The sequence below is a fragment of the Polypterus senegalus genome, chromosome 12, assembly GCF_016835505.1.
Source record: "Polypterus senegalus isolate Bchr_013 chromosome 12, ASM1683550v1, whole genome shotgun sequence".
Taxonomy (NCBI): Eukaryota; Metazoa; Chordata; class Cladistia; order Polypteriformes; family Polypteridae; genus Polypterus; species Polypterus senegalus.
In genome coordinates this window covers 43,112,419-43,184,507 of record NC_053165.1, presented here as the reverse complement: position 1 = coordinate 43,184,507, position 72,089 = coordinate 43,112,419, and the positions used below count along the sequence as shown (strand labels likewise).

General features: G+C 40.5%; 1 protein-coding gene across 1 annotated transcript; it reads left to right on the top strand.

Moving 5' to 3' along the window:
• Positions 1-29,566: 29,566 nt before the first annotated feature.
• Positions 29,567-61,812, top strand: LOC120540322 (transketolase-like). The gene is made up of 14 exons (XM_039770980.1): positions 29,567-29,870; positions 42,994-43,111; positions 48,292-48,405; positions 48,829-48,926; positions 54,274-54,465; positions 55,310-55,431; positions 55,528-55,724; positions 55,815-55,979; positions 59,464-59,620; positions 59,836-59,966; positions 60,294-60,377; positions 60,465-60,558; positions 61,232-61,354; positions 61,546-61,812. Exons 1-14 carry the CDS (start codon positions 29,764-29,766, stop codon positions 61,731-61,733), a joined length of 1,890 nt encoding a protein of 629 aa, XP_039626914.1. The 5' UTR covers positions 29,567-29,763; the 3' UTR covers positions 61,734-61,812.
• The last annotated feature ends 10,277 nt before the right edge of the window (positions 61,813-72,089 follow it).

Below are 72,089 nucleotides of genomic sequence, written 5' to 3'. Positions count from 1 at the left end.
AGCGTAATAAGCTTCATATTTGTGTACTTGGAGACCCTGGTGTCATACTGAATTTGTATTGTAGAAAAACAAACTGCTGTCCAGCATGCTTTAATGTGTCTTTTCGTTTCTGATCGCTATACGGCACTTCCAACTTGAGACAATTCCCTATAAACAAATTCAGCCAATCAGCACCTTCTAAACTTGCAGAATGACAGTGAGAACCTTTATTGTTGCGGCCATTTACTGTTAAGTGCTGCTTGAGCTACCGTTTAGTACAACAGGTGGCCTGGTGCCTACTTAGTTTTTAAATCGATATTGAAATGCACACACGAAAATCGATATTGAAATGCACACACGAGCCTACGTTTACAGTGTCCGTTTTAGGAATACGTAGTTTTTACTTGTTCCCGTTTTTATGAAATATAATTTCTCAGTGTCACATATTATTCGTTACTACTCACGAGTCCCGCATCATTGATATTCTCTTTTATATTCTGTATATGCAAACTTTTCAAAAGGTACGTTAATTGAAGACTTGTCATCTTCTTAAAATGACTTAATTTATTTGAAATTGACAAATGTAAGGGTGACAGCAAGAAAGGTGCTTGGCGTGACATCTGGAAAGAGGAAGGAGGAAAAGGAAACTTGGTGGTGGAATGTGGAAATACAAGACAGTATACAGAGGAAGAGGGTGGCAAAGAAGAAGTGGGATAGTCAGAGAGATGCAGAAAGTAGACAAGAGTACAAGTATACTGCTGCTGGATTATGTGAATTTCCCCTTGGGATTAATAAAGTATCTATCTATCTATCTATCTATCTATCTATCTATCTATCTATCTATCTATCTATCTATCTATCTATCTATCTATCTAGGAGATAAGGCGCAAGATGAAGAGAGAGGTGACGAAGGCTAAAGAAAAGGCATATGGTGAGTTGTATGAGAGGCTGGACACTAAGGAGGGAGAAAAGGACCTTTACCAATTGGCTAGACAGAGGGACTGAGCTGGGAAAGATGTGCAGCAGGTTAGGGTGATAAAGGATAAGATGGAAATATACTCACAAGTGAGGAGAGTGTGTTGAGCAGATACTGAATAGTAAAAACGTTTAATGAGGAGTGTCTTGCGCATATACATGGTGTAACTACCAGGTTGGCTTTAGTGAAGCGTTTCTTAGCCTCCATGATATGATCGACATGGGGTAGAATAGATTCTGGATTTTTATAATACGTGCTGCTTTACACAAAATATGCTCATCAATTTGTTACAGATTCTAGGTAGACACGATTCCACACCAAGGAAAGAGGTGCCCCATGTAAATCGTTCATAATGTCCCCAAAATATTGTAATGACCCGGCAGTCAGCGCTGGCGGCATGGTGCATTGTGGGTATTTCTGTAACATTACTGTTTGTACTGGGCAAGCAAAGAAATTGATTTCCTGTTGTACTATAAATGTTATATGTGTTTGTGATGCAGTTGCTTGGGTGGGCTTGGGTCATTTGCAGCCCAGGAGTGGTAAGTGTAACAGTTACCATCATGGAGAAGGATGTCTTTCTGAATGACCTTGGCAATGGCCTTGCAACATGTTGAGCTTTGTTTCTGACTATCTGCTCTAATAAAGAGATACAAAAGGACAGAGCTGTGTGTTGCTAGATTCCATCTATGTAATTATGTACGGAGACATTTGGGGTCGTGCGGTGTATGGAACACGAGTGTTTGCTTGCTTAATGAGCTAGGTACAGCTGCGTGCATGGCGCTGGCATTCCGTGGGGGAAGTGCGCAGTAGAGTTCGGCTCCGAGAACTTCAATACTCAACCACCGGTTGTTACATTATATTTGTTAACTTACAGACTACATAACTATTTTTTTACAAAGTCCTTATTTTAACTTTAGGCAAGGACCACACGCGAGTCCCAAATAAGATTGGAACTCGTGTCAGCACACCTTACCGATGCAGCAGGGACAACTGTCTTGACGCTATCGCTCAAAGAAGTTCAGAAGACAAGTGACTGACCAAATCGGCTGCTGACTGCGCAGATATCAATGACGTCATTACGCTAGCGTGCCTTAAAATCACGTGATGGGCACATTTGAAACAAGCCCTGAAGCGTCCCTTCGAGCAACACTGCTTCGAAAGCGCGACACGGTGTCGAAACCTCAGTATCGAGTGGTCCATCACTAATGACTATCCAATAGGATTTAGAGGAGGTGGAAAAGGCAGGCTGTCATCTATCAAATTTTATAACAAGATATTGGCATTTTAAAAGTTGATATTTAGTTTCCTAATTCTAATATCAACATTTTAAAATGTGATATCCGGGCTCACAAGATAGCACAGTGGTTGCACTGAAAACTCATTGTATAAGGAATTTGCCTGTTCTTCCCGTGTTTACGTGGGTTTGCTCCGGGTGCTCCGGTTTTCTCCAAATGTCCAAAAACATGCCGGTTAGGTGAACTGGCGACACTACGTTAACCCCAGTGTGTCTTTGACGTCTGTGTGTGTTTAGCCATAAGAGGACAGCAATCCATGTCTTATGTCTGTGGATAAACAACTACATCAGCCTGCATCTGATATCATTACTGCAGACTGTGAAATATTCCTTCACGTTTCCGTGATAAAATTATCCATCCATCCTTTGATTTTCTGCAGCGAATCTGGTCTAGGTCATTGGGGCTGCAGTCTAAGCAAAGACGCCCAGACTTCTCTTTCCCCTGCCACCTGCTCCACATCTCTCCAGGGGATTCCGATTCATTCTCACCTAGTTTTGGTCTTCCCAGAAGTACCCTCTCGAATGGACATGTCTGAAACATCTTCTCTGGCAGGCGCCCAGAAGGCATAAATGTCTGAAGCACTTCGTCTGCGCTCCACACTCCTTCTCGAAGGCTGAGCCCTGCCACCCTGAAACTAATTTCCACCACTCATACCTGCGAGCAGTTGCTTCGGTCAATATGCATAGTTCATGGCCATAAGTAATGGTAGGGACTTAGATCGATCTGCAAATCCATTCAGCAAGTCACAACATACAGATTGTATATAGATGTATATAGATTAGCATGGGGCCCAAAGCTTGTGGAGCCCCCAGGCAACTGTTCAGACTGTCCTTGCATTAAGACGGCGCTGACAACGCCCGAAGTCAGCGCCGATCCACCAGTCCACCCCTTCGTCCCTCACTCGCGAACAAGACCCTGAGATATTTATACTCCTCCACGGGAGACAGCACCTCGGTATCACGTTCTCTGATGTGACACTGCTAGCTTTACGACACTGACCACCTGTCACTTACGGAGTAGAACAACATCAACGTGTCGAATGAACGGGCCGCACAAGCAGAAACGCGTTGTGGTCACTCAGCGCACGCGCTTTGCGGTGAGACATGCGGAGGCGTCACGTGGTGAGTATAAATCGGGTTAAAAAAGGCAGATGAAGGATTTTATCCCCATGAAAACACAGACACATCACGACGTTCATTATGAGGCTAAACCTGTGCAACAAACTTAAGGAAGCAAACTTGAATGGGGGACTGGCATCCGTGGGTGAGTAACTGTGGTCTGGCAGAGAGATCAAAATAATAAAGAAATTCATTAACTAAAACATTAGCAGTGGAAATAAACTAAACTGTTTTTGAATTGTACAAAGTGCTCATAGTGGGCAAATAATTAGAGGTTTTGTTTTCATAATTGTGTTATAGAATGAAATGAAATTAACATGCCGCCAGTTCTCTATAATCAACTGAAATCACATACTAAATGGATCCCCAAGTTAATACAAACAATAAATTATAATGAAATCCCATAATAATACCTACATCTTCTTGTTAAACTTTGTGTATGTTTATCTGAAAGTAACTAACAGAACATGGACTCCTCTGTGGTGCTGTAGAGAACAAACCGGATCTACCGCCCCCTAGTGGTCACTGCCTGTTCAAACGAGAAGGGTCCGGCTGCAGGTCACAGACTCGGCCTTCCACGCCTCCTACTTTCCACCGTCCGCCCAACAAACACCCTCAGTCCGTAGAAAGAGAAGGAGAAGAGCTTCTGTAAAGTTTTTCCAATTCGAAAAAGAAAAGGCGCTGAAAACATTTTCCGACACGGAACAATGGCACAACAGAACCAGGTATGGACTCTCAGTATATTTAAAGAAACTTTAGATCCATTAAACAAAATTAATGAGATGGACATTTATATACTGTACTGTACTGTATAGCGAATCCAAGTGTTCTCTGTTTATCATCATTACTGACATATCCTATTTTTAAGCATATCGTTTTAATTATTTTTTACCTCTTGTATTATTTCTTTTTAATATTTGCCATATTATTTCATCTATATTAACTTTTTCACTTATTTATGAGATGTTATGTAGAGAATCTGCAATGTTAGTGTAAAATATGAAAGGTATTTATGTTTATCGTCAATTATTAACGTGTGTTAAATATCTTATTTAACTTGATTTTTCTGTAGTTAAGTTAGCTATTTATAAAAGCATGTTAGCGCTTTCTGACAAATTAGTATTACATATTATTTTTGTCTTGATTTCCACAGTTACATTTCTCCATAAAGGCATAGAATATAAAAACAACTTTGATTACATTGATTAAAGATAAATTATATTTTGTTGATGCTGGCTTACAATGCCTATGGTATAGTGAATAAAATGTATAAATAGACTTAATGCTTGTCTCAGATGCCGACTGTTAATCATTAACCAGTAGGAGTCAAAGCCCAAAAGACTAAAAGCCTGTTTTACATCTTCTGACAAACTGGAGTGCTAGTACAACTCTTAAACTCTTAAAACATTTGAAGTGCATTGTGTGCTGTGTTAATAATAGTGTATGGTAAGAAACATTGAAGACTTGTAGAATCTGTGATCGAAAGCAGTAATGTTCATAATGTATAACAAATTAAATATACTGTACATTATTCTTTTACTTTCCTTACATTCCTTGTAAATGTGGAGCTATAAGCTTTATGAGGGTGGCACGGTGGTGCAGTGTGTAGCGCTGCTGCCTCGCAGTTAGTAGACCTGAGTTCACCTCCCGGGTCCTCCCTGCGTGGAGTTTGCATGTTCTCCCCGTGTCTGCGTGAGTTTCCTCTCACGATCCAAAGACATGCAGGATTGGTGATTCTAAATTGGCCCTAGTGTGTGCTTGGTGTGTTCTTCAGTGGGTTGGCGCCCTGCCCAGGATTGGTTCCTGCCTTGTGCCCTGTGTTGGCTGGGATTGGCTCCAGCAGACCCCCTTGACCCTGTGTTCGGATTCAGCAGGTTAGAAAATGGATGGATTAGCTTTATGATGACCATTTAAAGAATTTTCTTTCTTCTTTTCTTTTTTTAATAAAACGTATTACAGCAACATGGAATCCTTCAGCATTTTACAGAGGCAGAGAAGTGGTGTGCTGAGAACATTTCTGTGTTCAGGGAGCACATCTCACTCCCTGCATTACTCTCAATGAACAAAGACCACATTGAGGAGGCCCTGCAGAAATTTGATTTGTTATCTGAATTTCCAGAAGAAGAGGAGAGGGAATATGTCTTTAAACATATTTTTTGACATATGGAAGACATGCATCTGTTTTTAGGTAACGTGAGAGAAAAAAGGAAAATGACTGTTTTGTGAGAAAATGTAACAAACATACATGTCCCTCATTGTTCAGTTACAACTTGCCATTCTTGTTCTATATTTTATATATTCTTTAACTTTTTTGTAATAAATGTTGCAAACCAGCTTCATCTTTACAGTCCATTGTCTCAGATCTGCACTTCTTAGTGTTATGTATTAAAATAATATTTTATAAGATAGGGCAAAGCAATTTTTATTTATAAACCACATTTACAACAACAGCCAGAACTGAACTAAAGTGCTGTACAAGAAAGGGTAAAAGAAGCAGTTCAAATATTCTGTATGTACACATCACAAAACCGCAAGAATAACCAACCAGTACATAAAAGATAAACTTAAAATACCCATACATACATATTTCTAATCATGAATGTACGTGAGCCAACATATATAGACAATGTCAACCTCTTGCAGGGTCAAATGGCAGCAAGAAGAAATAAGACTTTAATGATGACTTTAAAATGGCCGGTGCTGGAGCAGACCTAACATAATAAGACGAGCCATTCCAGAGCAAAGGAGCAGCCACCACAAACACCCAATTCCGCCTCGACCTCGGCACAACTAAGAGCATCAGGCTAGTAGGCCGCAGGGCTCTTGTTGGCACATACAAGTGAAGAGGTTCCAAGAGGCAAGATGGGGCTGATCCATTCCAACATTTGAAAACAAGAAATAGAATTTTAAAATCAATTCTGAAATGGACCAGAAGCCGATGAAGCGATGTCAGTATTGGTGAAATATGGCTACACTTACGAGAGCCATTCAATAAGCAAACAGCAAAGTTGTGGAATAGTTGTAGGTGTCTTAACAGGGCCTGACCAACACCTTCATACAAAGAACTGCAATAGTCGAAATGAGATGTTATAACAGCTTGGATGGCCTTTTCAAGGTCACTGAAAGAAAAAAAAAAAGCCTTTACCTTAAAATCTCAGCTGGAAAAAGCTTCATTTAACCACACAATTTATCTGTTTGTCGAGTTTGAATGAGCTGTCACAGATCATAGTCAAAGGCGGAGTGGTGGCTCTGAGGCCAGAGATCTGCACTGACAATCAGAAGGTTGCCGGTTTGAATCCCGTAAATGCCAAAAGGGACTCTGCTCTGTTGGGCCCTTGAGCAAGGCCCTTAACCTGCAATTGCTGAGCACTTTGAGTAGTAAGAAAAGCGCTAAATAAATGCAAAGAGTTATTATTATTATCACACCTGGGCTAACTGAAGCTTTATGATACATACTTTATATGGCAAGGAGTCCAAGAGCAACATCAGACACACTCAAACTTTCTTAACATTTGGACACCATGATCACAGTTTTATTATCATTTAGTTTAAGAAGATGCATTGCCATCCAGGTTTTAATATCATTCAAGCACGCATGAAGGGTCTGTATTTTCTCGCTTTGATTTTACTGGCAAATATATTTGAGTGTCATCAGTATAGAGAAGCCGTACTTGTTAGCAATGGAGCCTAAAGGTAAAATGCCTATCAAAACGATCCAAGGATGGAGCCCTGTGGAACAGCATAAGTAAGAGGAGCTACAGAGGGTGAGGACTCACCCAAATGAATAGAAACGCTCCTATTTCTTAGATAAGATTTAAACCATTTCAGGGCATTACCTTGGATTGACCTACATACTGTTCAAGGCAGGATATAAGAATCATAAGATCCATGGCATCAAAAGTTGAGGTTAGATCTAGCAGTACAAGAATGGCAGAATCTCCAGCATTAGTAATTGGGAAGAGCTCACTGTTAACCTTTAACAAGGATGTTTCAGTGCTGTAAGAACATCTGTATCTGGATTGGAATTTTTCCAGAATACTATTTTCATCTAAACATATTTGAGTTAGGACAACTTTTTCTAAGACATTTGATAAAAAAGGCAGTTAGAAATTGGCCTGAAACTTGACACATTATAGGGTCCTTATTTTGTTTTTTATAATACGTTTCTGCCCCACAACGTGTTTCAAGGCAGCAGGGACACAAACAGAAATCAAGCTAGCATTTATTAAGGTAACAATACTTGGTCTGACAGAATCAAAAAAAACCCTTAAATAATCAAGAGGGGACACTGCTATTCAGGGGGCAATTTGTAGGATTCAGGCATTGCACCAAATCAGACAACAGAGACGACACACGCAGGCACAAAGTGGTCAAAGGCAGCTGAACACACTATGGGAAGAGATAAATCTGAGCAAGCAGTGAGACCGATGACCTAATAACAGTCATTTTATTTACAAAAAAGTATATCTCCGTTTGAAGAGTAAGTTGGGGTATGTGACAAATGACAGATTCCTAATACAAGAAACGGTATATGGCGATTAAAGGATTTAAAATCACTAAAAAATGTATTTGTAATTATTGCATCGACCCAAAGAAAACATTTTTAAAGTTAAGTTTAAAATCTGTTAGTTCAGTTCCAAAATAAATAAAAAAGACAGTTTATGGAAGTGCAACTTTCAATAATGCCAATTTTTACATTTCTTTAGAAAAACAAACGATGTAATATCTATTAAGCAGTTTAAGAGATTTGCTTCACTTTTTTTGATAAGTACATACTTATAAGTTAGGATCCCAGGGAGAACAATTATGCATTAAAATTAAAAACCAGGTAAACATTTGAAAGTATAAGAAATAAACCTGAAATTTATCAACATTATAGCAGCAGCGTAGAACAAAATTAAGAAAACACAATTAAAGACAGACAATGGAAATGAAATTATGAACTGTATAGTAAGCTGGATCATTTAAAAAATTGTTCAATATAAACAATTTTAAAAGTTTCTTTTACTGAGAACTCGAAAGTTTAGACCTTCATTTTCATGCCTGTTGATTGCTTTGTTGGATTATTGATCATCATTTATTTTGTAACATAATAAATTAATGTCATTAACGGAATTTTCCTTTATTGAGCGAGGTTCCAGAAATAATGTCAGACATGCCGTTTAGTACAAAAGTACCATCAAAATAATTTCAAATATTTTGAATGATAGAATTCACTATAATATCAGTTAGAGCAACCACATTCATATTTAGTATGGTGTTTCCTTAATCTAAAAATATGTTACGCCCTCTTTCTTTTAACTATATCGAATCCTGACTCATAAATTATAAAACTGTTTTTTGTTTCTAAAACTAAATACGAGAGTAAATACCATACAGAGAAACTCGGATTCTTGCCTCGTGATTGCAGGAAGTCATATTAATATCGTCATTTAGGGTTACATGGTAAATCAACATTACTAGTTTTGCAACGAAAGCGATGTGACAGAGGACGGACGCGAATGCTGTGGGCATGGAAGGCCGAGTCTGAGACCTGCAGCCGGATACAATTGGTTCAAACTGGTGTGACAATAACCTTTTATGGCCGGGGGTCAACACCGATCTCTTAACGCCTCATGACAGTCCCGTCTCATGTTCACATACCACCCTGGTGCCCCCTCACCAGCCACTCAAACCACTTCAAGATAAAACCCAGTAAGGTTCTCTAAGAGAAAAGTTTAGGTGTCAGTGCAGTTGTGGATGACCACTGTGTGCTGGATGGTCACTGACTGCAGGTTCTGTCCAGTGTGATGGAATAGAAGGTGGGCTGAGGGCCTGAGCCTCCCCAGTAAAGTGACTCCTGCTCTGATACAGTCTCTGATACAGGGGGTTATCTGAATGTTCACTTTAGTTTTCTTTACAGAGTTTTATAAGCCAACATTGGGTTCGTTCTTCACTCAAACTCAACTTGCCGTCACATTATTGCTCTGCCACAAGAACGCAGGTTCAGTTTCAGCGTCAGTCTTGCTGTTTGACCATGAGAGAATCACACCTCCTGAGAAACTACAGTGTGAGTTTCCAATAGTAATTGTAGTTCGTATTGTCAACACCAAAGGTACTATATAACGCAGAATGTCTTTCACTTTAATGGTATTATTATTCTCCACTAACTCTGCAGTGTTTTCTTGATTTTTTTTTTGCTCTTTTTAATATGGTCAGTTCATAAATCTCATCTCACTGATAAGTCAGACATCACCACTTGTTCAACAAATGACATGGGATCAAATCCTTGCTCTTTCTTTGTACTCACTCCTCTGATTTGTATGACAAAGTGTTTAAATTCTCCATTCTGGACAAGATGCTCCTTTTCTGATAACACATCTGATTGATGCATTGTTATGGCCGTTTAACACTCAAGAGAGTGGATGGAGATCAGCTAATCTAAGAACTTCAGCAATCAACCACCTAGAGCAGACCTGGTGCCCTCTGGTGGCCTTTGAGTTTTACTTTAAATCAGGTTACAGTATTGACTCATGTCTCCACTCCTCCATTAATTTCCTAAACCGCTTATCCCTTTATACATCGTTATTTATTTTAGTTTGCTTCTCACCTAACAATCCATTTTCTGGACCTCCTTTTTCCATTTCAGATTTTCAAGATATTGCAGTCTCTACCGGCAGCAGTGGGCTCAGAGCACGAAAATACAAATCCAGGATGGCAACCCATTACAAGATGACGTCATTCACTTGTCAGGGGTCAGGTTGGAGCTGAAAGTCTTTGAGAAAAAGCTGGAGAGAACTTGGAGATGGACATGTGGAGCACATGCAAATAGAGCGCAGACAGTGGCTGAGGCACCAGTGAGTGGAGATGTAAACGGTAAATTTTGGGTTTAAAATCCACAGTTTATATAGGAAAGTGAACTTTCAGCCACCCTTTAAACCTATAGCATCGGTTATCACAAGTCACAACATCTGGGGACACTACCCTAATGATGAGCTAACAAAATGTCTGCGACAGTAACAAACCCAAATGGTAGCCAAAATAATAGAAAAAAACTATAGAACTCAAAGATATTGGATACGGTGAGCACCGCCATTTTTTGTGTTTGCTTCTATTGGCACCACAATTTTGGAACTTTTGATGGCTATGCTGCTATGTGGCTGTTCAGCGTATTGACCAAAAACATGCTGGTTTAAATAAAGATACAACACTCTACTCGTTATCCATGATTTGAATAAACCCTAAAAACAAAACCCTTACTTTATGCGTTTCTAATCTTGTTCTGGTTTTGAAGCTTTTTCCTTTCTGTCACCAAACTTAACGCTCTTGTTTTTTGCACTCAGTTTGTTGGTCATTGCTGTTTGGTAATGAATTTTTTTTTTGGTGTTTTGACTTTGATTAATTTCCTAGTTCAGAATATTTATTTTGCTTGTGCTGCTCAGCATGTTGAGACTACACTCAGCCAAGGATATAAAGGACACTGCAGGGCCAATTACTCAGCCAGAAACAGACTGGCAGCACGAGGCATGAAGACAATTCCAAAAACTGTAAAAATCAAGATTTTTCTAGAGAAGTAATTACATTGAACCTATGATGGAAAACTGAAAAAAAAAACATTTGTCCAGGAAGACAGCTTAGGGATGTTAGAAACATTTTAATAATAAGCTTTCTTCTTATTGTACACAACTATCCTGTAACTATTACTCATAATCCCTGTTGTGGGGAATCCTATACATCTTTAATCATGATTCAAACCTTAAATTACTTCATAACCAAAAAATAAGGTATATAATTAGACCAAGAGATAAAACCAAATCCTCCACTGGGGCACATGTACTTGTAACTTAGTTCAAATTAAAACAAAAAATACATCACTAGTTCAGAAAGAAGTTCTATGCAGTTTTAAATGCTGCTTATTAAACATCTGCTTTCTTGTAAGTAAAGCTGATTGGATAATTGATATTATATTACTGTAAGTACAAAATTTGATTTGTGTCTTCTCACTGAAACCTGGCTTAGTAAATCTGAGACACTGTTCCCCTAGCTGAGGTATCACCAGATGGATACATGTTCCTTTATAAATCTAAAGATATGTGTTGATTTGGTGGTGCTGGAATAATTCATTGTGACAAAATGCAAATTACTTCTAAAAATTTGGGTGACTTCACATCTTTTGAGACACTCATTTTAAATATTTAAATAGATTTTAGCATAATTGTAACCTAGCCACAGGGGATGCACAAACCACAATGTTTCTTTATGCCAGTCCTAAGCCCGGATAAATGGGGAGGGTTACATCAAGAAAGGCATCCGGTGTAAAATTTTGCCAAATCAATATGTGGACAACAATACAAATTTCCATACTGGATCGGTCAAGCCCCGGGTTAACGACAGCCACCAGTACTGTTAGCCAACAGGGCACTGGCAGAAATTGGGCTACTGTTAGCCGAAAAAGATGAAGGAGAAGAAGAGGGGGGAGATGTGTCCGGAGGCAGGAAGGGAGGAGGAAAGTAAAGAGAGTGGAACTCTCTGGAACTTTGAATGTTGGCAGTATGACTGGTAAGGGGAGAGCGTTAGCAGATATGATGGAAAGAAGGAAGGCTGATATATTGTGCCTGCAAGAGACTAAATGGAAGGGGAGTAAGGCCAAGTGGATTGGATGGGGATTCAAATTGTTCTATCATGGTTTGGGTGGGAGGAGAAATGGAGTAGGAGTTATTCTGAAGGAACAGTATGTCAAGAGTGTTTTGGAGGTGAAAAAAGTGTCAGGCAGAGTAATGATTATGAAGCTGGAAATTGGAGGAGTGATGCTGAATGTTGTTAGTGCATATGCACCGCAAGTTGGGTGTGCAATGGGTGAGAAAGAAGATTTTTGGAGTGAGTTGGATGAAGTGATGAACAGTGTAACCAAGGGACAGAAAGTGGTGATTGGAGCAGATTTCAATGGGCATGTTGGTGAAGGGAACAGTGAAGACGAGGAGGTGATGGGTAGGTATGGTGTCAAGGAGAGGAATGAAGAAGGTCAGAGGATAGTGGATTTTGCCAAAAAGATGGACATGGCTGTGGTGAATGCGTATTTTAAAAAGAGGGAGGAACATAGGGTCACGTACAAGAGTGGAGGAAGATGCTCACAGGTAGATTACATCCTATGAGGAAGAGTTAATCTGAAGGAGATTGAAGACTGCAAAGTGGTGGCAGGGGAAAGTGTAGTTAAGCAGCATAAGTTGGTGGTCTGTAGGATGACATAGGAGATCAAGAGGAAGAGAGTGAGAGCAGAGCCAATGATCAAATGGTGGAAGTTGAAAAAAGAAGACTGCAAGGTTGAGTTTAGGGAGGAGGTGAGACAGGCACTGGGTGGCAGTAAAGAGTTACCAGAGAGCTGGGAAACTGCAGCAGATGTAGTAAGGGTGACAGCAAGAAGGGTGCTTGGCATGAAATCTGGAAAGAGGAGGGAGGAAAAGGAAACCTGATGGTGGAATGAGGAAATACAGGAGAGTATACAGAGGAAGAGGATGGCAAAGAAGAATTGGGATAGTCAGAGATGCAGAAAGTAGACAAGAGTACAAGGAGATAAGGTGCAAGGTGAAAAGTGAGATGGCAAAAGCTAAAGTAAAGGCATATGATGAGTTGTATGATAAGTTGGACACTAAGGAGGGAGAAAAGGACCTGTACCGATTGGGTGGACAGAGGGACCGAGCTGGGAAAGATGTACAGCAGGTTAGGGTGATAAAGGATAAAGATGGAAACATACTCACAAGCGAGGAGAGTGTGTTGAGCAGATGGAAAGAGTACTTTGAGAGGCTGATAAATGAAGAGAACGAGAGAGAACAGGTCAGATGATGTGGAGATAATGAATCAGGAAGTGCAATGGATTAGTAAGGAGAAAGTAAGGACAGCTATAAAGAGGATGAAAAATGGAAAGGCCGTTGGTCTAGATGACATACCTATGGAAACATGGAGGTGTTTAGGAGAGATAGCAGTGGAGTTTTTAACCAGATTGTTTTTTGGAATCTTGGAAAGTGACAGGATATCTGAGGAGTGGAGAAGAGGTGTCCTGGTGCCAATATTTAAGAATAAGGGGGATGTGCAAGACTGTAGTAACTACAAGAGGATAAAATCGATGTGCCACAGCATGAAGTTATGGGAAAGAGTAGTGGAAGCTAGGTTAAGAAGTGTGGTGATGATTAGTGAGCAGCAGTATGGTTTCATGCCAAGAAAGAGCACCACAGATGCAACGTTTGCTCTGAGGATGTTGATGGAGAAGTTTAGAGAAGGCCAGAAGGAGTTGCATTGCGTCTTTGTGGACCTGGAGAAAGCATATGACAAGGTGTCTCTAGAGGAGCTGAGGTATTGTATGAGGAAGTCGGGAGTAGTAGAGAAGTACATAAGAGTTGTACAAGATATGTATGAGGGAAGTGTGACAGTGGTGAGGTCTGCCTTAGGAGTGACGGATGCATTCAACATGGAGGTGGGATTACATCAGGGATCGGCTCTGAGCCCTTTCTTATTTGCAATGGTGGTGGACAGGTTGACAAACAAGACTACACAGGAGTCCCCGTGGAATATGATGTTTGCTGATGACATTGTGATCTGTAGCGATAGTAGGGAGGAAGTTGAAGAGACCCTGGAGAGGTGGAGATATGCTCTAGCAAGGAGAGGAATGAAGGTCAGTAGGGACAAGACAGAATAAATGTGTGTAAATGAGAGGGAGGTCAGTGGAATGGTGAGGATGCAGGGAGTAGAGTTGGCGAAGATGGATGAGTTTAAATATTTGGGATCGACAGTACAGAGTAATGGAGATTGTGGAAGAGAGGTGAAAAAGAGAGTGCAGGCAGGGAGGAATGGGTGGAGAAGAGTGTCAGGAGTGATTTGTGACAGACGGGTATCAGCAAGAGTTAATGGAAATGTCTACAGGACAGTAGTGAGACCAGCTATGTTATATGGGTTAGAGACAGTGGCACTGACCAGAAAGCAGGAGAAAGAGATTAAAGTGGCAGAGTTAAAGATCCTGAGATCTGCACTGGGTGTGACGAGAATGGATAGGATTAGAAATGAGTACATTAGAGGGCCAGCTCAAGTTGGACGGTTGGGAGACAAAGTCAGAGAGGCGAGATTTCATTGGTTTGGACATGTGCAGAAGAGAGAGGCTGGGTATATTGGGAGAAGGATGCTAAGGATAGAGCTACCAGGTAAGAGAAAAAGAGGAAGGCCTAAGCGAAGGTTTATGGATGTGGTGAGAGAGGACATGCAGGTGATGGGTGTAACAGAACAAGTTGCAGAGGACAGAAAGATATGGAAGAAGATGATCCACTGTGGCAACCCCTAACGGGAGCAGCCAAAAGAAGAAGAAGAAGATTTTAGCATAATTGTAGTGCCGGTCTACAGACCACCAGAGCTATATTCATTGTTCATGACTGAATTTGGCAATCATTTATCTGATTTGGCTATAAATTATGATCATGTAGTGATGATGGGGGTTTTTAATGTACACATTGATGTGGAAACTGACACTTTTAGCAAATGTTTTATTTAATTGTTAAATTCAGTAGGATTTTGTCAGATTGTCAAAGGTCCAACTCATAATCATAACCACACATTAGATTTAATTATAACTCACAGTTGAAATTCAAAATTTAAATATTACTCCATTAAATAAAGTTATTTCTGATCACTTCTTAATTATGCTTGATTTGGGCCTGCCATTACAAATACATTCACAGATTAAAACAAAGACAGTGCAACATCTAGATTGTAATTCTGCTTCAAGATACTTTGAGTATGTCAAGTGTAATCATGGAAAACAATTTAGATCAGCTAACATCACATTATTATGTGACATTGAAAGATGCTCTGGATGCATTGGCTCTCCTTAAAAGAAAAGTGATCAAAGCAATAGAAACTCACCTTGTTTAATGTGACCACTGGAACTCTTAAATTAGTGCGTCAAAAACTGGAGTGTAGAGGAAGAACAACAAAGCTGCAGGTCTCTCAAATTGCATGGACGGAGAGTGTTAAAAAATATAAAAAAGCTCTCTTTAAAGCTCACTCAAACTACTTTTCTAAAATAATAGACAACAATAATAATAATAATCCTTGTGTACTGTTTAGAACAGTGGCTAATTTAACAAGTGGAAATTCAGAATTAAAGTGCAAAATACCACAAGACATTAGTAGTACAGACTTTATGAACTTCTTTAACTCTTTCAGGGTGGATGTCGACTTTTGTGAGCAGTGAGGAGTTGAGAGTAGTAAGAGACTGCAAATGGTGACAAAACCCGTCATTATGTTTTAGTTCAACTCTCTTTGCTAGAAGGAAAGTTAGCTTCATTGGTTTGACCGAGATTCCCTGCGCTTGTGGGAGCAGTGAAGAGCAAACAACAACAAAAATGGTATCGACATCTGGCGAGAGATTGAAGCAAATGCACAAAGCAAACTACTCCGAGGACAACGTTTTGTATTCTGACCAGTCGCAAGTGATCTAGAGATCGAAAACGAAAGTGAGGTACCGGCATCCTTTGATCAATCTCCAGCTAATCATGTTGCTGAACACGTTTGTGTAGATGAAGACCGCCACTCATAATGACATGAGGTACGTTGCGCTGTGATCGCGACTGCTGCTGCCATCCCCACCCCCATCATGCGAAGACAGCCTGGCAGCTGCCCTGCCACACATTCCTGCCAGCCGTCATGCCACCTGTGAGTGTCTCGAGATTGTGAACTGTGAAGAGATTGTGAACTGGCGCCACAGCACCCAGCAACTGCTAGTTTAGGTTGATTTATGTGTGAGACCCTTGCTTTGGGTGTTTTTCAGAAAACTGTGTATTTTGGGAAAAAAGATTCAGCCCTGAAAGAGTTTGAGAAAATTTAAAACATAATTCTTGTGTGTATTTATTTGTTATAACATTTATTATTTAGAACAAATAAAGCCATGTCTTGTTCACATTGTGTTTTATTTTTTGTAATTAATTTGGACCACTTTGCAGAGATATATTTTCATTTTGACGTTAAAGAGTCTTTTTCTGTTGTTCTTTGCCAAACAAAAGTCAAATTAAATCCACTGTGATTCAATATTTCATAACAATACAACATGAAAACTCCCAATGGGCTAAGCTCTTTGTATATGTATGTTTATCTTATACTGTATGTCATAATGCTATTCCAGTAATGAAAACATGGCTTGCATTGCAAACCCCTGTCCCTTACTTGTCTTTGCTTTGCTCATTTAGTACTCATGCCTCAGATTTAGTGTGGCCAGCTTCGGCTTATCTCCAGCATGTTCTGAGCCCCTCCCCAGTCTTATCTCTGATAATCAGAGGGCTGTTTGGCCCGTACTTCTTTTTGAAAAGTCATCCTTGCTCCATCTGTTGAAATGAGAATAGAAGGCAGATGAGGAATATAAAATGGCGTTTTGGTGTGTTCAGAATGATTGTATTATACTTGATGAGCTATGATGACTTTGCAGAATCGCTACTCTCCATCTGCTTCCCTAAAAAAAAAGAAAAAAAAATCACTGCCTTTTTAGCTTTGGGCTGCAGGCCAGCTGTTTGACAATGAGGCCTATATAGTGTAAGAGGTGTGGCAACAGTGTTGTAGTTAACTATTCACTTAATCCACTTTTTACAACATGTAGTTTTTGATTTGTCTTTGTGAATGAAGCCGTTTTGTAATGTTTTAAGATGCATGTGTCTTATATAAGTACAATATCTGTTCATTGTGCAGCTGAACGTAATTACAGGTCCACATTTGAGGCACATTTTTCAGTGCAATCCCAGAGTCTCCCACACAACTGTTGGCTATTAAACTGACGTGAGCAGTAGACACAAAAGCACCATCCAGAACACCAGCCTACTGAACCAAAGGGGCACCCCTCCGAAAAGCAAGACGATCTATCAGTGTCTTTATGGCTGCACATTACTGATCACAGGTAGCACTGCTGGCTCACCACTTTAGAGACCAGGGCTTCATTCCTGACCTGGTCATCATTTATGACCCCTTTGCATGTTCTTTATAACCCACATCTTGAAAAATTAACATTCATTTAGTTGATGAGTCTAAATCTGCCTGGTATTTCTGGTGGCTAGACACATGATCCATAGAGGCTTCCTGCAATCCTGGAACAGGGTCTATTTTCTTATTCTAGATTATCCTTTGAAGATCAAGTCAAATAGATTATTAAAACAGATCATATTGTAGTATAATGTATTGGAAAATATTAGCTTTACCAGGGCACATGTACTCAGCAGCCATTTAAAGACACTCTTTAAACACATTCTCCTATGGCAATAGCTTCTGCACATTTTGTAGTCAATACTGCCATGTCATAAGTGGCTCCTGTGTCCTTCTCCATTATAAGTACATTTTAGTTTAAGTGTTTTGTTGTGGAAACCTGTGGTTCCACAGTAGCACCCAACTCAAGAGAGATACAATTTTAAGATGGTGGCACTTTACGCAACTTCTAGTCAGAGGGGAAGTAACACTTGATGACTGCCGTTGGTGATCTCATGACCTGAATGTATCAGATTACATCACTAGGAATCATAATGTATGTCAAAACTATCACATTAAAATCTTTTCTGACAGACAACAAAGTGCTGTCTGAGCCAGGCAGTGCCTGTGCAAAGACTTCACAGGTCCTGTAAGTTCAGATGCAATCTTGGCCTTTCATTCCACTTTATTTCCATCCTGCTAAGGTGCGTAAAACACACAACAGCAGATGGATGAGCCATTTATTATTTTGTGAGGTCTGAAACACTTGCATTTCTTATTCCTTGTAGCGGCATTATATGCTCTGCAATTTCAAATTTGGACTCATTTATTATCGGTGGTCACACACACAAAAGTCCATATAACTTGTTTGATTTTGTCGAGCTGAGCCAAACACTAACTGGATTGAGTCGCTGAGTGCTTTAAAATAGACGATGACAGTCACAAGAGCGTGCCATGACTGCCTCCAATTTGCTACAACTATGTAAATAAAGCCCACGACTAGAAATACTGTGTAATGTGACATGGCCTTTAGCTAACCATTTCTTAATCTTTGTTATCCCTGCATTCTCACTTCAAGTTCATGATCTTCTTATTCTCATAAATGCTTTATGATTTTCTTGTATCTTTCACCTTAATTCAACCGAGGGGAGGGATTTCTTGTTTTGGTTTTGATCCATGCTTATTTTGGCCCTTTCTCTTTTTTTTGACCTCAGCCTTATCTTCTCATTTGATTGCTTGTTGTATTTAACAGATTAAAATTTAAACCCTAAGTACTAACTACAAGATTTTTCGCATCACAAAATTGCTTACAAAACAAAATGTTAGGGGGTCATACGTAATAGGTTGCACAAACATCAAAAACAACAAGATTGCATAAAAAAAACATACATTTCTATACGAGACAGCATGACACTCTCTCCAGCGCCATGTTCCAGAGAGGACAGTGTCTTACCATTGACAAACCTTATTTTGTATTAATACTCGTAATGAGACTTCAGTCTGACTTTCGCTCATTACACAGAGTTGCACTGAAACGGCACTAATCAATGCAGTGAATGTCACAAATCGGCCCTGCAGCTATAATTTATTAGATGAGAGCACAGCGTTTGATGGCATTGCTCATCACTTGATTCACCCTCATAGGTAGCTGAGTCAACTTGTGTGTGCCCTGCTTTAAATTTTGGTCTATACACATACATTTTTCCTTTCTGAGCTGAAGGGAGGCCTTCCCCAGGCCTCTACTCTCAGACCTGCCTGGTGGTATATAGATGCAACTTTTTTTTCTTTTCTTTTTTTTTTTTTTTACTTTTACATTATCCATGAATAATAATAATGTTAATAATATATATTATATTATTATAATAAATATAATAATTAATAATAATATTGTGGATTTCCCTTGGGATTAATAAAGTATCTATCTATCTATCTATCTAATCCATTTTTTCACTTAAATATTGCTATTTAAAAGATCCTATAAAAGATGAACAGATTTATTTTAATTTCAGACTTTGCATCAATAAGAGTATATAGACTTTTGATATCACCACTTGAAAGCTTACACCTACCTAAGGTTGAGTTACCCTTCTCCCATTTTCCACAGACCATCCTGAAGATGTTGGTTACGGACTCAACAACTTGTAGGAAATGTAGCACATGGATGCTGACTCGTGTCAAATCTAACAGATATGTTAGTTTGTGGTAGAACCCTACACCAAATAGCTTGATTGATATTTTCTCCCCAAAAAATAATAGAAGTAACACCAAAGAGGCAAATGCATCAGGCTGAATGTACTGTCATGTCTCTTAAAATATTGCAGGATATGCCTAGCATTGTGGTATAAAGCGTTACTCTTTCAGAAAAAGCCCATTCACAGATAAGTACAGTGCTGAAGGGACAGACCTGACTGGCATCAATGTTAACATATAAGGTGGGAATAAAACCTTACTGTAATCACATTATGGAAACCAATGTGAATAATAATAACACACACTATAACGTTAGACTGGCTTGTTCTATTTGATAAATCCACCGGTTCATGAGGTTCCATCATATCCTGGTCCCCCTATCAATGTGAATCAGGAGGCTCTTCATACAAGACTATGCTTTTCTCGTCCTCGTGGTCTAGCCGACCGCAACCACTCCTTCTTGTTGTATGCTAACATAAATTGAACTTGCCTGAGTTGCTGGTTGCCATATTCCATCTATATACAAGGCATGACAAGTTGCACATTGTGATATGTTTAATTTGGCCCCACTGCCATGATCAGCTTTTAACTTACCAACTGTAGCCTGTTATTCTGTACAAAATGAGTCACCTCTTTTGATACTGTTCCCCAGCACTCTGCTTCTAACTGCAGTACCGCTGTTGAATAGATAGATCATTTTTGTTGGTGGCCTATTCTTGGTATACCTAAAGAAATCCCCTTTGGGAAAATTAATACTCCGAAAGCATCTCAGAGTGGGAAAGCAGCAGGGCCTGATGGTTACCCTGACAAATTTTATAAACAATTCTCACTTAAGTTAGATCCCGTTTTATTAGCAACATTTACAGAAGCTAGAGACAATAAAATTCTACCTCAAACTTTTCACCAAGCATTAATTACCTTCTTTCCTAAGCAAAATAAGGACATATTACAATATGCATCATACAGACCAATCTCACTTCTGAATAATGATGTTAAGATATTCTCCAAAGACCTAGCTAGAATGACTGAGAAAGTGCTTCCTTCGGTAATATCACATGACCAAACTGGATTTATTATAAGGCAGATACTTAGCTTCTAATCTTCGATGCCTGTTTAATGTAATATATTAACCCACAAAGTCTAACATCCTGTAAATATTATTATCGTTGGGTGTAGAAAAAGCATTTGAAATAGTTGAATGGAACTACCTTTCCACTACATTGGAGAAATTTGGGTTTGGCGCAAACATTTGTGCATGGATCAAGCTACTATATACCAGTCCAGAAGCTACAGTTTGTATTAATAACATTATTTCAGACTACTTCAAACTAGAATGTGGTACTTGACAAGGATACCCCTTTTCACCACTGCTTTTTGCAAACACCGTTTAGCCACTGGCATTTCACTGTCGAAATGCTTATGAGATAAAGGGAATTATTAGAGAAGGCCTTGAAAAGAAAAGTTCCCTATATGCAGAATATAAGGTACTATTTATATCAGATCTACAAAATAATGTGCATGCAGTCCTAACAGCACTAACAGAATTTCAAGAGAATTTGTGGTCTCAGGATTAATCTGAACAAAAGAGCACTCTTTCCAGTGAACTCTCAAGCATACAATTTTAGTTTACACACCTTCCCCTTTATCATCGCAGATCAGTTTAAATACCTTGGGGTAAACATCATAAGTAAACATAAAGGTCTTTATCAACAAAATTTTGCTGTCTGCATGGAAAAACTTAGATGGTCTACAATCCATCTCACTTTAGCTGGAAGAATTAACACTGTCAAGATTCTTTTTTATTTCAAAGCATTCCAACATACATCAATAAATGATTTTTTAAGAAGTTAGATTCAATCATAACCTCATTTACTTGGAATTCAAAACATCCTCGTATCCAAAGGGTGATCCTACAAAGACCTAAGGAAGAAGGTGGCATGGCTCTACCTAACTTTCAATTTTATTATTGGGCGGAAAATCTACAAGCTATAAAAACCTGGACATTGACACAAATACTGTAGATGAACATACAAAGACTTGGTCCTCAATAGAAATAAAATCCTGCCATATATTCCTTGCTTTGTACCCCCATAAATATGTTATCGACAATATACTAACAACCCAAATGTGCTTCATTCACTCAGAATATGGAATCAATGTAGGAAGTATTTTAAGATAAAGAAGCTTTTATCTGTGGCACCTCTGTATGAGAACCACCTTTCCAACCCTCTCAAATGAATGCAGTTTTTAATGTCTGGAAAACATTCGGGATTAAATCACTCAGAGATATGTACATAGACAATCCCTTTGCATCCTATGAACAATTACACTCCAAATTTAACTTTCCGGCAACACATTTTTTTCACTACCTCCAAATTATAAACTTTGCTAAACAAAACCTGCCCAATTTTCCTCATCTCCCACCTACTTCTATTCCATAAAAATACTGATCAGTCTCGAGGACTCAGACAGCATTTTTGTAATATATAAAAACTTTTTAAAGTCCCTCCCTTTTAACGACCCCAGAGTACAGTGGGAAAAGGATCTCTTATTCAACATTTCAGAAAAGGAGTGGAAAGCAACCATGCACAGAATTCACTCGAGCTCCATATGCGCAAAGCATACAATTATTGTGTAAAATTATATATCGAGCACATCTGTCTCATTTCAAATTGTCCAAAATGTTTCCAGGACAAGATTCAACCTGCAAACATTGCAATCAAGTTCCAGCGTCACTGAGCCATATGTTTTGGATATGCACCAAATTAACATCATTTTGGACCAAAATCTTTAAATGCCTTTCAGACAGTCTTGGCATCACAGTTCCTCCTAATCCACTAACGGCTGTGCTTGGCGTACTTCTAGATGGGTTTAAAGTGGAGAAAGAAAAAAAGGTTGTAATTGACTTTACTTCACTATTGGCACGTAGGCTTATCTTGCTCAACTGGAAGAATCCTAACTCACTTCTTTTAAGTCAGTGGGTAACTGAAGTTATATATTATCTAAAATTGAAAAAAAATCTAATTCTCACTTAGAGGATCTGTGCAAAATGTTTTTAAAACCTCGTAGGATCTAATCAATAACATTTTAGAATTAGCATTTAAATTGAGGAAGCGGATTCTCTTCGCTTTTTTAATTCTATTTATTTATTTACTTATTTATCCTACTATTAAAGTTTTACTCTGTTGGCTTAGCTCTCTCTCTCTCATGGGTGGGGGTTGATTTGATTCGAACCTAGTTTTGTAAAATTTGACTTGCTAATGGAAAGTTATTTGATTTTAATAAATTCAATAAAATGTTTAGAATGAAAAAAAAAAGACTCTGGAAGATTCAAGCCAAAGTTCACATTTGATAAGTAATAGTTACTGCTTGTTAGGAGACCCGGGTTCGCTTCCCGGGTCCTCCCTGCGTGGAGTTTGCATGTTCTCCCAGTGTCTGTGTGGGTTTCCTCCGGGTGCTCCGGTTTCCTCCCACAGTCCAAAGACATGCAGGTTAGGTGGATTGGCAATCCTAAATTGTCCCTAGTGGGTGTGTGTGTGCCCTGCGGTGGGCTGGCGCCCTGCCTGGGGTTTGCTTCCTACCTTGTGCCCTGTGTTGGCTGGGATTGGCTCCAGCAGACCCCCGTGACCCTGTAGTTAGGATATAGTGGGTTAGATAATGGATGGATGGATAGTTACTGCTTATGGCACTAGGGAGTAGCAATGTGTTACATCTTGGTCAGACTTGTAAGTAAGAGTTTCTAAACTTAAATTTGAACACTGTTGTATGTAAAGTAAAAATTGTACCTATTAAAATCTCCTTCTTCTTAATTCTCCAATGCTTTAATCTTTCAGATCTGGACATGAGTGAGAACTGGCCTATATCTTCCACATCTTCCTCTCCATCCCTATCATAGTCTTATTATCTCCCCTTCCCAATTCCATCATGTTATCCTAGTTGGTGTTACTCTCTACATGTCCCCTGTGTTCTTTGGACCTTGCTTCCATCACCCGCTCTTCAAGTCTATTATCTTGCATCCTCATTATATGTCCAAAACATCTTCCTTGACAGTGTTCACTAACAGAACTTCTTCCACTTAAGATTTTATCTTCTTGCTTCATCCTTTGTTTCTCCTCATCTTTCCAATCACATTCTTCAGATACTACATTTTGATTGATGTAATCCTGCAAACATCCCTATCCATCATTCTGAAATACACAGCAGTGGCGGCCTGTAGGGACTTCTTTTTCCTACCACCAAATAATGTATAGTGATCCTATTTGTAATTTTCTGCTCTATGCTGCCATGCATATTTATTTAAATATAGTCACCTGCTCCCACTCCCTGTCTCCACACTGCACCCTTACCTCCTGTACTTCTTCTTCTCCCTTGGCTACCAGGAGACCCTTACTCTTACCAGCATTACTATCCCTGTCCTTTCCAGCTTCAGTTTACACACCAGTACACATTCCTCCAATTTGTTTTGACTTTCTGCCATCAAGACTATGTCATCTGCAAAGAACAGAGCCTTCAGGTAGACGGGCCTCTTCCACCACTTTCCAGTTTTTGTTCTTGAGGCTTGCCTTTCACATTTGTATGCATTTCATCCATGAAAGCAATCAATAGCAGTGGTCTCAATCCATCCCTTTGCTTGACTTCTTTAACCACTGGAAGGGGTTGGACATGTCTCCAATGAGCCCCACAATTCCTTGTTCTCTCTTGTAGAAGGCCTAGACTGCAACTAATAAATTCTTCAGTACCCATGTATGCACCAGCGCATTCCAGAACTCTGTTCTTGGTACCATATCAAAGGCATTTTTCCCTCCTCATCTTTTATGACTGTTTCTTCACTAATTTTGCATTTGGCTACAGTCAGTGTCACTACTGGTAGCATGAGGCGATACCTGGACCCTACAGAGGTTGCACAGGTAGTCCAACTTCTCCAGGATGGCACATCAATACGTGTCATTGCCAGAAGGTTTGCTGTGTCTCCCTGCACAGTCTCAAGGGCATGGAGGAGATTCTAGGAGACAAGCAGTTACTCTAGGAGAGCTGGAGAGGGCCATAGAAGGTACATAACCCATCAGCAGGACCAGTATCTGCTCCTTTGGGCAAGGAGGAACAGGATGAGCACTGCCAGAGCCCTACAAAATGACCTCCAGCAGGGCACTGGTGTGAATGTCTCTGACCAAACAACCAGAAAGACTTCATGAGGGTGACCCAAGGGCCCCATGTCCTCTAATGGGCCCTGAGCTCACTGCCCAGCAGCATGCAGCTCGATTGGCATTTGCCATAGAATACCAGAATTGGCAGATGCACCACTGGTGCCCTGTGCTTTTTACAGATGAGAGCAGGTTCACCCTGAGCACGTGACAGAAGTGAAAGGGTCTGGAGAAGCCATGGAGAACATTATGCTGCCTGTAACATCATTCAGCATGAGCAGTTTGGTGGTGGGTTAATGATTGTCTGGGGAGGCATATCCATGGAGGGTCACACAGACCGCTACAGGCTTGACAAAGGCACCTTGGCTGCCATTAGGTATCAGGATGAAATCCTTGGACCCATTGTCAGACCCTATGCTGGTACAGTGGCTCCTGGTGCACGACAATTCCTGGCTTCATGTGGTGAGAATATGCAGGCAGTTCCTGCAGGAGGAAGGAATTGATACCATTGACTGGCCACCACACTTTCCTGACCTAAATCCAATAGAACACCTCTGGGACATTATGTTTTGGTCCATCCAATGCCACCAGGTTGCACCTCAGACTGTCCAGGAGCTCAGTGATGCCCTGGTCCAGATCTGGGAGGAGATCCCCCACAGCACCATCTGTCATCTCATTAGAAGCATGCACCGATGTTGTCAGGCATGTATACAAGAACACAGGGGCCATACAAAGTGCTGCGTACAATTTTGAGTTGCTGCAATTAAATTTTGGCAAAATGGACTAGCCTGCCACATAATTTTTTCACTCTGATTTTTGGGGCGTCTTTGAATTCAGGGCTCTGTAGGTTGATCATTTTCATTTCCATCAAACGATGTGGCATCCTTTCGTTCCTAACACATTACCCAGTCTATATCAGTATAGATATCCAGGAGGATTTCTTTTTCCCATTGAGATCTGATGTGTTTTCAAAGTGTTCCTTTAATTTTTTTGAGCAGTTTATATAGTCCAGCACCGGTCTCCTTAGTTTAAAGACTGCTTGTTCTTGTTCCAGGGTATCTTCAATGACCATTTTGTGAACAGTGTCATCTCCAGGCAGAGGAGTAGCTGCCTGGACAGACTGAGGAGATCGTTCCTCCCCCACACTATGCGACTCTTCAATTCCACTTGGGGGAGTAAATGCTAACATTACTCAAAGTTATTGTCTGCTTTTTTATTTTTATTTTTTTCATTTTTCATTTTTATTACTATTTAATTAAATATTGTTTCTTTGTATCAGTATACTGCTGCTGGATTATGTGAATGTCCCCTTGGGATTAATAAAGTATCTATCTATCTATCTATCTATCTATCTATCTATCTATCTATCTATCTATCTATCTATCTATCTATCTATCTATCTATCTATCTATACTTTGTAAACCAACTGATGATAGAAATGCAGATCTGTAGTTTCCTCATTCATTCCTGTTCCCCTTTATATATATATATATGTAAATCATGATGTCATGAAAGAGACATTGACAACCCTGTATGCACTTCCTCATTAAAAGCGTAATTATTTCCACTACTGTCCTTTTGCCCCACACTACAATCTTTATATTGTTAATAGCCTTGGCATGTCCTCGTTATTAATCTCTGCTTCTACTCTTTCTCTTCATCCTGCCTCCTTCTACTACTCTTCTCCTCCACTTCTTGTCACTCTTAACCCTTTTACATTTGTTTAAGCTCTGCTGGTCACTCTTGATATTCATTTCTCTAGTCCATGTCACACCATTCTGCTATGTCTGTTCTTTCTTATGTTCTCTTTCTTTCTATTGTTCCTATATAAAAAAAATCAGAAATGTATGATTAGTTGACAGTTTTACCCCTCATATTACTTTTAAATCTCACGCTGCTTATCGTACATTTTCTGTTTAGGTAATCCAATCTCTTATGTTCCCTAGGTTTCATCCTTTAGATTCAAATGTTATTGTATGAATTCGGTCAATTTGTATTTTGAATCTTCTCTACAGTGTATTTACCACTAAAGTCATGGTCTTCCATAATCATAATACTTGTATTTCTCTTTCCAGAGAACATCACCAATATCTCAAAATCCACACAGAAGGTCAATTTTTCTAGTAGATCAGGATCCTCTGTTGGGGTGTGCACTTGCAAAACGGTTAAATTATTTTCTAAATTCATATCTACCACTAAGGTTCTGGGGCTCACTGCTCCATATCCCAACACTTTGTATTTAGCCTCTGGAGATACCGTGGCTCTTACTGTCTCATTTGCACTTCTTCCCTCTGGTGCCCCTGAATACTTCAAAGTGAATCCATTATCCATTTCTTGTTCTCCAGTTCTTTTCTTCTTATTTTCACACATTTATTATGTTTAACTTTTTTCTAAGAATAAATAATGTTGTTTAAAAGGTTCTATAAAATGTAACCCGATTTTGATTTTAGCTTTTGCATTAACAAGGGTGTGTAGACTTTTGACATTTCCAATTTTATTTTATCATTTCCTCCCCAGCCTTGGTCTCCTTTCCATTTAAAGCTCTTATGTTCCACGTGGCAAATCATAAGTCCTTTTTCCAGCTCTGTCATCCCCTTTGCATTAATCCATGTCTCCATGTCAGAGGCTAGTATTTTGACTCTGAATCTTTTATACTTCAGGTGACCACACTTTTTCCATTTGCAAATGTGAGCTGCTTTGCTCTGTTCTCAGTGGTACATCAGCAGCCCACTGTCCCTCTGTATGCTTTCTAAAAGTCAACTAGCAGCCAAAGAGGCCACTTTCTTGTGCTCCATGTCTATGATTGATGTTGATGCTGCTGCTTGCCACCTGCTGGCATCTGCTTATAGCACAGCCGTGGGCATTGGTTAAAAAGCACCTCAGTCATGGATTTTTTACTCACTGGTATGGCATGCTTGTACCTTGTAAGAGGTGCCCTTTGGGTAAGGCTCTTCTAAGTAATGAAAAGAAGTTCATAGAGAAAAATGACTATTGTTAAATGTTTTTGCTTTACGGTAGTCCCAAGCTGGTTAGCTGTGAATTACTGCCACACTAGTGTAGCTACACCATCGTGGGAAGATAAGAATTTAAAATGCATTTTGGAATATGACTGAAGAATGAATGGATATTTTATTCCTCATAATGACAAACTAAATTTAAACTTAAAGTAAATTAAAACATATTAATTTTAATGACAAAAAAAATCCATCCTTAGAAGGAACTGTTTTAAAAGGTTTTTAGGTGTCTACTGGTCGTGTTTTAGTACATCTAACTGATACAAGTTTCCTGCTCATTTGTCCAGTGTCCCACCCAGAGACAGATTCCTGCTTGCACTCTTTGCCAAGCAGATAGGCTCCGGCTGTGTGGCACCCTGTGACCTTGAATTGAATTGAATTGGATTGAGCACATTATGAAGTGAGTGAGTGCTCAGCAGAGTTTGGCTCCTGCTTTGCACTCATTAACTCGGCTTTGCTTAGATACATGTGCAAGTAGATGGATAGAAAATAATTAAACACATATCATGAACAGATAAACCTGATATGTATGGATTTGTGGGGTTTGTATCATGATTTGAAATATTTTATGTCTGTGTGACGTTGAACTCATATAAGTGACTATGTTCCATAACTGGCTGGCATCGTTTGTTCAACAGTGGCGCAGTGCCAGTGCTGTTTGCTTGTGGTTCAAGTGCTGAGTGCTAAATTGTGTGGTTTATGCAATTTCTACCCATGTGACTTTGCTTTGGATCCGAAGACCTGCAGGTTTGATGGATTGGCGATGCTAAATTGGCCCTTTGTGTGTGTATGCGTGTGTGTGTGTGTGTGCGCGCGTTTCCTTCCGATGGGCTGACACCTAAGTCATGGTTATTACGCACTGGGTCCGATGCTTGCTACAATAAGTTTTGGAAAATGGATGGCTACATGGTTAATTAGAAAGCAGCTACATGCGCGAGTTCGAACAGTTGTTTTATTCTCCAACATTTAAAACTCTCGGTTAGGACCACAAATTCCAACCCAAAATGCAAGTAAACCCGGAGGGATCGGCTAAGTGGACGTATCACTCGTCAATCGTGTTCTAAGAATCCAATCACTTACCAGGGGCGGGATCAAAGCTCTGCCGTTTCTCCTCGAATGACAGTATTGCCGACAGTGATTGGTAGATTAGAGAATTATTCAAAGAAATTTGTGAACGATCCTCCCACAACACGTCACAGACCTGCTAAGAAGAAGCGAGTTCTACCTAGTTAGCATTAGCTTTGCTTTACTGGGCGGAATCTCTGGTTTAGCCAAGTAATGCATGTTGTCCGGAGGTACAGTGGAGCGAGAAGCACGGCATCAGCGCCCCCGTTTGTAAGATTAAAAACACGCCACCCTAAAATGTAGCATTCTCCACGTTCATATGTTCATAGAGTTAGTATTTCTGGCCTAAGGTGACGGCTCAACATATTGTAATACAACCCAAATTTTGAAAACCGAACTTCTGGTATTAATCTAGGGCCCTGTCATTATTTTGAACAGTAAACAAACGACTTTTTAAGATAAACATTTAGCGATAATGACATCCTTTCTAAGTCACGTCCCATAAGCCAAGGTGCATACTACTTTTATCTCATTATACTATGCACCACTCGTTCCATTGCCAATTTTATAAAAGCAGAATAATTACATTTAGGGTTTGAGAAAACGAAGAAATGCTGCTGTATGCATTACGGCGTCTTCTTTTAACCAACTAGCATTGACTTTAATTGTCTTTACATTTGCCATTTCTCCTTGCCCGCCAAATCCTAGTGTACGCACAGTGAAAAGACGCCAAATTCCGGTCTCATGGCGACAGGTCTGCTCCGAGTCCGCCCACTCATCATTTTGAGTCCCACCCTACCGGCATCAGGCAGTGGGCCGTTACTGTACTCTTCTGAGCCGTCCGGTGGGAGGTCTCGGGCGAGCTGACTGCGCCTATATGTGCGCGTGTCAGAGGGATTTTCCATTCGTTCTAGACCGCCTGTGCCAGCGACTCTGACAGCTCGCACTTCGCAGGCACCTGTCCGGGCTTATTGCTTGCTTCCTTTTTGCTTAGACGTCCGCGTAGTTTCTTCTTCAATCATGGCGCATTATCACAAGCCCGATCAGCAGACTCTGCTGGCGCTGAAAGACATCGCCAACCGTCTCCGCATCAATTCCATCAAAGCAACCACGGCGGCAGGCTCGGGGTAAGAGGACGGCACTGGGGGGGCACTGAGAACGGGAGGCGGGACAAAAGACTGGCATCGTGTGGGCAACCGAGGAGCATCGATATGCTGCCTCCTGTATCATTGCGCTAGCGTAATTAACGATAGCTCGGACATTTTTGAGTGAAATTCTTTAGAATGTGTGCCAAAGCACGTCACGCGCTCCTCAACCTGGGAAGAGGTCTTAATAATTTCCGGAACATTTCTGTACTCTCTGCTATGTGTCATATGACAGCACATCGTCTCTTTCGTGCTTGGGAAAAAACAGATAGTTTTATGTTTTCACGGTGACAGCATCACCCTCCATCTGATTGTCCACTAGATGTTTGCTTTGACATTTCCTGCTCAGAATTAGCGACTGAATCGGCGCATACCGTCCCGCCCATTGCTGTATCCTTAAACCGAACGGAGATCTAACAGTTCGCGCGATGGGGCTTGTATTAGAACCGCGCTGTGCACACGTGCATTCAGTGCTTTAAGGATTGGAAATGTCACTTGGCCCGGACGGAAATATCCGGGTCAGATGCTATTCCCCCTGATCGTCTGTGGCTGAAACACTACTTCTCGAAATAAGAATGACCTGCTAGAAAAGCAGTAGAAAGATGACCAAAAGGCGCTCGAGTCCGTTTCACCATTTCCTTATGCTTTACAACGGAACAGGAAGGTTAGCGATTGATTGAGCCTGGCGTTGCGAAAGCGTAATGTTGGCAGAAGATCAAATTCTACACACTGCAGACGGTATGGGAAAGTTTGTAAAAATTCAAAGCCAACGATCTCTTATTTCCCAGTATTGCGCCTTTCGGGTTTTGTATACAGGTGGACGTGCAGTAAGACACTGAAATGGCCGACAGCGTTAACAGGTAAAAGTCGCAGGGCGCCCTGTTTTACACTTGGGCGCTGTTGCGTGTCACCCTGTCTGCCTGGCACAGCAAGACTCAAATTTCTGACAGCTTTGCTGTGGCGGCCTACCGGCACTTGGAGGGGGACACTTGAGGACACGATGCCATTATGCAGTAGGTGCGAATCAGCAAGCAGAAGCGAGTAAATGATTGAGGGTTGGCATTTATTATTCACAAGTAAAGATGACTCCTATATCTTCTCTAAAATAAAGAGACACAAAAAGAAAACGCAGTTAGCACATTCTAGGGTGAATTTCAAGGAAAAAAAAAACTAATAAAGGTGTAAATAAAGCTGATGAGAACAAGGAAAGACTTTTTAAATAGCGCAGAGGGGATTGTTATTTGTCTTTTGTGTTATTGCTAAATGCTGTACTGTGTTTCTTTAAACTTTTGCAACACTGTAGGTCGTGCCTCTTAAGCAATTCGTGTCCTGGTCCACAGCAGCGGAGCCAGTAACAGAAAAGCAATAGAAATGGTGTGAAAGAATGTTCACGGCCATTCACAGGGTAATGGACAGGGTCCTTGAGGTACTTCTGTCAATATCATCCTATAACATCCAAAGAAAATTGAACTTTACCTGCCATTTTCAAGAAGATCTGATTAAAATAAGGAATTTTTAGTCAATTAGGAATATGTCTTATATACACGTGATATTTTCCCATTTCTGAAGAAATGTTTTACCTTGCTAGCTGACACAGAACAAATCTTATTTTTATTCATATTTTATCCTTGTAAACAAACATAAATCTTAATCATCACAAGAAACTTTATAGAGCATCTAAGTATATCCTTCAAAGCAACAAGATAAAGTGCAATAGAAGATAAATGAAAAGTGTAATACATTGATATTATCAAGCACTAAACGAAGAAAAACTCTGAAAAAACCTAATAGGATCTACTTAATAAAATTATGATACCTATTTCTATTTAATCGAATTAAGTAGTATTAATATACAGCAGATGTGGAGATTTAACACTCTAATATTTTGTTATTACAGCAAGTTGTTATTGAAAAAAATAAGTTGTTAGATTTACTTAGTGAAATTATGCTACCTATTTCCATTTAATTGGAATGAATTTGCTCTAATTTAAACCAAATATGTAGATCTGATGTACACTTTTGTGTGCATTAGCTGGTCACAAAGTAAAATCCACCCAGTCATATCATTGTTAGGTCCATTGTTTTTTTGAACCAGTCTTCGTCCATATAGCAATACTCTCAATCCAGAAAAGCCAACCAGAGGCCTGCCAGCAAAATAACAAATGACATCCAAGAGTGTAATTAATGTTCACATCTTCACATGGAGAATACACGCATGCTCTTGCAATGTACCGTGTGTAATTGATTTGACAGATTATTGAGCACACACAAGCCTAAAGCCATTTTCGTAACTGTACAAATATTTATCGGTTAGAAAGGCATTTTTTATGTACAGAGCCTTGATCTTTGATTGGCAGGCACAAATGAGTAGAGGTCCCCAAAACTCTTTACAATATTGTTACAAAGGAAGGTGGTTCCCTTATGTAAATTCATCATTTTTGCCAAAAAAAAAAACTGAAAAGCTGCACAATCTACAAAATGTCCAAAGTCTCATTTCCCAATTAGAAAATGTTAAAAAAAATCACCTGTTTGGGAGAACCTGACCCTTGGCAACTTTGCTGTTGGATGTTGTAGTGCAAATAATGATGATATGGCTATGAAACTGATTTAATTTGCTTGAACATAAATGAACAGAGTCACCATGACATCTAGGGGATTAATAAAGTATATCAAATCAAAATTAAAAAATAAATGATAAAATGATGTCAGTTCAGTTGTATTAGGAACAGATTTGTAGAGTTTACAAACTCGTTCATTTCCATTTGAATCAACTTAAAGTTGCCGTGTAACAACCCATTTTTCCAAACGATATGCTTAAAAGTTAAAAACTTGTTAATTTGGGCCAAAGTCAACATAAGGTAATTGAGCAATGGAATTATACTCGAGAAATTATTTGTGGTATTGATGCTGGTGTTTAAAGTAATAAAATCCATTACTTTAACTTGTTTTTGCATAAATTATATTTGTGCATGTCACACCCAAAAAATATAATTCAACTCTTTTAGAAAAGGATATGTAAAGTCTTAAAACGTGACAAATTGGTATACATACCTGTAGAAGTAGATGACAGCACAGGAGCTTCACCATCCATGCCGTGCATACAGAAGAGCAAGCTGGATAATAAAACAATATTTTTGCCAATTTAAGATACAAAGGAGAAAAGGGTGCCATTTAACACAAAGACTGACAAAGCCTCCTGGGAAGACACAAGCAGTGAGATCACCACTCAAAAAATAAATTAATAAATGAATTGTATCAGTTAGGCCACACGTTTCCATTCGATCAAAGAGTGTTCGTCTGAGACATGCAGACAGCTTTACATCAGCATACAGTACAACTGTTGATAGGACTAAAGTCAAACATATCCACTCATTTGTTTTCACTTTTTTGTGGCTGTTAGCCTAACCATATTTATTTTTGTTTTAACTTGAAGGAGTTAATTAATCCATGCTTAGATGGCTTTAGCAATTCCAGAAAATGCAATGCAATTCATTGAGGTTATTTTAAAGCTATCCAGTGAAACTGGGTGTAATTAATATTCAAATAGCAATTTATACTGTACACACAGTTAAGAATATGGAAGACGTTCATCTTTTTATTTGGACGATTGCACTTTTTATGTAATCTTTATATCAGTAATTCTGTTGTATTATAATATATATATATATATATATATATATATATATATATATATATATATATATATATATATATATATATATGTAGCACCTTATCATACATTTACATGCAACTCAAAGTACTTTCCTCAGATTAATCAAGAAAAAGCAAAGGTATGCCACATTTACTTGGATTATTATCTTTAATACTATGATTATTTTTAATAAATGTAAGTATACTAAATACAAAATCAACCAGGTATTGTTAAGCAACCACTAAAGTGCAAAACAAACCTTCACTCTTATCAGATAAAGGTTTTCTACTTAAAATATTTATACATTAAGGTTGACAACAGAACAATCAGATCTAAATAATATGTATAAAAATAAATACAAATCTGCATTTTACCAATGTAAATATGTACATAGCTACCCATTGAGTAGAAATAGTTTAATGTTATTTCAGTTAATGAAAAGATAAAAAAGCAAATAAAACAGTCCATCGCTGTTTCGGTAGAATTAGGATGTAGATGGAGTTTTTTGTTTGATTCCTGGATGTGATTGGTTGACCAGATGACCAGATGACACAGTGGAGAGAGAGAGAGAGGTTAGGCGCACACACTGATACAGCGCACTGCCGCACACACCACACGACAAACCAACTGTGGATCCCAGATATGACCCGAGTGCAGCAGAGAGGAAAACAAAAAACTCCTACGTTGGGTGATAGGAGAACAATAAACGCCTGGAGGTCTCGCTAGACAGAAGCGAGCAAATCATGTAGTTATGTCTGGTGGTAATCAGTCTCTACATCATAGAAGTCTGAATGACCTACTGTAGGCCAGCTGGCTGCCCACCCTTCACTGGGCACAGTTGATACAGTCATTAATAAAGGTTCCCAAGGCCTCCTCATTTCCTCCAGCACCGCAGATGACTGCAGAATAGAGTGCTATGAGAAGTTATGAGTGGCTCATAAAGCCGCCACATGGGATGGGAGACCAAAAACATTAAAAAAAAAAAATGGATTAATACTGGTTAACACATCAAAGAGCTAAACTTATAATCGGACCACTATATTATGATATAATAACTGGAAAACTAGATTAAAAAATGGGTTTTTAGAAGTTTTTTTGAAATGTTCCACAGATTTATCCTGGCATGTGTTTGTTGGTAAATTATTCCAGATATTAGGTGCATAAGAACAGAAAGTTGCCTCACCAGTACTTTTTTGGTTAGATGTTGCAATAACGAGTAAACCAGAATTTGCAGATCTAAGATTACAATTTGGCACATAAGGAAACAGGTATTTTGAGATGTAGATAGGGGCAAGATTGTTTAAAGCCTTATATACAAGTAAAAGTATTTTATTCTAAAGGACTCTGGCAGCCAGTGTAAAGTTGGAGACGTATGATCATATTTTTTCCTTTTGGTTAAAATTCTTGCTACTGCATTCTTGACAAGCTGTAGCCGGTTTATTTCCTTCTTTGGTAGTCCTGATAGGAGAGCATTGCAATAATCTATTCCGTCAAATACAAACGCATGTATTCGTTTTTCAGCATCTTTAAATGTTATAAGAGATCGCAGTCTTGCAATGTTCCTTAGATAGAAGAAAGCAGTCTTGGTAATATTATTAATATGAAATCTAAAATTAAGTTCAGAGTCAGTAATAACTCCTTAATTCTTGACCTCTGGTTTGATTCACAGCCCAGGTGATTAATTCTGTTTCTGATTCTCGTTTTGTTTATTGCTGGCAATAACCAAAAGTTCTGTTTGTTCTTTGCTTAGTTTAAGGAAATTCATACGCATCCATTCTGTTATAGTGCACTAGTAAGGCAGTGGATTAAAGGGTTTAGAGCATCTGGGTCATCAGGCACAATGGATAAACAGAGCTGTGTATCATCAATATAGCAATGGTAATTTACATTACATTTTGAGATTACTGTATCTGGCCTAACAGAAGTATGTAAAGTGAAAATAATAGTGGTTCCAAAATTGATCCCTGTGGTACACTATGTAGAATATCATGTATTTTTGATGCACAGTCATAATAACTGACAAAGCATTTCCTTCCAGTAATATATGATTTAAAACAGACTACAGCAGTACATGACAGCCCTACTCACTGGCTAAGGTGGGTTATAAGATTATCATGGTCTATAGCAGGGTTGGACAAATTCAGTCCTGGAGGGCCGCAGTGGTTGCAGGTTTTTGGTCCAACCCAGTTGCTTAATATAGTAACCAATCCTTGTCAATCATTTAATTTCATGACTTGCTAGTGCTTTAACTCTGCCATGTCAAGCCATTCTCATATCCTAGACTTTTTTTCCTTTCTAAGGATATCATCCAAATGATTTGAAGTCTAGACCAGATGACTTATTCTCGGTGCTTCACTTTTTTCTCTTCACTTTCCTTCCAAGTATTTAATTAAACCCAATAGTGCATGATAAATACACACAGGTGTAAATGGAAACATGCTAAATGGAGAAATGCTGTTCTCTTTTGTCCTTTGCAACTTATTGCTAATAAGGATGAATTAAAAACCAAGACTACAGCTGTTTAAGACTAAAATAAGCAATAAGGGTTCAAAATCTTAATGAGCGAGACAACTAAAGTGAAGCAGAAGTGTTACTTGAGCAATAAGTGCTTCTTATTAAGAAATTGGGTTTGAATAAAAACCTGCAGCCAATGCGGCCCTCCAGGACTGAATCTGCCCACCCCTGGTCAATAGCATCAACTGCTGTGTTCAAGTCTAGCAGAAAAAGTACACATATTTTATTTGCATCTGCAGTAATTCACAGATCATTTACTGATTTCACTAGAACTGTTTCAGTACTATGATTTGATCCAAAGCCTGACTGATACCAAGAATAAAAGTTTTATCCAAATAATCACTTAACTGCTTAAAAACTACTTTTTCTCGAATTTTACTGACAAAAGGCAGATTGGAGATTGGCCCGTAATTGTCTAAGGTAGAATAATGAAGGTTATTTTTCTTGAGCAGAAGCTTAATTACAGCAGTTTTTAAAGAATCTGGGAAAATGTCAGAATCTAATGAGCAATTTACTATTTCAAGAACATTGTTAATAAGTAGATCAGAAACGTCTTTAGAGAAGCTTGTAGGAATAGAGTCTGATACACAAGTGGACTGTTTTAATGGAGTAGTTATTCTATGAAGTTCAGGTAAACTAATTTTAGTGAAACAGCTTAGTTCACAATGCTGAGCTTGTTGAGACTCAACAAAAATTTTATTTGAAGTCTATTTTATAGTAAGTGTATTATAATCTAATATTATTTATCTTTATTTAAAATATACTGAAACGTTCCCTTGGTATGTTTCCCTGAGGGTGATCCGGCTCATAAGATCCTCATTGTTGGGGACCCAAGTGGCAGGATCAGGCCAAGGGGTCGCCCATGTAACACCTGGCTTCTTCAGATAGAGGGTCATTTCCGGAGGGTATAGGACTGGACTGCATGTCTGCCTGGGGGGTTGCCAGCCGGGATCCTGAACTGTTTTGACTTGTAGTGGGTGCAGCAACACACTGTACCAGTACATGCTCCCCAACTTGACTTGACTTGTTCCCTTTTAGCCTCTGATGCTTTTGGTGCTAATCCAGCTGGGTTTAAAAGGAGTCAAAAAATATTCTTTTGTGTTTCCAAAAAAAAAAAAATAATTAAAAGTTTCATAAGTTAGCTTCCACAACCATCAAAATGCATGACATTCAGAAAAAAAAAATTAGTCTTTAGCGTTCCTTCTAAACGTACAAAGGTGTGGAGAAAACTTGGATCACAGTGCAAAAAAAGGGGTGGGTCTTTATGCAAATAAAGCATAGTCACATGGATAAAACTGGTTTATTTTAAGTTAAACCAACTTAAAGGAATTATGCATCGTGAAAATGGGCATACCATGTTTTGAGTATTATAAAAGTATTAATTATGAATATGATTATCAACAATCACAAAGGCTGGTTATGCTTTTGTTAAAAGAAAATAAGTTAATGGATTTGTTTCAACACGATTTAATTGTGGTACTGTGATGTCTAAGAGAATTATGTCAACATAACTAGAAAACGACACGTAAAACCAACAAACATAATTACTTTGAGTTATTTAGATAAAGTGAACAACTCTGATGTTAGTTCATCTTTTTGAGTGCGAGAGAAGGAGCCACAAACATAAAGAGCCAGTATCCTATGCCTGTATATTCAGTTTGATACTATTGACACTAAAAGCAAATCACGGGGGCTTTGCAACTTAGTTTGCAGCACTTTAAATTTTTATTTTCAGTCTACTTATAGAGCACCAGGTGTTGCAAAAGTCCCAGTTATCAGCAATATGTCTAAAACAATACTTGTGAACTTCTTCATCCAAAGCCAAAGGATCTCCCAAAGAATTACTCTAATTCTAATTGTCACAAGCAGAGAGACAAAGCTCTTATCACATTGAGTAAAAGTACCAAAACTGATCGTCTAAATCTACCAAATGCCATTCCTGCCAAGTACAACCAGAATCTTACTGGGTCATCTGCTCACTAAATCATCCTCCATCCATCTGTTTCCATGTCCACCTAATCCAATTCAGAGCTGCATGCAGGATTGAAGCTTTGTCCTGACAGACACAAGGCACAGATGTTCACACTGGGTTAACTTTTATATCTAAAGAGCTTCCAAGAATGTATGAATATTATCTTCCATGTTCCAACATATCCCATTAAATACAGATGAAAACAGACCTGCACATACAGTACTGAATATACATTTAAAATGGTTACCTCTTCCAATAAAGCATTTCTAGCAGCCATGAATCAGTTTTCACTATACAAGAAGAATAAAGCAGCTTGCAAAAGATCAAACCAGTTACAGATGTTAAAATTTAAATAGACTTGTGTATTGTATCTTTAGACGCATTTTAGCAATCGACTCAAATATCTGAAGTCTTAATTATGGGAGGCATGGTGACACAGTGGGCAGTGCTGTTACTCCACAGATTGAAATCCTACACCTGTTTGTTATTCATATGGAGTCTGCATGTTCTCCTCACTTCACTGTGTCGATTTTCCACCAACATCCCAAAACTTGTGCTGGTTTGATTAAATGGGAGATTTCAGATTGGTCCTGCATGAGTAGCCTGCCCAGGAGTGTTTCCTGCTTTATGCCCAGCACTGCCAGGATTGGCTCAGGTCCCCTATGACTATGAAATGGATTAAGCAGGTTTGAGAATTTTGTTTCTTCTTTATGTTTTTATTGGACAATTTCTTCTCATCATCATCTTCCAGGATTTTGCACCTGTCAGTTTATATTCCACCATAACAGGCCAGTTACCTTACATTGTAAGCAGGTTAAGTACCTTATTTAGGGGGAGTCAGTGTTGGGGATCAAACTAGAAGCCTTGTGGTTTATAGTCTAACATCTTGTCAATTAGCCTTGCTAAAAAAGAAACGCCCCAATACATGTATAATATAAGTGTTCTCATTTTGTTTGTATGTTAATGGGATTTTTCAAATAAAGCAGACGGAAGTTTCGAGGTAAGGCAGTTATACAGTACTAACTAATCATATTGATTAGCACATGCAAGTAAAAATGTCACTGTACTCTGCACACTTAACAATAACGACCCCATAAACCATCCAAAGAAGGAAAATGTGGAAAGGCACTTTCGAACTGTTCATAAAAACTATGAACCTGACGTCCTTCCAAAAAGCGATCTGAGAAAGAGAAAGGAGAGGGAACTAAAATCGCGGTTAATCGGACAGCCGTCATTTTCCACTCTGCTGAATTCAAAAGCTCCTTGACTGCATTATTCGGCTCAACTTATTTATGCAAGTCAGCCTTTTCCCACATGAAGATTATTAAATCCAAATACTGTAGTGACCATAAATGTATTGAATTGTTACTGTGCCATAAAGGTTATTCAGTTATGCAAGGTACAACAACATACATTTCATGTATAATCAGTATGTGTGTGTGTATATATATATATATATATGAAGTTTTGTTGGCTTCTTTACTAAAGTTATTGGCAATAACCTACTATTTATTAATTTAGCTAGGCATCTTTACTACAGTAAATTGTGCATGCGCGAATTCATCAAAAGAAAACGCAATTTAAAGTATAATTAAAAATTATAATTGAAACATTTAAGCTACAATTTTATTTACATGTGAAATACGTTACATACACAACGGGTAACTGAATACACGAAAACAACATTTATTTATATAGCACATCTTCATACAAAAAAGTATCTCAAAGTGCTTTACATAATGAAGAAAAATAAAAGACAAAATAAGAAATTAAAATAAGACAACGTTAGTTAACATTAGTTAACATAGAAAAAGAGTAAGGTCCGATGGCCAGGGAGGACAGAAAAAACAAACAAAAAAAAAAACTCCAGACGGCTGGAGAAAAAAAAAAGCCTAAGTAAAGTAAATATTAAAAAACTCACCAGTATCTGGTAGATTAATGTATGATATTTACTTTCGTGTCAAAATCCAGTTTTCATTTATTGCTCCATCACACACATCTCGCACTGAATAAATAAATAATGTCACATTCATGTGGCACTATATGCATAAAACAGTGCAATAACAAAGTCAGGCAGTAATACCTCCAGCTAATTTACACATAAAAAACAAGAAGTGATAATCATTTTCAGGGTCACAGCTTCGCCTGTCATTTACGAGAGGCTTTTGCGGTAGAAAAAAAAAATGAAGGTACAGCGAAAAGTCCCGCCCACTTGTGCATCCTAAAACAGTGAATGGTGACATTCTTTGTCAATCAGTTACCGCCCAGTTGCGAATTTAAGAGAAGGTTTATGGACGTGGTGAGAGAGGACATGCAGATGATGGGTGTGACAGAACAAGATGCAGAGGACAGAAAGACATGGAAGAAGATGATCCGCTGTGGCGACCGCTAACGGGAGCAGCCGAAAAAAGAAGTGAACAGTCACCGTTACGGTCAAGTGACACCATGCAAATTCGTCATTTAACAAACAAGAGGCACACGTCGCCCGAAATACGTGTCCAAAGTAAAGATGAACTCTGTTTTTGTAAGTTATGTGAAAAATACCTGCACCTTTGAATCACATATACACAGTCTCTGAAAACCGCTACACTCACTTTGCGCATGCACTCTGTGTGCACATTCCGAGTACAGGCGTGAATACATAACAACACTGAATTTACCGAAATACACTAAAATTAATCAAGATAAGATAAGTGCTTTAAACGACCGAATGCCAAAGGGAAGCGCTGAACTCACTGTAGTATTTCCGTTTGGTCACACTTGTCTGCAAAGGTCGTTCATATTTATATCCTGAGCACCGACTCAGAGGGTTGGACGAGGAACAAACTTTTTCATCCGGGTACTGAGGTCTTCTTTTCTACCCCAAAAGTGACTTTTTAAATTAGTTACTAAAAATTGACTCGATATGTGCCGGGGTGGATATGTATTGAAGTAATGCGCTTAGTAAAAATTATTTAATTGTAGCTCAGGCCATCTCAAATTGTTATACTGTACTGTTCAGGGAACGAGTAAATAACGTTTAATTTTTGACACTAATAATTAGTTTGTAATTTTATTTAAAAGAATGAAACCTAATATCTTATGTAATGAAAGAACAGTGAGCAATTACAAAATCAGCATTGGAAGGATGAAGTGTAGCACTGGTATTATTCCCAGACGTGGTTATTATTCCAATAGTGTGTCACTGGGAACAGGAGACCATCCTGGCAGCATCAGACACAAGGCTGAAACCCACTGTAGAGGGGCCGACAGCTTTTTGCACTCCTTTGGGAGGTGGATAGAATACAGCTTAATGCAGCAAAACACTCATGAAATGGGCAGAAGGTGCAAACTCATGATAGACATCGACTAGGCTCAGCGTCGCACTCAGTCACATGGAGCTGGGAGTCCATACTGCTGACCATGGTGCTGCACCCTCATATAGACAGTCAGCCGGAATTCTTCCTTGTGTTCATTTCTTCATAGACAAATAAAGGAGAAACAATTTGGAAATTATAGGAATGTATATGATACTAAATAACACACAAATATTAAAACTAACACAATCTTGAAGTGTAAAACAAAGTAAAATGTTAATTTAGCACTGCTGATTTTACTCTGTTTATTCCTGGATACCTGAGATCAAGTGTGCTGTGTTTCTAAGAGCTACTAGGAGGCGCTATTGCTAAACTGGGTGTAGGTCATTTGTGGTAATTGCTAAACTCCCTTGTACGTCTAAGAAATGAAGGCCAGTGAAAGATGCAGGAGTTTCCCAATAGAAGGAGTTACGACTGAGCGTATACAGAGGTACAAAGTCTGGCCGTGTACTTTAAATGCTGTTTTTTTTTCTCTCTGCTAACATTTCCTTATGTTTTTCAACACTCCAGTCCGGATGCCCAAAGTCAAACTCCCTATTCCTCTTTGGGTTTCCCTTTACCTGACTTTCAGTCTCCCTGCACTCTGGGTTCTGGATGCTTAGTACCCGTCACTTCCGTTTCTCCTTATATGGTGCTTTTCTATGGGACAGACTTACTATGGGTGTGATGTGGAGAACTGTGTTCCTCAGAAGATGTACTTTCTTCTCTCTGGCTGCTGTTAATATTTTCCTAACTGATGTCTTCTTGCAGGTGTATAAATATTCATGCGGGAAAAAGGAAAAGGAGAAGCAGGAGGAGGACAAACATATCTGTAAAAAAGCATGCTGCGTGCCCCCTAACCCGCTAACCAGTGATATGTGAATCTTATTTAGTGACTTGTGTGACTAAGAGCGAGAAGTCTAATGTGCATGTCCAAAGAGATACGTGGATTGCCTCTGAAGAAGTGAATTCTAATCAGCATGCAGAAAGCGACTTGATTGTGCTCTGAATTTTCATTCCAACAGTTTCCCTAACTCAGGTTGCATTTTAGTCCTGAGAAGTCCAAAAATAAAATCACAGGGTCCAAAGATCCCTCTGAGTGGGGACTCCTTCATTGCATGCCGGGCTTAAATAACATAACTGTGGAGGGGGTAACACAGACATTTTAGGAGAGTGTATTTCAGTCCTTAGGGTGCATGGGTTTGGCTCCTAGTCTTGTGTTTCTATAAGAGCTGGGTCCTCAAGGATATGTTGGGGTCCTAGTGTACTATATCAGCACAGATAGCTGACTGAAGAAGGGATATGTGTAGCGTGGAGATCTTTTTGGTTGTTTGAAGTCACAGTTTGAAAATGCCCAAGAGGCTGCAGTAGGACAGTCCACAGTTGGCACTGGTAGACAAGATTACATTCTTGCTGTTCATGGTGCCAAAGGGTATTGCCTGTTGGTCAGACATACAAGTAAGAATTTTACTGTACCCCGTACAAGTGACAATACTACACCTACTACTACTAATAGTATTTACTTCAGTCTGTTTTAGCAGACATGCAGTTCCCTGGCTAAAGTGAGGTGGGTGATGAGATTACTGCTTGCAACTCTAATGCATTTTTTTTTTTTTGCCTCTTTCCTCACAGTCACCCAACTTCATGCTGCAGTGCGGCAGAGATCATGTCTGTACTTTTCTTCCACACCATGAAGTATAAGGCTCTGGATCCCCGGCACCCCTGTAATGACCGCTTTGTGCTGTCTAAGGTAAGGCACAGCAAAGCCATTAATTAACCCTGCTTCACTGCCAGATGTCAGGTGAACGCTGACCAAATTTGCCCACAGATTCGGAGATCATGCAACACAGAACTCCAACATTGACTTTCTGCATTGTAACGCACCACACCTCTGAGCATGGCTGTGTAGTATTAGTGAGTGCAAGTCATACATTTATTTTTCTCTGCCCTGGCATTTTGACACATGAGAAATCCATTTCTTCCATTACTTTCATGTTTTACATTTAAATGAATATTTCACCTAAAAAATATTTTTTATATGTTACTTATACCCTTGTAGTTTGTAGTGGTGGCTGAGAAGAAATTCTGATCTCATATTTTCATACAGAATGTAGAAAAAGGAGTTTATGCCATAACAGAGCTCAATAGTGGCCGGTGCTGTACAATGGCAAATGATGTGAAAAATGTCCATGGGGACCTTGTGTTACATAATCCACATGTCTATTTAGATAGATAGATAGATAGATAGATAGATAGATGGGCGGCACGGTGGCGCAGTCACCGTGGTAGCGCTGCTGCCTCGCAGTTAGGAGACCCGGGTTCGCCTCCCTGCGTGGAGTTTGCATGTTCTCCCCGTGTCTGCGTGGGTTTCCTCCGGGCGCTCCGGTTTCCTCCCACAATCCAAAGACATGCAGGTTAGGTGGATTGGCGATTCCAAATTGGCCCTAGTGTGTGCTTGGTGTGTGGGTGTGTTTGTGTGTGTCCTGCGGTAGGTTGGCACCCTGCCCAGGATTGGTTCCTGCCTTGTGCCCTGTGTTGGCTGGGATTGGCTCCAGCAGACCTCCGTGACCCTGTATTTGGATTCAGCGGGTTAGAAAATGGATAGATAGATACTTTATTAATCCCAAGGGGAAATTCACATCCAGCCCTTTGCTTAAAACATACAACGTGAATGCTTTTTTTGCTAAAATATTGTTAAGTAGCTACTTCTGGAATTATCTGTGCATACAAAAACAGGAAAAGCAAAGCCTCATGGGACTGACTTCAGACTTGAAGACCTGCCTCTTCCCATCATTCATTAGTCAAGAGTTCTGTCTTCAATTTAAAACGCCCTTTCTTTGAGTCCTTTGGATCTCCTGTTTATGTATGCACTGATTATTGTGGAAGTAGTTATTTAACAGTAATTTAGCAAAGAAAGCGTTCCATTTGCACATTTTGAGAATACACCTGGATAACTGATATGTTAATTATGCAAGATGAGTACATTTTGTCCATGGACGTTTTTCATATTACTTGCTGTTGTTCAGCACTCGTCACCATTGAGTTTTGCTTTGTGATAAACTTCTTTCTCTCTAATATGTTATAAAAACATAAGATTAAAAATTTTTCCACTACAAAGTACATGGGGTAAATTACTTATAAAAAAAAAAACAGAATTATTGAGTGGCGTATTCCTTTAAACGTTGATATTTATTAAAATATTAGTTTTCTTTATTTTTGTGAGGCCATTTTGAAGGTCACATGACCTCAGCCATCACAAAGATGACATAATGGAAGTTACAATATGTGTTATCCCTCAGTGGATGCAAAAGCACTTGACCGTCATAGTAATATTTAGCGTTATTCCAAGTAGGCCATGGTGGGAGGATTTTGTGCTCTGGTTATGACCCATGCCAGATCTGACTTTTGATTTTGCCTTGCCCTTTGAGTTCTAGTTACACATTTTTGTTTTGGCTCGTGTGATGTTCAGAGCCTAGCTTGCATATAGACTAAGAATTCTCACTCATCAGTCATCACCTGTTTTTTAGTGCCCACAATAATACTTGGGCACTCTGTGTCCACAACTAGGCTAGCTGAACATACTGTATCTTGCTGGATGTGCAGTTCAGCGCAAACTGAGAAAAAAGCAGGTATGGCAAAGTGGAAAGTAAACATTGTTTTATTATTTAAGTTTACAATTTATTAACAGTAATCAAAAACCAAGGCAGGAGATATAGGACCAAGTGGACATTGCCCATTTTGCTAGGCTTTTAGTGGTACTGCAGGCCTATTAAGATAGCAGCTCTAATAGGGATGCAGAAATCCAACTGCATCCCCACCTGCATTCCAGAGTGAACATACTTTTAACAACGCAGTGTGCAAACACCCGTGAGGAGACTGCATCATTTTATCAAGCAAAGGGGTGGGTTCCCTCTTGCTGATTTCCGCACACGCACACTTGATTGTTTCATTGAGCCTTGGTGATTTTACACACATTTACAGGGCATTAATTCATTGGGTGGAGGGGAGTATTGGGGTATGGATTTGGTAAAAAGGGCCCTTGCCATCACTGTGCCATGGGTGTACATCTAGAATGTCCTGATGGATGATCTTCCCATGCTTCTGCCTCTTTGGGGAAGCTAAATGCTTGACAAGCCACTCTCTTTGGGTGAGAAAAAACTAATTCACTCTTGGTGGAACAAAAAGCTTGCAAACCCGTATTGGACTGGAACCTCATCTCCATTGAGCCTTGAAGCAGGATGCCCTGAACGAACTGTAAGATCCATTCTGCAAAGCCAATCACTGTGTCAGTGACCGAGCCCAGCCTGAGAAGACTGAGAAGCAGCCATTATTACATCAAGAGGGGAACTTCAGTACCTGCACTCCTGTGCCAGAAAAAGTAACACTTTTCCCAATGAAGTTGGACGGGACACAGCAAAATGCCCAACAGCAAGCTGAGGAAGGCAGCATCACCTCATGGATAAAGGACCATGTAGCAAAAACCAAAAGTGCACTGCAACAAAAGAAGAGTCCTCCATTTGAACCTGGTAGCAGCAGCACACAACTATACACATCATTGGACATCCCCCTTAAAGCCTTGGTATTGTAAATGTGTTTATATCTCTGCCAAGATAAATTAGAATTCTAGTCTCTTCTGTGTTATATGTTTGACTGTGTTCTGTCTTCTATGAAATATATATATATGCAGTTATCATATTTCTATAATCCTTGTGCTTATCAATAAATTTGATGATTCTGCTTCTTAAAATAAGTGTGCTTCAGTTACCTTGATATGAGTCTAACGCTTGGGGATCCTCTTTACAGAGAAAGATAAGGAAGATAAAGTGTGAGTGTGGTGTTATGGGTCCACAGCTCACTGAGCAAAGGCCATTTTTAAATAATCACCGCACCCGAGGCGGCTTCGTGAGGGGCGATGTTGTGCGAGCAGCGGGCAGTCGTCGATGTGGGCGTTTCTCACCGTGTGCACAGGTGAGGAACTGCCCACATTCGTGATTGCTCCCGTGGCTAATGCTACAGCTGTGATGGCCCCTCACGTTATAAAAAAGAAGCGCAAGTGGTTGAAGGGAAAAAAAAAAAGAACGAGAGGAGGAAAAAAGAAAGGAAGAGAAAAAAGACGGAGGTTGTAGGGAGTGAGTGAGGAAGCATGCAGTGCAAGAGAGACGGACAGGCGGTGCGTGCGTGTGGTGAGCGCACGATCGAGGGCAGCTGTAAGGAAGCTGGGTGTTAGGCCAACACCCAGATGTTTGAGTTGATATTGCTCCCGCTGAGTGACCAGGTAGCGGGAGTGCCTAGAGGAAAGCGACGAGCCGCAGAAGGCCACGGAAAGGCAGCGGAAGTCGGGAGGCTTGGTGGTGGAGTCCCCAATGTGTGCGTCCTGGTCATTGGTGGACATCAAGTCTCGGGGACTGGGATGAGTGCCAGACCGAAGCCAGGGATCGGGAGGTCTCCAGTCTCGCGTGTGGGTGTTAGAGGAGGGCAGCTGCAGAGAACGTCTTGCCTGCTGCTAAGCCCTAACAGGATAAGCAGGTGAGACGCTACCTGAAAAGCACCGAACTTGTTGTTTTAAGAACTGCTTCCTAAAGAAGATTTTAACCTCGTTTTAAAGGATTGTTTTTCTTATTGATTTTAACTTCTACATTTTCATTTTATGGATTATTTAATGAAGAACTTTTGGACTGCACTATTTATTAGAACACTGTTTTTGTTTTGATTGTTTCTTTTAATAAAAGCACTGTTTCACTTTTAACCATCCCCTTGCTCAGATGCTCAATTATTGCCTTCACTGACTAGCTCACTCGGTTTCATTATCGACGGTGTTGGGTTCAAGGGTTCCCAAACAGCCATGGGAGCGTGGAGCCAGAACCCACATCGTCACAGTGAGACATTCCAAATTATTAATTAATTACTGGCATTGCCAAAGGCAAAACTGATGTTTAATTAACTGATTGACTGACATTAGTTCTTTTTCTCACATCTTACACAATTCTTACAGCGGAAAGCAAAGCAAAGCAAAAACTCACAGGCAAAAGTATTTAACGGTGCTAGGACAAAATCTCAGAAATGTGAGCAGCAAGTAAGAGTAAAAAAGAAGAAAAATGTTTTAAACCATAAACTTTGGGAGCATTAGACCAGAGACCTTCTGAAATATTACAGTAGAGACCTCTAGTTAGGTTCTGCCTTTAATTACAGTGCCCTTCCCATCAAGTGACTGCAACATAATTAACTGAGAGGAGGAACTGGGGCAAAATGCCGGCAAAAGGAGGGGCTAAGGGCTGAGCCCCACCCATTCAGCTGCGGACACTGGGGAACAGTTGCTTCATTAAATGAGCCACCCTTTGAGCCTTCCATTCTATAAAGTTGACTTCATGGCCGATAACCCTGCTTCTGTCTACTGGGAGCTTACACAGAGTAAGACTTTCATTATCTGTAGCCATAAGGGAGATTCGCTTTTAGTTGATAAGCTCAGTAGGTCAAGGGCACAGAAGGGCCAGCATCTGTATACAAGCCTGTGAATAACACAGACCTCGTTGGAATAAATCCTGAATGTCAGCAGCAGCAGGAACATTTCTACACAGACATGATGTAAGCATGCTAATTCAGGTCAGGGTTATTGCCTGCTTTCCAGTGACTCCCTGCCATACACTGTGAAAGTTTTCCATAGTCAGTTTCAGTATTGACTCCGCTTCTCAGAGCTCATCCAATTTAACTTTGCCATCTAGTGAATCCCTGATGCTGGGTGACAGAAATTCCTAACTGAGTCACAGTCACTTACATCCAGAGGCAAAAATGAGAGCAGATGGGTGGGGGTTAATCTGTGACTTTTTTCCCAGTATGTCCCTCGGTCCGCTTATACTTGCCTCTTGCTCTGCTCAATGACTATTCCACTTTCGTACTGGCTTTGCTGATATGCCCTTGGTGTTTCTGTTGCAGGGCCACGCTGCACCCATCTTGTATGCTGTTTGGGCCGAAGCTGGATTCCTGAAGGAGAGTGATCTGCTGAATTTGAGAAAGCTTGACTCAATTCTTGAAGGTCACCCTGTTCCTGTAAGTATATTTGGAAGTGACATGTCTGAGTGCTGCAGAATGTGCTGATTTAAGGGAATGGACTGCAGTTTGGGGTCACGGGGGTCTGCTGGAGCCAATCCCAGCCAACACAGGGCACAAGGCAGGAACCAATCCCGGGCAGGGTGCCAACCCACTGCATGGCTTCTATTATGTCAAACGTTTTTCTCTCCATTCTGCATTAAACCATGAGATTACAAATGTTTTTCAGCAACCATAAAAAAACTACATGGAGAAATTAACATATAAAAAATGTTATTTTTGATGCGGATTATTCCTTTAACTTTGACTTTAGCAGCTAGATGGTTGGTCTTCAGTGGCACTTCAATGTTAGCACATATCTGTTGTCTGAGACAAAGCAATGGTCTCTGTGAGCACTTTTAATCGAAATGTGTTTGTTTGCAGAGGCAGGAGTTTGTCGATGTTGCCACTGGCTCCTTGGGTCAGGGCTTGGGAGCGGCTTGTGGCATGGCCTACACCGGGAAGTACTTTGACAAGGCCAGGTGAGTAAGCTGCCAAGGATATGCTGAGCTAACAGGTGTGGCACTGAGCTGTGCGCTCAGAAAATCATGCACTGTGACAATGAAAGCAGGTGCTGTACCCATCTGTGCAGGGAGCTGTTCTCCACTTCTCCAAAAATGACACCTGGGTGACCCGCCTCGCTAGGAACTAGTGGCCTCTTTCTTTCATTCTACCTACTCAGTTTAGTCTTTCGCTTAACTTCATTCTGTCTCCCAAAACTGGGATTCTAATAGAATTTCCTCCAAGTATGCTTAGTAGTGCAATGCAGCCCTCTATGTCATGATATGTCCAAAAATATCAAAACTGATCCATTATGCAGACAAATCTTATTGTTGACTGTTAATAATTTTTCATATGTCCACCAATGACCTGTGAACTTGTCCCCTCAGTGATATTTCCTTTTCAGTTTCTGTACTCCATACTGGAAATCCACCAGTGACCTCCACCCTCCGAGATTACTCGGCAACTTGTTTTTTTCTGAGATGTCTAAAGTGTGTCTCATGGGGTCGGGATCTTTGCTTACTGTGACATGCAAAATAACAGTGTGGCATACTTACTGCACGCCACAACAATCATTCAGTTGCAGGGGTGTCTGGGACCTCTGTTGCCTTGCCTGGCTCTGTGCCCATCTGTCGGCTCAAGCAGCACTTGTAGAGCTTAATGAAGCTTTGCAAGGCTTTTATCTTCAAGATCACTGGGTGCCAGTGGACATCTCATTTTGATCTGGAAGCCCACTGTAAGGGGATTGTGACTGTCGGGAGAGCCGATTAGCTTCAGTGATGAGAGATAAGGTGGACATTGTGTTACATGTCAGCCAATTAGCTTAAGGTGTGACCAGGTGGCATTTGTGTCATTAGTCAGCTGGTTAGTTTGTGGCATGGAGCAGGCAGAGGAGATGGACGTTACCCTGTAAAGAAATGGTCACTAAAATGGTTTGCACAATAGAGAAACTCTATTTGTGATACAGTAGTGGTCAGTCGGTTATTCTGAGGTGGGCTTAGAGCAGTAGATGGACTTTATATTATTGATCATTCGATTAGCTTGTATTGTGAGGCAGGAAGAGGAAGTGGACTTTGTTCAGTAAAGGAATGGTTAGTCAAATATCGTGTTCCAATGAAGAGGTGGACTTTTTTCAGTGCCAGTATAATTGGCCAGTCACCATGAGGTGGAGAGCAGGGAGAGTAAGTGAACTTTGTCTTACTGGTCTGTAAAATTGAATGTACTGGAGACCAGCAGGGAGAGCATATTTGTGTTACTGGTTAGGCCAGATGGCAAAGTTGTAGCAGGGAGATCTACTATGTTAGTGCTGGTGGTCAGTCGATTAACTTGTTTTGGGGCCAGAAAGGTAGCTGGACGTTGTGTTATTGACTGACTGACTAGCTTATGCTGTGATACAGGAAAGTCCTGTGAACTTTGTCCAAAGCAGTATTGGTCAGCCATTTAGATAGGGATGGGGTCCAGGAGAGCAAATGGGCTTTTTATTACTAGCTAGCCATTACATTGAGCTGGCTTGGGGATACATTTCTCTGTGAGAGCAGAGTAGCCCTGCGCCACAATAGTTTTGCCCCAAATTGTATACTATAGTGAAACCTTTCTGAAATCAAAGCAGAGCTTAAGAAAACGTACAGCTCATGCTGGAGGATTCACCTTTTATATCTGCATGCTGACTTACTCGCCCAATATGATAGCAAGCCTCTGAGTTGCTTTTAAGATGTGACAATTACATTGAGACATTATTGGAAACCACCTTAACGCCATCTTAAGAGTGTCCAGTTTTATACTTGGCATGTATGATCACTACAGATCAGAATAAATAGTTTTACCTTCAGATGACAAGAGTCTTTTTTGGAACAGGATGTTTGTGTTGCACGGTGGCATTTCAGCCTGCGGCAAGGAATGGCGACTTGGAATAAAATGGAATTATAGTTCTGGTAATTCATTTAATTCAACTGAAACAAACCTGCTTGATCTAATTTATTATCACTGGGACCGGACCCTATCCTAATAGCACTTGGGGCAAGGCAAGATCTGGTCCTGGACAGCACATGTGGGTCACATGGCCCACTCACACACCCACCCATAGTGACACTGACCCGGGGACAATTTAGGGTTTCCAGCTAACGTTTGGAGAGGTAGGAACAACACCCATGCAGACAACAGCTGAGACTTTGTAAAATGCAAATGGGCAAAGCCTGGGTGGGGCATTCAATCCCAGGACGATGGATCTGCATGGTGCCATTACTTATGCCATATTTGTGTTTATTTTTTACCTGACTACCACTAATATAGCCTGTTAGTCTTTATTTTTATATATAGTGTCTACAAATAAAGTTCTATCTATCTATCTATCTATCTATCTATCTATCTATCTATCTATCTATCTATCTATCTATCTATCTATCTATCCACTAAATGTAGCACCTCGTCAGTCAGTTCCCTTAAAAGTGACAATAAGTGGCAGATACAGACTGAAGAAAAAACAATAAAGTTGTTCAGTGCAAATACCCAGCATTGACCCTCTTGAAAGGGAAATATAGACTGATGTTTATTTAATATGTTTATCATGCCAATGCACATTATAATAACAGCTCAGTGACGTGAAGTATTAGGTGTTTGAGTCATCATTTAGCCTATTTGGCTGCATTTCTCTACTTAGTCAAGAGTGTAATCATTTTCTAGTTTTCACAAGATCCTCTGCATGGTTGGGTCATAGTAGCTGAAAATATATGTATGTTCACCCATCAGGTTTCTTTTAGAAATCCCGACTTCTGCATGGAAAGTTGCATACACACGTTTTGGGCCGCTTTTTGTGAGCACACAAGTTTTATGAATCTGACCACTGGAGAGGGTGCCGGTCCACCGCAGGGCCTACTTACACTCACACACACTGGGTGAATTTTGGAAGCAGTAGTTAAACTAACACTTGTGTTTGATGCTGCGGAAGAAATCTGGAGTATCCTGAGGGAGACCTGCACAGACCCAGAGAGAACTTGAAACTCCACACAGACAGTGACTGGGCATCAGACTTCAGCCCAGGGTATTGTATCTGTGTGGCAGCGTCACTAATCAGTGTGATACCGTGCTGCCCAATAATGTAATCATTATTTTATTTTTTGTATAAATCTTTATATTTGTTAGTATTGACGTTAATTTGACACACATCATTGCCCAAATGTGGGCCCGTGTAGAGATTTTGCAACCCCTAAAGTATCTGTGAATTCACTCCATTTACAGCAATCTGTAAATGTTATTAACTTGTGGTTTACATTTTACCTGTCATGTCAATCATTTAAAAAGAGCAGAGAGCCCTGCAGGATGTCAGACATGTTAACTCCTACTTCATGATCTCAGAGATTCAGAAACTTAAAGGAATACTGTACTCATGTCATTCCCTCCCTGGCACTTGTACTTGAATAATGTCAGCTTACTTTCTCTATTTTGCCTTTTAGTTTAGATATGTCAGTCTCCTTACTGTATAGTGCATTTGTATTTTAATAATTTCTGTTTCATTTTTATGCTGTGCCTTTGTAGCTTAGCAGTATTGATCTTCCTTGTATGTGGAGTATTTGTGCGTAATAATGTCAGCCTCTTCTCTTTATAGTACCTTTGTATCTCAATGATGTTAGTATCTGTACTATATATAGTGCCTTAGCACTTTAATAATGTAAGTCTTCTTTCTGTACAGTGCATTTTAGGTCAGTTATGCCAGTCTCCTATATTTTGGTGTCCTTGTACTTCAATAATGTCTGTTTCATTTTTACTTAGTACATTTGTACTTTAATAATGTTAGTCTTGTTTATGTATAGAACATTTTAGTTTAGTTATGCAAGTCTCCTTTCTATATAGTACCTTCGTACTTTAATAATGTAAGTTTCCTTTCTCTCTAGTGCCTTTGTAGCATAATAATGCTGATCTCATTGTTATATGGTGCATTTAATGTCTGCTATCTTTCTCTATAGTGACGTTTTACTTTTACTTATTTCAGTCTCTTTGCTATCTAGTGCCTTTCACAGTAATTACATCAATCCTTGATGGGCACTGAGGGTAGGGCTACCTGCTGGGCCCACTCATTGCACAAGTTGTGCATGCACTGAGCAGACTAGATGGGTCTAGCTAGGACTGATGGCTGTGAGTTTCTCCTTCTTTTCTTCTGAGGGGTGCAGCAGGGCTTTTCATGGAAATTCCTCGGGGGCTTGTCTTGGTCCATTTCCAACGGGAAGTGACATGTGGTATGCACAGAATCGACTGCATACACCATGTTCATAAAAGATGGCATTTGTCAGTGTGGGTCTGGTTTCCCTCACGGGTACATTTTACTGTTTGAAATGAAAAAAAAAAAAACATTTCTAAGGCACCATGTATCACTTCCGACTGGTCGTCCTCTGTGTCAGCAATACCAAGCATCTTTTGGGCACAGGGCTACTACTGCTGAGAGCCTTTTACATTCTTCTGGAAGTGCTTGTATCTCAGTGCCATTTTGGGACAGCACATGATGGATAAACTTAAGGCTGTGGATTGCTGTTGTGCAATGCATATGTCCTCCGGATGACATTTCAGTTACAGAGAGGTTTGTTCCATGTAGCACCTTGTATGCCACATTCTTCTCAGACAGTGTAAAAACTCACAGATAGCCCACTCATTTTATTTCGAACGCTTGGCTCAGGGTGTGGTCTGCATCGTTCGTTCTTTCTCACGAAGCTGGTGTCATTGAGCTGTTGCACTGGCATGCATGCACTAATACTCGTTGTCCTGGCCAATCTTCTCATGTTAATAGAAACATGTGAAGTGGACTGGAAACCTGTCGGGTCAGCTTAGCTGACAAGTGGAGTGCTCATCTTGATTTAAACCTGAGCTTCTGGCTGCAAACAGCAGAAGTGCTGACAAAGTCAAAATGCCTTACCAAGCAGAGAGGAGAGGGATTCACTGAGTGCCCCAGGCTCATCTCAGAGACATGGGGCCTCACAAAGGGGCTCACAGGAACTGGGTAACATTGGACTTGGGCTAGGACCTCATTAGAAGGAGGGTAAGTGGGAGGAAGGCGACAGTTCAGAGATGTTACAGGCCATCAGTGTTTAAACTGTACAGATGTGCGACCTGCATGGGAGTCCATGCCTTACCTATAAAGTGATGTGTGCCGAGAGCCTCTGCTGGAGTCTGAACTGACAGCTTTCAAGACAGAGACTATCATGGCTGTGGGCAGGTGTTCTCGGCTTGCTCTGAGTGTCCATTTGTTCCTGTCTTCTAAATGTTCTCCTGGGATTCCTTCACACAGTCAGATGCATGCAGGACCCATCCCTTGATTCAATTTGTAATGTGTCTTTGTTTCAGCTACCGTGTTTACTGTCTGCTGGGTGATGGCGAGCTGTCAGAGGGCTCTGTATGGGAGGCCATGGCTTTTGCTTCCCATTACAAACTGGACAACCTAGTGGCCATCTTTGACATCAATCGCCTTGGTCAGAGTGACCCAACTCCCTTGCAGCATCAGATGGACAAATACAAAAAACGTTGTGAAGCCTTTGGGTGAGTGTAGAGTGCACGCCAGTGTGTCATAAGTATGTATAGATCACCAGGTCTCATTTGGATGTTTAGCACGTATTACAGGGTGCACTTAGTAGATGGCAGCCCTTTAATGCAAATGTGCATAATGGTGAAGAAAGTAGACAATTATGCTTATGGGCTCTAGGAACATAAAAAAAAACTGGCGGCCCTGTAAAGGCTGCAGGGAGGGCACCTGGGACTGATCCAAACTGTAGATAAAAGCAAAGGAGTAATAGTGGGGAGTGTGGCACAGAACGAAAAGGATGTATGTCACTATGTTACCAGAAGCATCACGCTTCATGAGGTGGCAACAGCATCTTGGAACTCAGCAGCCACTAAGCTAAATCACTCAGATCATCCAGTCAGTCACACTTTGTGTTTAGTACCTTTGATGGTGCACACTGTGCCCAGGGCATTTTAAACCAATGCAAGTGAGAGCTGGACAGCAGATCGTGCAAGTAGTGGATGTTCAAACTGGAACATTTACTGTTTGGAGCCATTTATTCTGAAATTGCTCACATCATTAGTGGAATTTTTGCTAGCTTCATACCTCATATCCAACTCTGAAAATGCACAGATTATACTGGGATTATGTCGGGTTAAAGACATTTATTCCAAAGTCGTACAGAGCATCAGTGTAGTTTACGCTGTTAGACAAACTACCATAATTGATGTGTCCATGTGAAGCACAGAGAGCCAGAGTCTTACCTACCACCTCTCTGTGCTTCCCAGTTGATTCAAATTCTGTAAGATTAGCATGTGGTTTTTAAACTGGCAACTGGTAAGACCTTTCCTGCCCTAATACTGCTTGTGCTTTTCTCACCAGTTGGAATGCCATTGTCGTAGAAGATGGTCACAGCCTAGAGAAGCTCTGTAAGGCCTTCAGTGAAGCACAGCAGCAGCCTACAGTCATCATTGCTAAGACGTTCAAAGGAAAGGGCATCTCAGGTACTGAATCTGAACACATGGGTTGGGAAGCTCTAAGATGCTTAACTCTCTTCCAGGTTGCTGTTTCAGCAGTCTAATAACTGAGCCATTTTACAGGTGCCGAAGATAAACTTAGCTGGCATGGCAAGCCCCTTCCCAAAGAGATGGCTGACAGCATCACTAAGGATTTGGAAAAACAGATCCATAATACCAACAAGAAGCTTTGTCCTCTTGCACCGGAGGAGGATGCACCAGCGGTCAATATTAAAAATATCAAGATGCCCAGTCCTTCCAATTACAAATTAGGAGAAAAGGTATTCCTCAAAGTCTTGGTCCATGGGATCACGCCTGACTAATTAACAACACTTCTTAGTCCACACAAGCTTCCTCTTTTCTTTATATAGGTGGCTACTCGTAAAGCCTACGGGATTGCTCTGAAGAAGCTGGGTCATGCCAATAACAGAGTGATAGCCATGGATGGAGACACCAAAAACTCAACCTTCTCAGAAATGTTCAAGAATGAGCATCCTAACCGCTTTGTGGAGTGCTACATTGCGGAGCAGAATATGGTAAATAACACATTTGCTATCTTTGTTCCCTCACATAGAGATACTAGGGGGCATCCTTGTAATTTTATTGACCGAAAAACTGAGTCATTAAGATTTTTTTTTTGCAAGGAAGCACCAGTGTCCTTTATATATAATGTTGTGTGTAGAATGTACACTAAAACATGGCATACAGGTAAAAAAGAAATGTGCATACACAATAAAAAATTCTGATGCATAAAACTGTGCATAAGAAAAGTTCCACAAACTCATCCTTTATAAATCCCAATCAATGTGAATTTTAACGCACAGGCATGTGCCTATAGCCCCACCCTGACTCCTCCCAGAATTACACCTATTTGAATATGCAAATCAAACTAAATAGACCCTTCTGTTCAGTGTTTTGTTAAAGGCAATGGCAAAACCATGTATAAAAAAGAAAAATTGCAGCAAAAGTGAAATGTGGTTATGCTCAGTGAAGTGGAGGCAAGGAAAAACGTTCTGTTTGATGGCTTAAGCAGTCATATGAGCAACAAACAGAAATTGATAGAGTGGCACTCACAAGTTTAAGTTTAGAAAGTCGCACAGTGCTCAAAATAAAAAAGTGGTCAGATGTCAACATGAAAAGGTAAGTGCCTGAGTGTCATAGGGAGCGTATTAGGGCCACAGAGAAGAAAAAAAAAAATATGGACAGAGTGAAGAAAAAAAAGGTCTGTGTCCAGGTTAAAGTTGAAATGGTGACTTTAATATCGAAATTTCCATACTAATCTCGTAGTTTATTTTGTCATTAGAGTAGAACTTTGTAAACTTCATCTTAAAATCGATGTTTAATTTACCATCCTAACTAATGTAGCACTAGAATGCTTCGTATTCTATGTGTTCCCCAACCTAGTTGTTAATCGCTACAAGCTTGTTAAAGTAGCTTTTTCTTACACTGACAGGAGTGCACAGGCAGTGTTCACTATACAGAATACATTACATTCATTATATTACAGCTCTCTGAACATTTTAGAGTACTAAGATATATACATGATACCATTTTCATGATGAAATGCATTAAAACATTTATTAAAACATTTGGGGGCACAGTCGCACAGCAGTAGTGATGAGCTGGTGCCCCGTCCAGAGATTGTTCCAGCCTCCCGCAAGATGCCTGCTGGGATGCGTGTGACCCTGGATGGAATAATTTATTGCAGCAGTACTATGCCTGTCAAATGTACCGATTCTCAGTTCCTGTCCTTTGGTTTTCTTTTTCCACATAACCAATCGCCACTCAATAAGTGTCTGTAATAAAGGTAAAAAAACAGTTGTAGGCTTAGAATGCAGATTCTTCGAAACTTTTAAGGAACATTGAAAAATCTTCATTATATATGTTTAATTATTCTAACCATCCAGAGTTGTGCCAGTCCCAGCAAGCACAGAACGCGTGGCAGGAACAATCCCTGGACGGGGTGCCAGCTCATCGCTACCATGACGTCACTGTGCCCCCACATGTTTAATTATTAACATTATCCATCCATTATCCAATCCGCTATATCCTAACACAGGGTCACGGTGGTCCGCTGGAGCCAATCCCAGCCAACACAGGGCGCAAGGCAGGAAGCAAACCCCAGGCAGGGCGCCATCCCACCGCAGGGCACACACACACACACACACCAAACACACACTAGGGACAATTTAGGATCGCCAATGCACCTAACCTGCATGTCTTTGGACTGTGGGAGGAAACCGGAATACACGGGGGAAACCCACGCAGACACGGGGAGAACATGCAAACTCCACGCAGGGTCTAACTGCGAGGCAGCAGCGAAACCCACTGTGCTGCCATTATTAAGAGTATACATTATTTAAACGAAGTTAATAATTTATCTGTAAAATGTAATATACTGTACATACTTTAATGCATTTCTTCATAAAAATGATACCAAGTATACATGTTAGTATTCTAACAGCCCACAGCTCTTAGAAATGCAAATCGACTTAGAAGCCAGTCATCATCATCTGTAAATACGCTCTTTCTTCTATTGAATTGAGTTGAATTCCTTTATTGTTATTGTATAGTACAATGAGATTCAATATGCAACTCCTCTATAAAGTAATTTTCCTATAAAATAATAATCATCATATGTGACAGATAGGGGGCGCTATCGCTCCCTTGAACCCTCAGACAATACATCAGACACAAGATAAAAGTCCAAATTATGAATTTATTATAATAATAATGTGCACAAAGCACCCTCCTCTCCACAATACTCATATAAATAAACACAATACCCAATAATCTTCCACTCTCCCAAATGTGTTGCCACCCTGCCACCCAGCTCAGCTCGTTTGTCTGGGATTTCCCAGAGTCCTTTATAGTCCTTGACCTGGAAGTGCTTCTGAACCCTCAGTCCATGTGATTTCCTAGCACTTCTGGGTCAGATCAAAAGTTCTTCTTTTCATCCCGGAAGTACGTCATTTCCTCTGTCCCTGTGACCAGGACGTACTTCCGGGTTATAGGGCAACTATAAGTCTGTAAGCCTCCCTGCAGTGTCCCCTTGTGGCCCCCATGGTATCCAGCAGGGCTGTGAAGGAAAACTCCAATATCCATGATGCCCTGCTGGAATTCGGGGCACCTCCATGCTGCCGGAAGGGCTCCATCTAGCAGCGTGGGGGGTACTGGCTGGGATGAATGGCCGGCCATAGTCCACAAATAATAAATGAAAAATATATAATATGAAAGCATAAGTACAATATACATGTACATATAGTGCAGATAGTGTAAATGGTTCAGCTTATGCGATGTTACAGTGGTAGTGCAAGTTTATAGTGAGATAATTGTAATTATGCACTTGATGGACTAATTGAGTGTCTTTATAGCTCTTGGGGTGAAACTGTTTCTGAGCCTCGATGTATGTGCAGGAAAGGCTCTGAAGCCTTTGCCGGATGGGAGAAGGTCAAATAGACTGTGACATTGGTGAGTGGAATCCATGCAGATGCTGGTGGCTTTCCTGAGGCAGCGTGTGTTATAAATGTCCTCTAGAGATGGAAGCTGTATCCTGATTATACTCTGCGTCTTGACACAACCTGCTGCCTTGGCAACTACCTTGTTCCCCAGTGCAATGCTGCGTGCAAATGGCTGTTGCCACATTTGAAGCAACATTGTTTTATTATATTTAAGTAAATTTGTTGAGGTAGAAGAGTTATCTAAGGAAAATAGGAACAACTCATGTATGTCTTATAAAATTGGAAACAAAAAAAAATGAGCTTTAAGTTAATAACAAAACGTAGTCAAAACCTCTTTGCTTTACAAACAAAGTTTGAATAATCAAATGAGGGGCAATGACAACCAGAATCCAGAATGGTATGTTGATAACATCATCTTAACATTGCAACCAAATGTCAAAAAATAAGCAAGAATGAGTAAAAATAAAATGAAAGCTAGCAAAAGGCTGCAGTTTAATTTCATGACAACTGGGCCCCTTTGCTTACACTTATGATTTATGGACTATTTTTGTTTTGCCAGGTGAGCATTGCTGTGGGCTGTGCCACAAGGGACCGTACAGTGGCCTTTGCCAGCACATTTGCTGCCTTCTTCACCCGAGCATATGACCAGATCCGCATGGCAGCGATCTCTGAGAGCAACATTAACTTGGTGGGCTCCCACTGTGGTGTCTCCATTGGTTAGTATTTGACAGGACTTTGAATTGTCCACACAAAACAACCATCCTTTAAACCCCAAAGTCTAACATATTGGTGTAAATCTTGCTACTTCAGTGCATGTCTCAGCTCAGGTGGTGATGTAATAATGGGTTGTGGCTTTATTACTGTTACATTGTAGTATTTAAGGGCGACCTGCCTTTTTGTGAACTATATTAACCCCAAGTGATTTTTCTAGGTGAGGATGGCCCATCACAGATGGCTCTTGAGGACTTGGCAATTTTCCGTGCCATCCCCACAGCCACTGTTTTCTACCCTAGCGATGGAGTGTCAACTGAGAAGGCTGTGGAGCTGGCTGCCAACACAAAGGTATGTATGCATTAAACATTAGTGACACTAGAGGGAGACAGAGAACTGTCTGCCTCCATTCTGAAGCTCTAAATCCTCAGGTTTTTTTCCATGTAATATTTAAATGGAACAAACAGAAGTTATTTATATAGCAGCACTTTTGCATCTAAACTTTTATAAAAAAAAAACAGACTTATTGCTACTAAATAAATAGTGTCATATAGGTGCTTGCTTCATAGTTTATTCAATCACATAATGTTATTCATTTCCTTTAGGTGTTCCCCAGTAGCCTCACTAAAGCACTCAAAATAGAATTGAGTGTTCAATGTTCTGCTTCCTCCCTCACAGGGCATTTGCTTCATAAGGACGAGTCGCCCTGACAATGCCATCATTTACAAAAACAGTGAGGAGTTCCAGATTGGACATGCCAAGGTTGGTGTATACAACTCGGGCCAACTGTCCATAGTGGTGCTTAGGCAAAACCTGTCAGACTCAGTCAGTTCTTACTCTTCCTTCCAGGTGGTGAAGCAGAACAAGAATGACCAAGTTACTGTGATTGGGGCCGGAGTAACCCTGCATGAGGCAAATGCCGCTGCAGAACAGCTTGCAACAGGTAGGACCATCAGCTGACTAGATTTTAGTTTCCTACTTATTCTAAGAGTTCTACTGTTGGAATCCTGCAGATTAAAATGTTTACTAGATAGATAGATAGATAGATAGATAGATAGATAGATAGATAGATAGATAGATAGATAGATAGATAGATAGATAGATAGATAGATAGATAGATAGATAGGCACTATATGATTGATAGATAGATAGATAGATAGATAGATAGATAGATAGATAGATAGATAGATAGATAGATAGATAGATAGATAGATAGATAGATACTTTATTAATCCCAAGGGGAAATTCACAAATTACTATTACTAAATTACTAGAGAGAATGTGATGGGTATTTCACTGGTTGATTACGTGAGTGCCAGTTAAGCCAGTACTATTGATGGGAGAACAGGAAAAAAGACAAGAAACTGAAAGAGTCTCATGGTAAACACTGGGGAATGGATGAGTGGGCAAGTCTGAGAAGGAAGCTGCTCGGCTTCAATGTTACGACTAACCCTGGGACAGCTTTAACAAGAGTGTAGAGGGGCTTTGGATTGGGTGTCATGAAAGGGTGACTGGAAACTCCTGCTGGATTTGATCATGAACAGTTTAGACCTGGTGGTAGTGACATGGCAGAGTGATCCCTGCTGGTGTAATATACTTTTCGTCTTTCCTTGCAGAAAATATTTTCATCCGTGTAATTGACCCATTTACTATTAAGCCTTTGGATGCAGACAAAATCATCGAGAGCGCCAAGGCGACCAAGGGGCGCATCATTACCGTTGAGGACCATTACTATGAAGGTGTGTGATGGGGCTATTACATAGAAAGATAGGGTTGGGGACTTTCTTTAACTCAGGGACTAGTGGTCTAGTTGGCCTATGAGTGGACTGTCTGATCGCCAGGTAAGAGATATCTCACAATGAACCTTAAGACACAGCCCTGGTACACTAGCAAGTCTGCCAGCCTCACAGTGTCTCTCCTATTCTTACAGGTGGACTTGGGGAGGCAGTGTTGTCTGCAGTGGCAAAGGAGTCTGGCATTACGGTGCACCTTATGGCGGTGTCTGGCGTCCCCCGGAGTGGCAAGCCTGCAGAGCTGCTGAAGATGTTTCAGATAGACAAGGAAGCCATTGTCAACAAAGTGAAAAAAGTGATAAGCATCACTGAGAATACCATTTAACCATTGGGGGGGTAGCACTGATGTACCTGTAAGTTGTTGGGTTTTTTTTAATAAAGGCGTTGCTGCCATCAATAAGGAACAGAGTGGAAGTGTATGCCTACTGTCAGGGCCACAGGAGAGTTGGAGAGGATCACTATACCACATGGCAGGTAGTTCACAGTAAGCTAATGTAATGTGCAGTGTGCACAAGATGTTATCTGAGCTCCAATTACTTTATCTGTCGTTCTTCAATACAGCCTGGCACCACTTGTCTGTGCTGCTGCCCTCATAGATCTTATATTAGGGATAGGCTGGCATCAGCACTGGCAACCCTGCTTAGGATGAAGAACAAACAGGGATAGACCCAAAATACAACAAATTTAATTTTAATCAGACTTTTTTATTTGGATTTCTATGCTCTGACAGAAAAAAAAAAACCATGCCTTTCTAGAGGGACCGAAGGAAGGAAGGACTCAGAAGACATTGGAGACATTATCCTTCATGTGTTTGTCACCAGGGCCTTGTAAGTGGTTGGTGTGCCACACTGCAAGACATGTTACTCTCAGAAACTCTCAGCGTCTCCAGATGGAAGGCACCCATGAACTTGTTTCAGGAATCATTTTAATGAAATAGTAGAAAACATTTAGGACTCTTCGAACTGTGTAAAAAAATTAAAATAAGGTGAACAACATTGCAGTGGATGTGACTGCCAGACAAGAACACCATCAGTTGTCGGCCTCTGATTGCAGAACGAGGTGAGACACAAAAATAATCGGACTGGGCTTGGGGCTTTTCTGGAAAACCATCTGGAGGTTGGCTGGATGTGAAGCATAGAATTATATCCCCTCCTACACACCCTCTCAAACAGCCGACCGGCTCGGTATATCCTGTGAATAGCCCGGTCAGTCTTCGCACAACAATCGCTACTTGAGTTAACCGCTGTAATGTCCGGTGAAAAAATCAAACAGCGAATCAACATCAAATTTCTCACAAAATTGAACAAAATGGCCACAGAAACTTATGAAATGATAAAAACAGTGTATGGTGATAACAGTTTGTCTCGCACACAAGTTTTTCAGTGGCACAAACGTTTCAAGGAGGGAGAAGAAAATGTGGAAGATGTTCAACACCCAGGTCGCCCACTCTCGTCTCGGATGGATGAAAACATCAAAACTGTGAATCAGATTGTTCCAAATGGTCTCCGCCTAGGTGTTCGAGCTATCTCAGAGCCAGCTTGTATTGACAGGGAATCAGTGAGACGCATTTTGTACGAAGAACTTCACATGACAAAAGTTCATACAGAAGGTGACAATGTTTAGAATGCTGTAATTCATCAATAAAAATTTTTGTGCCTCACCTCGTAGATCTAGGATGGTGAGCTGGCTGGTAGTTGTTTACAGTGCCTACTTGTACTTGTATGAACAGATGATGCCTTTTCCAAAAAATAAATAACATTAACACTCACCGAGAGGGAAATAGATGGCAGTGATTTCTAGAAACGCAAATGTGACCAGAGCAACTCCAATAGAAAGGATCAAGCCTGAAATTAACAATGTCGCCTATTAATAAGTTTGTGAGGCCCCTAGAAGTACCACATCCTTTCTGTGAACTTTTGGCTGTTTAAAAGCAATTTCAAAGGTGTATGGCCTCTTACCAGCGGTTCAACATTCCCTGTATTCCACTCGGGCACAATCAGCACATAATGCCTCCATTCAGAATCAAAAAGCTTACCTTGATACAAATGGAAGACAACAAAGCCAAATCCAAAGGCAAGGAAGGTGATGAGAAGGTGGAAGAACTCCTCTGAAAGACAGGAGATCACTTAACAACTTAGTCTTTCTCTATCAGTCGTAAAACATCAGCATTCAATGCCACCTGGATATGGCAACTTCAGTTTCCAGAAAACTTGTTACTATGTCATCTCATAATGTAGCACACTGCATTACTGCTATTAACACTGCCATCACAGCTGCACTGGCATACTTTTACACTGGTACCTCAGCGCCTACCTTTTTTTTGGACACTGTTACCAAATCTGACATCTACCCCACTTTTGTCACCTTACTCTGGTACCACATAATCCAAAGCACTTGTGTCACAACAACCCACTTTGTAAACTTACCACTTTTCCTAACAATTTTCCCAGTCACCTTAAGTTCATCTTTCTTCTCAGAGTCTAGAAGAGGTACAGTAAGTTATTTATTAGCATAGCATATCAACCATGTCACCAAAAATGGACACTTAACTTCTGTAAATCCCTGAGAAATGTAATGGACTTGGGTTGTGTCTCAGTTACCAAAACTCATTCATGTTGAGGCCTTGCATCATCCTTTTCTACCATTTAGACACATACCGTCTTTACAGTGGAGCTCTCTTTGCCGAGTACCTGGAAATAAAAGAAAGACTGAAGTAAGAGGAAATCATGGACAAACAGAACCACATGGAAGTGTAACGTTAACACACAGCTGAAGAAGAATCCAATGTTCACTGCTATGGTGGAGACCAGCTTCAAACCAGGCTCTATTTTACAAAGTGGACTATCAGAAGACATTTTACAAGATTTTAGCTAGTCCTTTGTGACTGCAGTTCCTCCTGCTGTGACGTGGAGGTGAGTAACAATCACTCAATGTCTAGTTTATGTAGCACCCTTCACAGTAAGCAAAATCATAGAAGAAGGCATTAAACACCAAACACAAATTTGTCATATAGGCAGTCAGTAGGGCCTAATGGGTCAGGTATGAGAGTTTAAACTGAAAATGAGCTGCTGACTCACTGATCCTGTTAGTCACCCCGGGTAATGGCATTTGCTAGATATACAATGATAATAATTTCAAGCAAATTTCCTTAACAGGAAAAATGAAACTGGAAGGCACCGGGCCTGGATGAAGTTCACAATTTCTGGTTTAAGTGGTTCGCCACTCTACACTTGGTACTTGCAGACAAACTGATGTACTTTATACACAATCCACATGAAACCCAAGTCAAAAGACGCCACATATCTCAGAAACTACAGACCAATCACTTGTCTGGTAGGGCTCCACAAAATACTTACTGCATGCATAACAACCAAAATATACATACACATCACAGATAATGAATAACAAAAAGGCTGCCAAAGGCAACACAACTCTTAATTGACACTCCAGCAGCCATACAAAAAAATAGAGAAACTCGCACACAGGATTCAATGGCTACAAAAAATCATTTGAGTGTGTCCCTCACTCATGGCTTGTACAAATATTACACTTACACAAGATACACCCCGTCCTCATACACTGCTTACAAACACTACGGGGGCACTGGGAAACACTACATGAACGTATCAACAACACATCGATGCACACAAACCCAACACAAATAAGACAAGGCATCTTCCGGGGGACTCGATGGTTCTGTCTCAGTCTCAGCCCACTACCAAACAGATTAAACAACACACAATATGGACGCAAATCTAAAAAAACACTAACAATACACCCTTTCTCATCTATCCTACGTGGATGACATAAAGATATATGCAGGAACAATCGATTACAACAGTTACTAGAAATAATCGAAATGTATTCATAAGACTTACACAAGGAGTTTAGACTGGAAAAATGTCGATCAATTTATGTAGAGAAGGGAATCCTTAGAGAAGGTGGGCATACAGTCGTGACTGAATCAGAGGGTGGACTATATCAGCAGGACAAACTTACACAATACAAACAAAATAGACTACTTTCTTTCACAGATACTCAAAACACACCTACATGCACACTACATAATTACAGCCATCAATACATACGCCATATCAATGCTCATCTATTCCATGACAGTTATACTTTGGTCACAACCAGACCTACAACAGCTCCAAAGAAAAACACAAACGCTACACACTACCCCAAAGAAGCCATAAAAGGACTCATCCTTCCACGTGCTGAGGGAGTAAGGAGTCATATCGATTAATTAAAACAACACAGATTAACAATTTAAGAAAATTCTTCCACACAAAACAGCATACATCAACACTACACCCCACTTCACTTCCATACCACATATAACATCAGAGAGGACCACACTTAAAACACAAACATGGACCTAGAAAACATGGCATGGAAGAAATCCTCCTGATCAGCCTTGTGTGCATAAGATTAGGTCAAATAGATGACTAAACCATCGTGATATGATTGGTGGGAGAGAAGGGTTTATGCTAGTCATACGAGAACAAGTTCTAAACACGATAAACTACAGAAAATACAGGGTGTCCCAAAAGTCACTATACACTTCCTTTTTTCTATTTCGTTCCAGATATCATTAAGAGAGACTTAAGCCATCAGCATATGACAATTTAGGCTTTGCAGTTTTTGTAAGCGTATCATTCCCTTAACCATGGCGCCCCTCCTCACTTTGCCAGGTTAGTCAGAGATTTCCTGAACATCAAGTTTCCTGACTGACGGATCGGTTGAAGGTGTCCCCTCGAATGGGCTCCGCGCTCCCCTGATCTTACACCTTGTGCCTTTTTTTTGTGGGGCTATATTAAAAGCAAGGTGTATGCCACTAAGCCCCATAACCTGTCACAGCTTGAGGAAAGAATCCGCACGGCCTGCAGCGAGATCGGGGAAGAGGTGCTGCAAAACGTTGGAGAGGCTTGCGTCCGAAGGTGGACGAAAATGGAGGTGCTCATGTGGAGGTATGCAACTAGTCTTCAAGGCGTTGGAATGTGATGGCAAGCCTTACAAGTAAAACTGCTTTGTTGATGCTAGAAAGATTAATAAACTCAGTTTCTTGTGTAATTTTTAGGAATTTATTAAAAGTGTACAGTGACTTTTGGGACACCCTGTATATTCTTAAGGATACTAACATTACAGACAGTACATGCAGATACTTCCACAAGGAGCGTCTATAAACTGGCGGCACAGACACAATCAGATGGCAAACAGCAGACATCAAGAACTGGCACTGCACCACAAGCTAGTAGACACACACAAACCATATTAGAAACACAACTAACCCACCACAGGGCTAGAAAATGCCACAAACAAACAAAACAACACTTAGAGATATTATTTACATTGCTGTACTAAACTTAGAAAAGACAGTTGCTGATGTAACAGGGGTTTGTAGTGACCATTACTAGACAGCAGCAAACAACAAAGGAAACATCCATGAAAAATTCTCACGTTCTCATGTTGTATAATTCATATGTCAAGTCATCCAGTTATATGCTTACAACATCCCACACACATGTATTTTTACAAAAAGATTTTTAAATAAACCATTTTTCAGGAAATGCTTTTGTAAACAAAAATAGACTTGAATTGAAGACCTGCCCACCCCAACCCCCCATTCATTGGTCAGGAGTCCAGCCAATTCATTGGCTAACGTGCTTCATGGGATAGCATCAAAAAGTGTCCACTGATGAACTTGTAAAACTAAAGACCAAGAGGTATAGAAAAATAAGTGAAAACATCATCATCATCATCATCATACAGTACTTGTGGTCCTACACGCAGAACATCAACTCACCTTTACAGTTTCACCAGTTAGCGCTAAATAATCCTGCATAATAATATGAGATAAAAAATTTTTGTCAGCCATCATTACAAACCACATCGGGTAAGTAACGTATAAAAATATCACTTTTGGCTGGAGTATTCCTTCACATTGCGAATGACAAACCCTATTCCTGTGTGACATGATACAAGTGATGCGAGGACCTTGGGCAAAGACTTCACAGCACTTGGAGTGGCTTTGAATTGACAAACTCCCGTCATACAATCCATCCATCCATTTTCTAATCTTACTATTTCAGCTCAAGCTTGAGGCGGGCTGGTGCCTATCCAGGCAGCACTGGATGAAAGGCAGTTGCCAACTCTGGACAGGATGGTAGACCATGGTAGGGTGCATTCTCATAGTCACTCTTACACATCAGTTTTGAGGGTCCATGCTCCCAAATGAGCAGCTTTTACATATTAAAGCCACAGTCGCTCTACTAATTCACAAAAAATTATAACAATGCGGAAATTCATTTACAGAATATATTAGTGATTCAATAATAAGAGAAAGCAGCAAATGGGTCAACTGAAGTGCTACTTTGGGACTATTCTGTGACAAGTCAATTGTCATTTGTACTCAGTGCAATAAAATACATACAGTATCGCCTCAGAACAGTTGATGAAAATACAATATAATAAAAAATAAATAAAAAGCCTGCAGTGGGCTGGCGCCCTGCCCAGGGTTTGTTTCCTGCCTTGCACCCTGTATTGGCTGGGATTGGCTCCAGCAGACCCCCGTGACCCTGTATTTGGATTCAGCGGGTTAGAAAATGGATGGATGGATGGATGGCTCCAGCAGACCCCCGTGACCCTGTAGTTAGGATATAGCAGGTTGGATAATGGATGGATGGATGAATAAAAATTATAGTTAACATCCAATATAGAGTATATATGCAATCCTTGTACAACATGTGGGTAGGAACTGTGCCGGAACTGACTGGGGTGAGTGACAGTTACAAAAACAATCACATTACAGCTCAGGAACAGGAGACACTTTGGATATTTTATGTTCATATATCTGACTCCACTGCTGTCTTTGATCCACAGTACCCTGGTGTCCCATCCAGGGTTGATTTCTTTTTCTGTTGATGGGAAACACTCAAGCTCCCCGTGAGCAATTACTATACAGATGAGTGATTTATAATTAATTGATTATGAGATGATTTAGAATTCCTATGCACTAAACATAATTCTGATTTCTTTTATACAGTGCCTTAGACAAATAGTATCTTTACTTTTGTGATTTTAATTCATTAAATCCACCCACAAACTTCAGAGTATAGCAGTGCGTTCTTTAGAATGGTGGTAAAGTTTTAGGTTGTGTCAGCTGCGCCGTTACATACCTTCATATTCAGTCATCTCCTCAGGTTCTGCTGTGAAACTCTTATTTTTCTGTTCCAAAGGAAAAAAGTAATTAGCAGAAAATGAAAATGAAAAAAGATTTATTTATTTACTTTCTGAAGCTGCATTTTAAATAAAAGGCTGGCAGGAAATAAAAGCCTTCATATAGCACTTGGTGCAAAGGAACTACCAGAAGGAAGAAGAAGAAGAAGTTCTTCTCCACTTTTTCATGGTGGGCCACAAAGAGTTATCAGTCATCTTAACTTACATGTCTTTGGCATGTGTAGGATAGTGGTGTACCAAAAAGAACCCGGCCGGGACGCCCAGGAGGACCAGAGGAGGGCTTGTGCCTCCTCCAGACCGTGAGGGGGCGTCCGTCCTGGTTATGTTGGGGGCCTCGGGTACAGGGCTTGGAAGCCCAGCCCTGTAGGGACCCTTGGCTCTGCCAGGCGGTGCCCCGGTGCCGGAATATCCCGGGACGCCCAGGAGGACCGGAGGAGGGCTTGTGCCTCCTCCAGACCGCAAGGGGGCGATTGCCCTGGTTGTATTGGGGGCCACGGGTAGAGGGCTTAGAAGCCCAACCCTGTAGGGGCCCGTGGCCACCGCCAGGCGGCGCCCCGGTGCCTGAGGAACCCTGGAGCCCAGCACTACCACCACACCAGGAAGTGCTGGGGAGAAGACAGGAGACACCCGGACGGCTTCCGGGTGCACAGCCGGCACTTCCGCCACACAGGGGTGTGTCCAAAGGGGAGTGCCGGGAAGCAGCTGGAGCCCATCCGGGTTCCTACTTAAGGGGCCGCCTCCTTCCAGTCATCGGCAGAAGTCGGGTGGAAGAGGACGGAGCTGAAGGGAGGACTAGAGGCGGCCAGGAGAAAGGCACTGGAAGAGTGTGGCCTGGACATTGGGGGAATCGGTGCTGGAGGCACTGGGGTATGTGAGTGCACAAAAACTTGTATATAGTATTGTAAATAAACGGTGTGTGGTGGAACCATGTTGTCCGCCTGCCTGTGTCCGGGTCCCAGTCCACACTACACAAACACAAAGAGAACATGCAAACGTCACACAGAGTGTGACCAGGCTGTTAAAGGGAGGCAGCAGCTCTTAACCACCATGACCCAAGTGAACTCTTACAGTAGACAATGACATAAGTGGAAGAGTTTGCTCAGCAACAACAGACTGAAGCTTCAGTTTCATTGGCAGCCCAGAAGTGGGTGCTGTCACCTCTCTGCTCCGGACTCATTCTTTTGAATCTCAGCCCAGTCACTATCTCTGTGGAGTTTGTATGTTCTCCTTATGTCCATTTGGATATTTGTCCGTGGACTCTGACTTCCAGTAAACAATTCACAAACGTGTTTGGTAACATGACTGTTGACTCTAAATTGACTTTGTGGGATTGTGTGCATGAGTGTGCTCCGTTATTCAGTGGTACTCCATGCAGGGCTGATTACTGGTTTATGTCTGGCACTGCTAGGAAAGCCTGCAGACCCCAAACTGAATTAGGCAAGCTTGAAGAGGTTTAAGGAGGACTGCGTTTGAAGTCAAGTGAGGGACTGTAAAGCTAACGTGAATTGCAATGGCTACGTAAAATACAGGCACAGCTGAATTGAGCTTAATCTGCTTTTTCTGAAAGTGAAACACCAAACTCAGAAGAGCTCACGTAAGGGGTTTGAGAATAGCCACAATGCATGATGGGAAAACCAGTCAAGTAACCCAGTGCAGGGGTTGAAAATACCAATGGTGTGCTCAGGGAGCAGCACTATGCTGGACTCAGAAAGGACAGCTGGCATCACTTCAAACCTGCTGGGGCAGGATGGGCAGGAGTTTAGATCGAGCAATCAATTACTTTGACTTGGCATACAATGTAGCTGATATGAGTTTGCCTCGATGATGCACACATAAATAACACAAGAGAAACATAAAAAACAAAGAGTACAGCATTCAGTATGCTACAACAGCAGATACGTATACTGTATATTACAACCTACCTGGGCATAGGCAGGAATTAACTTCAGACAGGTGAGGAGGAAGTTCTGTCTATGATCAATCAGTTGGGAGGGGGGGTCAAAAAAAGGAATCCCCTCAGACTATAGCTTTGTATATCACACTTAACCCAGTTACACAACTGGTATCACTGCCCTCTCCTAAAAGGTTTAAGAGATTAGCAGTCTTCTAGTGCCAGCTGAGTGGCTGCTGCAGGTAAGAAAACTATTGAGAGGACCAGTGATTCCATTTACCTTTGGGCTGCACTTGATCATGCTCAGCGCTTCTATTCTCCTCACGGAGTTCCACACAGGATTACAGTTGTCTGTGAAGTTCCAGATTAGGTTCTACAAACATAAAATGATTGTTAATTTTCTTGACTTCTCACTAGGCCTTTTGCTAACCCCTTGATTTTTGTTTATTAAATACAAGGAAATGTGAGCATGAAGGTGTGAAATGAAAGGCTTATGTGTGAGAAGTGATAAGTAAAGTGGCATGTCAAAATGCTAATAATGAGCAAGTTAGGTGCTAAGCGTTACAACTTCTCATACAATAAACTTCATCCCAGATCCGAGGAGCCAGTTTCTTGAGTTCTTAGCTCTTCACTAATAACAAATTAGCCCACACACTTGATTTTTCTGTCACAATTGTATAAAGATAAAGAAGGTGGAAGCTCTATCTAGCTGCATCCCAGTTCAGTTATAAATTTACCATCCCATCATCACAGTGTTTAGCATCCTTCTATATAAAAGCGGTCGGGATTGTCCTTCCGTCCCGTGAGTGCTACGCAGGCGCGGAGTTTCATACATGCCCGGTCCATTTTGCAATGCACGATGGAATTTGTAGTTTCGTTTTTCCAGGTAACAGATGATTTTCTACTCCAGACTGTGCGATATCCTCTTCTTCTTTCTTACTATATAAAAGTGGTCGGGATTGTCCTTCCGTCCCGTGAGTGGAAAGCGTAGCGGTATTCCACTTATCACAGACTTACTACTTGAAGCTTGCGGTACGAAGCGACATGATGTGAGCAGAGTTCTGGTGCTCCCATCGTTCCCTTGCTTTTGTGCGCGATGCGCTGGAAAAATAGACAAAATGATGTCTCTGGAAATAATTAATGTTGATGGAGTACAAATGCCTCACCGCATAGTAAATATCAGGGGGGTTCAAAAAGGCGACCTCAATATAGAAAAAAAGGTTAAATTTCATCACAAAAATAACAGAAACTCCGAGTATTAAAGTAATATAATAATCAAGTGCAATATAACCAAATGAATGAGTTTGTATAAAATATCAAATTGATCTACATATTGAATTGCCTTAAGAAGTGGTCAACTCAAAAGTCGGTCGCCTTAAAAGGCGGGTCAGCCTAGTATTATAGAATGCAGGAATAAATATCATCACTTGTGACACTCTTGAGCGTCACCAGTCACAGCAGGGTTGCTTAGTCTCACTGTACTAGATGGTCAGCATGTAGTGCAAACACAAGGTCCAAAAGAGTAATTTATATACTATATCATTGCCC

Bases quoted from the DNA above. Each gene is read 5' to 3' on its own strand.
- LOC120540322 (XM_039770980.1), top strand. From the start codon at position 29,764: ATGGCGCATTATCACAAGCCCGATCAGCAGACTCTGCTGGCGCTGAAA. The intron at 48,406-48,828 runs GTAAGTATATTT...GTTTGTTTGCAG, and splicing joins TTGAAGGTCACCCTGTTCCT to AGGCAGGAGTTTGTCGATGT. The intron at 59,967-60,293 runs GTATGTATGCAT...CCTCCCTCACAG, and splicing joins AGCTGGCTGCCAACACAAAG to GGCATTTGCTTCATAAGGAC.